The sequence below is a fragment of the Akebia trifoliata genome, chromosome 3 (assembly GCF_017979445.1).
Source record: "Akebia trifoliata isolate Shusen 1 chromosome 3, ASM1797944v1, whole genome shotgun sequence".
Classification (NCBI taxonomy): Eukaryota; Viridiplantae; Streptophyta; class Magnoliopsida; order Ranunculales; family Lardizabalaceae; genus Akebia; species Akebia trifoliata.
In genome coordinates this window covers 48844550-48904451 of record NC_141377.1, presented here as the reverse complement: position 1 = coordinate 48904451, position 59902 = coordinate 48844550, and the positions used below count along the sequence as shown (strand labels likewise).

The 59902-nt window shown below is 33.1% G+C and overlaps 5 protein-coding genes across 6 annotated transcripts; 1 reads left to right on the top strand and 4 right to left on the bottom strand.

Moving 5' to 3' along the window:
• The first annotated feature begins 4404 nt into the window (after positions 1 to 4404).
• On the top strand, positions 4405 to 5980 carry LOC147407593 (putative jasmonic acid carboxyl methyltransferase 2). The gene is made up of 3 exons (XM_086432851.1): positions 4405 to 4534; positions 4653 to 5330; positions 5414 to 5980. The coding sequence occupies exons 1-3, from the start codon at positions 4460 to 4462 to the stop codon at positions 5768 to 5770; spliced, it is 1110 nt and encodes a 369-aa protein (XP_086288977.1). The 5' UTR covers positions 4405 to 4459; the 3' UTR covers positions 5771 to 5980.
• An 18304-nt stretch (positions 5981 to 24284) lies between these two features.
• LOC147407592 (uncharacterized) lies at positions 24285 to 24746 on the bottom strand. The gene has a single exon (XM_086432616.1). It carries the CDS (start codon positions 24744 to 24746, stop codon positions 24285 to 24287), a length of 462 nt encoding a protein of 153 aa, XP_086288742.1.
• A 9679-nt stretch (positions 24747 to 34425) lies between these two features.
• LOC147407591 (uncharacterized) lies at positions 34426 to 34887 on the bottom strand. Its single transcript, XM_086432615.1, has one exon. It carries the CDS (start codon positions 34885 to 34887, stop codon positions 34426 to 34428), a length of 462 nt encoding a protein of 153 aa, XP_086288741.1.
• A 6525-nt stretch (positions 34888 to 41412) lies between these two features.
• LOC147407589 (Pseudouridine synthase family protein) lies at positions 41413 to 54608 on the bottom strand. Of its 2 annotated transcripts, XM_086436232.1 has the most exons (8): positions 52227 to 54605; positions 51083 to 51226; positions 48486 to 48746; positions 45224 to 45426; positions 44395 to 44473; positions 42885 to 43060; positions 42689 to 42791; positions 41413 to 42029 (listed from the first exon to the last, which is right to left on the bottom strand). In XM_086436232.1, exons 1-8 carry the CDS (start codon positions 52593 to 52595, stop codon positions 42012 to 42014), a joined length of 1353 nt encoding a protein of 450 aa, XP_086292358.1. In that variant the 5' UTR covers positions 52596 to 54605; the 3' UTR covers positions 41413 to 42011. The 2 variants fall into 2 exon arrangements, with proteins under 2 accessions (XP_086292358.1, XP_086292359.1); XM_086436233.1 differs by lacking the exon at positions 48486 to 48746 and having other exon boundaries at positions 52227 to 54608.
• On the bottom strand, positions 54056 to 54511 carry LOC147407590 (uncharacterized). Its single transcript, XM_086432614.1, has one exon. It carries the CDS (start codon positions 54509 to 54511, stop codon positions 54056 to 54058), a length of 456 nt encoding a protein of 151 aa, XP_086288740.1.
• Positions 54609 to 59902: the final 5294 nt, after the last annotated feature.

The following is a 59902-nucleotide window of genomic DNA, read 5'->3' as shown; positions in this document are numbered from 1 at the left end:
GTAAACTATGAACTCTTTAGGACCACCGTCCAAGTTCAATTGACCCTTGACTCAACCTGTTGCACGTAGGATTTTGTGGTGAGGGGGCGATGCATGTGACTACCAGATTAGTACTACCCGCAAGGTGGGGATAACCACGATATAAATTTCTTTTTTGTGTGAGATTTGACGGGTGTAAGCAGGTGGCACGTACTCTTTAAAATTAGTGGTGTTGAGCCGTCTGGTACATTTGTGTATAATTTACAATTGAATAATGATGCTAAAGTGACCTCGTGTACTTTAGAATTTCATACAGAGTAGTGGTAAACGTAACTGCTGACACATAGTGAGTTTTCTTCGCAGTACCCTGTAGTGATATTAGAATAATTATTACAGTCATGGGAGCTTAGTTTGTGATTTATTCATCTTGTAGAAGAAGACTTTAATAATAACCTAAATGTAATAAGGTCATAGGCTCACGGAGAGTGAACTTATGCGTTTACACACAATCCCGATTGTGTATGTGAGATCTAATGGTTGGGATAAAAGAAGTATCCTTTGAAAATATTACAATTCTTTAAGATTAATCTCAACTGTTAGATCTCACATATAGCCAATCAGGATTGTGCGTGATTCACTTTCACGAGTTTATGGATCCCACCACAATGAAATATGAGAGTATTTTTTATACGTGGGTCATCTTGAAAAACAGAAGATGTTTCTCTTATTTTAAAAAGGTAAAGATTTCAATATTTAATGATATACTTCTTTATACTTTGTAAAGAGGGGGTGGGGAGATGAAAATACTTGAATATGTCAACTCGCTCCCGATGGGGAACAAGACAATGAGATATTGAATTTGAAAATCATGACTAAGTAAGAGTGTCCGATTTTAATTTGTAAGGAACTTATAACCATAACCATTATATTTAGTTTGATTCCGGGTTTGATTTCAAAATAAATGGAATCGAAATCGGAACCACCAAAAATCATGGGTATCCATCAATTTCAATTCTCAAGAATCAAATGAGAAAAAAAAATATTTCAAATCATAATTAAAAAATCTCTTTAAAAAACTTCAAAAACCCTGATTCTGATTTCCTTTTTATTAGAACCGATTAAAGCCGCATCTAAAACTGAATCGAACCGATAGAAATCGGAAGTGTTAGATTCTATTCAAAGGGTAGTCGCGGGTACCCGGAACCAATTTATTTTGTCATTTCTTTTCATACTAAAGGTGATTTAAGGTTTTTTTTTTATTTTTTAATTTCAAAATAAATGCTTGTTATATAAAATTCTTCAATGTTTCATATAAATTATTGAATGGAGCTCAAAATAAGTTACTTTCTAAACGTTCAATACTTTTAACTCTGATAAATTTCTTAATTTTGAAAAGAATCATTAATTTGTATTTTTAGTATAACAAATTATAACTATATTAATAATTTTGTTGGTAATATGAGAGGAGAGATCGGGTTTGAGAAACCTGATTAGGTGGCAATATATCTAACATTGTATTCTTGCCGTAATTTAAACCTTGTTGAGTTGACAAGAATTTTGATCGAGTCAATATGACTAGGTTTGATTTTGAGGTGACTTGGCTCCCAAACTTCGACTCAAAATGTACTAAGTCAGACACGCGATCCAGTTATTTGGTTATATACAAAAAAAAAAAATATCTGAATTAGTTTTAAAACGAGTTATATATTTCTAAAATTAATATATTTTGTTTGACTAATCCAAATTGACCCATAAGTTTTGAAGTTGACTCAAGTCGTTTAGACATTCATGTAGGATTGACTTTTTAAAATTTTAAAATTATGATTCTCAAACGACATAACATATATTACAATATTTTTGACAAAAATATATTTTTTAATTTTACGGGCACTGTCGAGGGCACATGTTAACACATTAAAATGCATTAATGCACCTCCACCACAGAAAATTTTATTTATATTTATTATTCAAAATACTTTTAAAATCTATTTTACAACCTAAACTAATAAAAGACCTTAAAAAAATGTGGAGATGTATTAAATTAGTGTAACATGTGCCTTAAGGGTTAATGCACATGTTAACGAAGCCCTTATTTGACTTAAAAGAAACCGAGACAGTTAAGTCGTTCTGTTTTCGAGTTTTAAAACATATAGATTCAACTTGGATTCTCATTTTCCACGCATAAGTCATTTTAAAATGATATTTATTTTTTAAATGAAGACTTACAATATAAAGATACACTTCTGCCTCAACGCTAGTTGTTGGACATTGTAATCATGACGTCAAACAATTTCATCATCTGCCTTAGCAAGTTGCCATTCAACATTTTTGTCTTTGCTATTAAGGTTTTAAGAATATAAAGATGCTCTTCTGCCTTAACGCTAGTCGTCGGATATTATAATCAAAACATCAAAAATTTAATCATTTGTCTTAGCAAGTGTTTCCATACAACATTTTTGTCTTTGCTATTAAGGTTTTCAAATATGTCATCAGTGATCGAGATGTCAAAATTTTCATTATTTGCCTTATTAGCAAGTGTTTCCATACAACATTTTTATCTTTGTTATTAAGGTTTTTAGAATATGTTGTCAGATATTGTAATTGAGACGATCATTTGCCTTAGCAAGTGTTTCCATACGATATTTTTGTCTTTGCTATTAAGGTTTTTAGAATATAAAGATGCTCTTCTACCTCAATGCTAGTCGTCGAATATTGTAACCGAGATGTCAAAAATTTAATCATTTGCCTTAGCAAGTATTTCCACACAACATTTTTTGCCTTCGCTATAACACATCAAACAATGATGAGAATGACACAATGAGCCACACGCTGAATAAGCTATGTATCCCACTTTTAAAATATCATTGACCCCATAAATTTTTAATCCATGACCAAGAAACAATGAGCTTGAAAGACTACCAATGACATTCAAAAGGAGAATTGGCTATCTGGCAAACCAAATTTTTACCTACCTACCGAGTGAATATCCATTGTTAGGGGGGATCCCCCATGTTAGATTATGGAGTCGTGATAATGTGACTCGCCAAGTGGTATACTCAAACGACTTCGGGTACCATATATATATGTACACATGATTGCACTTCCCCATAAAAATGTATCCCAAGGGAACTGTGTAACCTGAGGCATACAAATCTACGGTTTCTAAACTTATCCGCGTCATGGAGTTACTTGAGTATGCTACCTGGCGAGTCATATTACCATAATCCTAGATTATAAGATTATAACTTTTTATCTTTTTTTCTATGAGTGCTGACTTTCTAGTTAGAAATTCTATATATAGGGTCGGGTTCTTACGACCCCTATTACTACTCATATTGCGACACATCATTTTGTCTTATATGGGCAAAAATGTTTGGAATAGGCTGATTTTTTGTGAGGATGATCTCTATGGTGAGGAGATCATCCTTGCCAAAAATCAGCTCATTATGAAACTTCTAGACCGTCCAATTTTTGTTGAAAAATTATAGACCGTCCAATTTTTGTAAATCAATTTTGATGGGATTAGAAGTTTTGGAATGGGATGATTTTTTGCCAGGATGATCCCCTCATCACAGAGATCATCCTCACAAAAAATCAGCCTATTCCAAACATTTTTGTCCATATAAGACAAAACGGTGTGTCGCAATGTGAGTCGTAATAGGGGTCGTAATAACGCTGTCCATGTATATATATACTCTGGTCTGTCTGGAGTCCACGATGACTCTTCATTAAAAAAAAAAAAAAAAAAACATCATGGGCCATGCCCATGGGTTAAAATGGGAGCGGATGCTTGCAGTGAGTTTTCTCTACAGTACCGATGATTGAAAGACAGTCACGTCACATAGTCACAAAAATCTGTTTCGTTAAAAAAATTAGAGGTCATGGACCGTCCATCTTCAAAGCCTACATCGGACTCAAAGAAATCTATTATTTTCAAAAAAAAAAAAAAAAAAAAAATTTCAAATCTAATCTACACTATGATCCATACAAGGCTGAGTTGTCTGATTTTATTCTCACGATTTCAATTTCTACTAATTAAAAGACACAACAGGGAAGAGGCACCACAGAGGATCCGCTTCGGGGTTTAATGGGATAGAAGCCTGTTTCACGTTGTACATGTTTGCGTGTGCATAACATAATGGTTTTTACTCGTATCGCTAGGAAACACTCTGTCATTTACTGCGATTCTCACAAGTCCGACGTGGGATGTCCACATAATCATAGATGTGTTTCCTCGTGATACGATAAAAAACAATTGACGGTTTTGTATGCATGTTCATGCCAGAATTGTGAGAATCACAGTAAATCCTGTGTCACCCAAGCACGACTCTAAAAAAATGGAATTTCTTTTTTTATCATTCTGTTTCCTCCTTGTAAGGTGCTTATAAATAGCTGCGTGGTCTCTCTAGATTCTCAACTCTAAAAGGAGAAGAATCTCTAAAGAGAAGTGAGTGATCAAAGCTTAGATAGATAGCTGGCCATGGATGTGGAACAAGTTCTTCACATGAATGGAGGAGAAAGAGAACTCAGCTATGCTAATAACTCCATACTTCAAGTATCTCCTCTCTCTCTCTCTCTCTCACACACACACACACACACAAACATATTTTTTTCTTTGTTGATTTCCTACCTATTGAGTTTCCTTCTAAATGATTTGCATTATATGTTTACAGAGAACAGTGATTGCCAAGGTGAAACCCATAGTAGAAGAGACCATACTAAATCTGTACTGCTCGACCCTCCCTCAGTGCCTAAGGATTGCAGATTTAGGTTGCTCTTCAGGACCCAACACCCTAGTGGTGATCTCTGAGATAATAGATACAATTGAAATGAAATGCCACCATTTGAATCGTCAGCCACCCGGATTCCAAGTCTTCCTAAATGATCTCCCAGGAAATGATTTTAACACCATCTTCAGGTCGTTGCCTACTTTTTATGAAAAACTCAAGAAAGAGAAAGGCGATGAGTTCGGTCCGTGTTTCATAACCGGAATGCCTGGATCTTTCTATGGGAGGCTATTTCCAAGAGAAACTATTCACTTTGTTCACTCTTCTTATAGCCTCCACTTTCTCTCTCGGGTTCCTCAAGGGTTTGAAAGTGAAGGAGAAACTCCATTGAACAAGGGAAATATTTACTTAACAACGACGAGCCCTCCGAACATGCTTAAGTCGTACTTTGAGCAATTTCAGTGGGACTTCTCGTTGTTTCTTAGATTACGATCCGAAGAAATAATTCCCGGAGGAAGAATGGTCCTAACATTTATGGGTAGGAGAACTGATGATCCCTCAAAAGATGAAAATTGCACACCTTGGACATTATTAGGGTCCGCTCTCAGTGACATGGTCACAGAGGTACCTTAATTGTTACCCATTTTAGTATCCTACTGTTAACCCATTGTTTTATATCTTATAAAAATCAGCTTAATTCAATGTAGGGGTTCGTGGACGAGGAAAAACTGGACTCCTTCAACCTTCCATATTATGCGGCTTCTGCTAAAGAAATAAAGAACTTAATTCAGGCTGAAGGATCATTTAAGCTCGATCGACTCGAGACTTTCGAAGTTGATTGGGATGGTAACATTGAAGAAGATGATAAAAGAGACAAAATTAATAGGGGGCAAAACATAGCCATGTGCATAAGAGCTGTGGCTGAATCAATGCTGGAGAGTCACTTCGGAGAGGAAATTATGGATGATTTGTTCTCTAGGTTCATGAAGAAGGCGATTGAGCTCCTAATGAAAGATGAAGCCAAGTATGTCAATGTAGTCATCTCCGCGACAAAGAAAGAATGAAGATCCTCTAAGTTTACTATATGTTACTATAATGAAGCTTGTTTCAAATAACCAAATATGGAACTTTACATTGGGCAAGTTGTGCCACAAGCCAGAGATAAGATATTCTCTTGTTCTGAAAAATTAATGTTTGAAAATATGGGAAAATTATTTATTTCTAAATAATCCCTAAAATTTGTGATAGTTTGATTGGACATTTATTCAACTTTTTAATTTTTTAATGTTCCCTCATAATTAGTGTCGAGCTCACAGTTTTTTTTTATAGTTGAACTCGAAGCTTTTTTTACTTAGTGTCGAGTTCATAATTTTTATCGCAAAACTCACCATTGTTTACTGTCGAGTTCACCACTTTTAATTTAAAAAATAGTGAAATTGACACTAGTAAAACCCACTAATTTTCAATTTTCAATTAAAATATATGAAAAGATCGTTTAAAAACTTGAGATAACAATTTGTTAAGATGATTTTAACTCAAAAGAATCATTCTTGATTAATTTTCATCTAAAAACTAAGAAAAAAAATGAAAAAATCTTAATTTTTTTATATACATCTTCAAAATGTTTGAAAACCCCCTTGAAAATGATGTCTTCTTCCTTCTTAAATCCTTTCCAATGAAATGAAGCCCCCAATACTTAGTTGAGATGTCAAAAATCCAACTTTTTTGGATAAAAACATTGAGTTTGAACGACTATGGAATTCAATCATAAGAAATGTGGGAGATGAGGTCAGAGATTGTTAAGAAAAGAAAAAATTACGAATTGGACTATTAAGAGACCGTCCAAAACTTAATGGCTATTCAGAAAAAAAATCCCTCTACCAAGGTCCTTTAAGTAATTTTCCCTTAACAAAATTTTTTTTCTCTTTTATCCTCATAGTGAAAAAAAATGAAATTTTTTGATAACATCACATTGTGGCATTCAAAAACATGATCCAATACAACACTGTCGTAGAGGACGAAATTCTATGAATTTGAATATATATATATATAGGGGACGATTTAGCAGCCTTAAAGTTTGCCAAGTTTGGTGCCAAACATTTTTTAAAATATGGGTTAGAAGCTTTGGAATGAGCTGATTTTTTGTGAGGATGATCTCTATGATGAGGAGATCATCCTCACCAAAAATCAGCCTATTCCAAAACTTTTAACCCCATCAAAAGTGATTTACAAAAATTGGACGGTCCACGATTCTTTAACTTGTAAACTAGGGTTAGAATTTCAAAATGAGCTGATTTTTTGTGAAGATGATCTCTTCACCGTAGAGATCATCCTTACAAAAAATCAGCCTATTCCAAAACTTCTAACCCCATCAAAAGTGATTTACAAAAAATGTTTGACATAAAATTTGGCAAACTTTAGGACTGCCGAACTACTCCCTATATATATTTATATGGGTTATGATCCGTAAACACATAAAACTACTCATAAAGTTAAAACATGTTTTGTCTTATATGGGCAAAGATGTCTGGAATAGACTGATTTTTTATGAGAATGATCTCTATAGTGAGAGGATCATCCTTGCAAAAAATCAATCAATTCCAAAACTTCTAACCCCATCAAAAGTGGTTTACAAAAAATAAACAATCAAGAATTCTTCAACTTATAAACATGGTGCTAGAAATTTCAAAATGGACTAATTTTTGGTGAGGATGATCTCTTCACCATAGAGATCATCATCACAAAAAATTAGTCCATTTTGAACATTTTTACCCATATAAGACAAAACACGTTGTAGTTTTATGAGTAGCTTTATGTATCTATGAATCCTGACCCCATATATATATATATATATATATGGATAGTGTTCAATGGCTAACTTTTTGGCAAAACATTTTTCAAAACATGAGTTAGATCTCCTCACCAAAAATCAGCCCATTCCAAAACTTCTAACCCATGTTTACAAGTTGAAAAATCGTGGACCGTTCATTTTTTGTAAACTATTTTTGATGGGGTTAGAAGTTTTGGAATGGGCTGATTTTTGGTGATGATGATCTCCTCACCGTAGAGATCATCCTCACCAAAAATTAGCCCATTCCAAAACTTCTAACTTATGTTTTGAAAAATATTTTGTCAAAAAGTTTGCCATTGAACGGGATCATATATATATATGGGTCCCGTTCGCCACCCTTAGTTTTACCACACACTTTAACAAACGCGTGTTGTCTTACATGGGTTAGAAGTTTCGGAATGAGCTGATTTTTGGTGAGGATGATCTCTATGGTGAGGAGATCATCCTCACCAAAAATCAGCTCATTCCAAAACTTCTAACCCCATCAAAATTGATTTACAAAAAATGGACGGTCCACGATTTTTCAACGTGTAAACATGGGGCTAAACATTTCGGAATGGGCTGATTTTTGGGGAGGATGATCTTCTAATCATAGAGATCATCCTCACCAAAAATCAGCTCATTCCAAAACTTCTAACCTATATAGGACAAAAAACGTTTCTTAAAATGTGTGGTAAAACTTAGGGTGCTGAACATTTCCCTATATATATATATAGGGTCTCGTTCAGCAACAAACATTTTGACAAACATTTTGGCAAACTATTTTTCAAAACATGGGTTAGAGGTTTTTGAATGGGCTGATTTTTGGTGAGGATGATCTCTACGGTGAGGAGATCATTTTCACCAAAAATCAGCCCATTCCAAAACTTCTAACCCCAGTTTATAAGTTGAAAAATCGTGGACCGTCCATTTTTTGTAAACCATTTTTGATAGGGTTAGAAGTTTCGAAATGGGCTGATTTTTGGTGATGATGATCTCCTCACCGTAGAGATCATCCTTACCAAAAATCAGCTCATTCCAAAACCTCTAACCTATATTTTGAAAAATGTTTTGCCAAAATGTTTGTTGCTGAACATTTCCCATATATATATATATATATATATATATACGGGTCACGTTCCTAAGACTCATATTGAGACTCACATTGCGACACACCGTTTTGTCTTATATGGGCAAAAATGTTTGGAATGAGCTGATTTTTTTGTGAGGATGATCTCTGTGATGAGGGGATCATCCTGGCAAAAAATCATCCCATTCCAAAACTTCTAACCCCATCAAAATTGATTTACAAAAATTGGACGGTCTATAATTTTTCAACAAAAATTGGACGGTCTAGAAGTTTCATAATGAGCTGATTTTTGGCAAGGATGATCTCCTCACCATAGAGATCATCCTCACAAAAAATCAGCCCATTCCAAATATTTTTGCCCATATAAGACAAAACGGTGTGTCGCAATGTGAGTCCCAATATGAGTCTTAGGAACGCTGTTCTATATATATATATATAGGGTCAGGTTCAAGGGCCATGTGAGAAAACATGTAAGAAAACTTTTGGCGGTAAATAAAATTTTAAAATATGGATTAGAAATTTTAGATTGAGCTGATTTTTTTGTGAGGATGATCTCTATGATGGGAAGATCATCCAAAAAAAAAATCAGCCCAATCTGAAACTTCTAACCCCATTAAAAGTGATTTAGAATGTGGACCGTCGATTTTTTTTCAATTTTTATCACTAATTTGTAAATCACTTTTGATGGATTTAGAGGTTTCTGATTGAGCTGATTTTTTGTGAGGATGATCTTCTCATCATAGTGACCATCATTGCAAAAAATCAGCTCAATCCAAAACCTCTAACCCTTATTTTGAAAAACGAAAGTTTTCTTACATGTTTTCTCACATGGCCCTTGAACCTGACCCACATATATATATTAAAAAAAGTTATTTTTCACTATTATATTTTATTTTAAATTTGAATGTTTAATAATCGTTCATTTTCAACACTATTAATTACGCTAGAAAAATATTATTTTCTTTTTATCATGAGTTTTTTCATAAAATTTAAAAGATTGTGGTGTTGGATTTCTTATATGATAATTCATGTGGATCCCACAATTTTTTTTTTCGATTTAAGATTTTTCGGTGCCGGAGAGAGAGCGACAAATTTCTATCTTTATCACTTACATTGTCATGCCACATGTCAAAACATTGCTGGAGAGCGCTGTCAGCAAACAGTCACTCGTGCTTTCCTAGTTCAAAAGTTTAAAATTAAATTAAAATTAAAAAGGCAGGTTTCTTTTTATTTTTTAATAATATTAGTGGTGGCTCCTCAACTACAAAGTACGTACCACATAAGACCATTCCATTAACTTTAAAAACTACTCTAACTTTAACTCACGGTAGAGGCTCCCCATCAAACAGACCGTTGAGATTAAAGGAATGTTCGGTGAAACTTATAAAATATTAAAAAGGACCGACTAGTTACACACCAACCTTAAATTTTTTTTATTTTTTATTTTTTATTTTTTATTTTTTTTATATTTTTCTAGTCTATAATTTAGCCTACTGCTTGCACTCGGATACCAAATTTTTTAACATTTAAGTTTTATTTTAACTTTTAATTTTGTATTATTTGCTCGTGCTTTATTTTAATAGTGTTTTGTGATTGATTTTGTTTGTATTCTCTTTGATTCCAATTTAATTAAGACATTGATTTTCTAATCATTCTTTAGAAGTTAATTTGAATCTATATATTTTAAGAAAACATAATTTTATAAACATGATTCTAAATCAAGAATAAAAAAAAAAAATTTCTGCAAAAATTATTGAACTAGCAATAATTGTTTTGTGCATAAATGAGAAAAAACAAAATATTAAAAACACAAAAGAAGAGTGCAACTTTTTTTTAATTATTTTTGGAATGTAATAATCCAAATGGAGTGCAAATGGGATTTTTCAAGTGATGGAGTGCAATTGATAATGAGTGGTGTGCAATTAGTTGGTCCATATTAAAATTAGAGTGATTCTATTTCCACACTAACTTTTTCTAATGCCACCCCAAATTGTGTGTTAATTCTTTGGTGATTTACCTATGAATTGGGGTGGCGTTAGCAAAAGTTGATTTGGCAAACTAGCAATAGAATTTCTCTAAAATTACCTTCGCCACATACAATTAAATAGTGTCAGATTTTTGTTTAAACAGGACTTATTCTACCATGAAGGATCTTGTAAAGGATTCTTCTGTCCATTAACATCACAACCAACTTTGTAGGCAAATGATTTTTGAACTCAATTTGATAGTCAAACTCAAAACTCACTGACGTGTCATGAGCAAAGAACTATAGATTCTTTCGCTCGGGATACCCAACTATACCTTCGGGATATACAACTGTAGATATCAGGTTGATTGTATATCCCGAAGGATAGAATCTACGATTCTTTGCCCATGCCACGTTAGTGAGATTTTGAGTTTCCCAGTCAGGTTGAGTTCAAAATCAGCACTCAACTTTGTTTGAAGAAGTCCAACAAAAATTTTTAGGATTTTTCTAGTCTCGACAAACAGTCGAGGCTTCACCAAAATCTGATTGTTGCGATAATTGGAAAATAAGATTTTCTTAGAAATCAGTTAAATTTATTGAGGGATTAAAATAAATTTTTTTGAAATACATCTTACTTGGGAAACCTTAGCATTTAAGATTTATTTTGTTTTCTATGTAAATGTTGTAGGGCTCTATAAAGAAATAAGATTTAATTTATTCTTAGATAATGGTTATGAGTACATCTATAGATAGATCAAAATACATCAATAACAACATTCGGATAAGATCCTACATCTATTCCCAATCTAATTAGATTAATTATATTAATCTTATGCTAATTCAGATTCTCATAGAAAATAATTTAATGCATCTCAATAAATCTTATTACATTGTTTCATGATGCCAAATCCTCTACAAATATCAATAAGGTAGGACCCTAGGGAAGTATTTGTCCGGTAGGTTTAAAGCAACCAACACATATATGACTAAAGAGAGGTACAGTGGGCCATACTATTAAGTCGACCTTTTATTTTTGCCTAGATTAAAGTTAAGGTAAAGTCTAAGTCCCATCAATAGAGTCGTCTTGGAGTGACCTTAGCGGGAAACCTTGACTTGTGGCGCACTCAAGAGTCCCCCTCTTTGGTATGAAGTCTATTTTCCTGGCTTTCCTTCTCAACTTATCCATTAACTTGGGCCAAGGCTTTCGATGAATATCTCGTGTTTGCATTTCAGTACCGTTACCAATAATACTATCACTCATTTGCGTGAGGATAATTGTAAGATTCTTCTTATGTGCCAAACTATGCCCACATAAAAATTATCTTTTTTCTAATACCTTGTAAGTGGTATGTGCAAACCCAAGACTTAAAAAGCTCGATATTTTTAGGATAATACTGAAGTAACATTGAAATTTATATCATGGGGGACATTTCTGACGTGGGTGTGTGCCATAATCATATATTCTTTTCATCGAGTATTCAATGTTACTCCATCACGTCTCATATTTTTATTAGGGTATAATTATCTTTATAATCAATTTGAAAGGTTATTTTAGAAATTTTATATAGATAATCTAATATTATAACATGTCCCATCATTTACTGTTATGTATTAGCGTTTTTATATTTTAATAACATTTTTTTTTTCTGATTGGTGATCTTGATTTTAATGAGTCCAGTAGCTCCTGACAAGATTTAAACCTAGGTCTTTGGTATCAACACTTAAAAACTATCAACTAATTGCGTGTTTGATAGCACTTCAAAATCTATTTTTCACAGTTTTTCCAATTAAAAACTCAATTTTGTATCGCAATTTGCGTTTGATAGCGCTTCAAAAAATGACTTTTTAACTTTTTTTTTTTACCTCAATTTTGAAGAACGGAGGAAAAGAGCTTCTCACAACTGCGTTTAAAAATGTTAAAGTGAAATGACCTAAATACCCTTCATCAAATAACGTATTTCCAACTTCACTCCCACGATGTAAAATAATAAAACCCAATATCTCTCTCTCTTCTTCGTTCAACCTAAACCCCACAATAATTAATCTACGATCGACGCCATTGTCGATGACATGCATCCTCGATCGACGATACAACAATCCATCTCCGATCTCTTACATGCTTCAAACACCAACCGCGATCTCTCTCCAATGTCTCTCACAATCTACTGTGAAATTCAAACACCAAACACTAAGATCTAATGGCAAGTACGATCAAATACAACCTTAAATTCAACTGTTCTCTCGATCGTTTCCTTTGATTTGTAATTCATTGAATTTGAGGTTAAATTTTATCTTTATTTATGTTAATAAGTTGAAATGATGACTTTTTTCTTTTTTGAAAAACAAACTTAATTTTATGTCTTTGGACTCAATTATTTAAAGAGATCATTTATCTCTATAACTTGACAATTTTTTTAACTCGACTTATTGCATTTTTGGTCAGGCCTGGATGAGTTTTTAGAGTTGACATAGTGAATGGTTTAACGAGTTTTAGCAGCACTTAACTTGAAAATCAATCGAGTCATTGGTAGAGTCTAGTCGAGTCCATGAATTTTAAACCATGGACAAAAACCAAGAAATAACCATCTCATGTTCATGTTTCCTCTTTTGGTTTAAAATTGTATATGTTTATAGTTGATTGATTATATGGCCAAGGAGTGGTAATTCAAAGGACTTTGCTCGAAATCAGAATGAAAAAAGTTGGACTCACAAGGTTTTGCCCTCTCTATTGTGTTATAAAGTTAAAAAAAAAGTGCAAAAAAAAAATATTGATTTATGCACAAATACATATGGATGTGTTATGTATATAAGATGTTGGATTGTGTATTATGCAAGTTTTTTTTTTATTAGGAAAATTCCATATATCCATTTTTAAAATGAGATGCTGTCGAAATTTTAATAGAATTATAAAATTTATAAATTTATTTAAATTAAAATAATTATTTTTATAAAATTTTAATATAAATTTATTATATTTATATATATATATAATATATATATATTTAGTGTAATTATATATTTATTAAAGTATTATGATCATTTTTTGTGCATTATTAACATTAAGGGTATTCTGATCATTTTAGTAGAATCCAATAGCTGTATCAAACAATGATTATCAAATTCTAGTAAACAACATTGCACTTTTACAATACTCTATTAAATAAGTTTTTTAGTGTTCCAGATGTTTACAGCTGTTTCTTACAACATAATCTGACAACAAATTTTGGTAGGGTTTTCAAATGGGGCCTAAGTTGGCACTAACTCAAAAACTCACTTAAGAAAAATTTCAAAAGAATTAATTTTTATTATTAATTATAATAGTAAAGAACAAGTTTAATGAAAGGGCTTTTGGAGCAACATTAAAATTGATATTGATTCACACATGATTGACATGGAGGTGAGCACATAAGCATAGATGCTTTTCACTCTTATCTCGGTGAAAATCATTTATGATTCTGTACATGATCCACATCAACAACATGTGAATCGATGTTAATTTCCATGTCACTTCAACATTTTCCTTACCATAATAAAGATATGGTATAGTGTGATGTTCTTTCATTATAATTTATGGTGACCTGTCATAATCTTCTACAATCTTAAAAGTAGATGGATAATTATAAAAGTACACTACGAATTAATAAAGACAATCCACACTATAACCTAATTATTTTGTTTTATATGAATTAAAAATTTCAAAATAAACTGATTTTTGGTGAGAATAATCTCTATAATAATGTGGAGATTATCATCACCAAAACTCAACTCATTCCTACACTCTTACACTTCTAAACCTACCAAAATAAGTTTAAGAATCATAAATTATTTCTGTCTTTTTTTTTTTTTTAAAATCAATTTTGAATGGATTAGAAGTTTTGAAATGAGCTGATTTATTTTTGTGAGATCATCTTTAAAAAAAAAAAAAAAAAAAATCAGCTCCTTAAATTTTTTTTAAATTCATATAAGACAAAATAGTTGGATAAGTGTGAGCTGCTCTTGTTAAGTCGTGTGTTGCTTTGATAATTACTCGAAGTAGATAGAATTTTTTTTTCATTCGTCAGATTTTGACATCCTCGACCGTCTTAAAAGCAAATAGAACTTATTTGTTCGGTTGCTGTCCAAATCATCATCATTATATAAATAACATCTGTTTTTTTTTTTTTTTTTCCGTCGTCATGTTTGTCATAACCTTTTTCCCGTCCAATCATCCATCATTATTGTTAGTCTTGTAAATTGTAATTAAAAACAAAAAAAAAATCTTTTAAGATTATAATTGCGCATGTCTCTCCAAAACCCTTAGGTTTTCAACTTGATGAGAGATGAGATGTCCTTCCACCCTGTGGTGAAAACATGAGAATGTGAGATATCCTAGCATTCTCGATCTGGTAACATACTCACTTGACCTTGGTCTTCTCTTTTTGACCAGTGAAAATTGTCTTGAAAAAAATATTGAGTCATTTGCAAATCAACAAATTTGGTAGGCATTGGACTCAAAAATATTTTTGAATAATTAGTTGAGTCATTTGAGAGGTTTTCATGAAACTTGATTGGCATTTTGTATGGTTGATTGAAAATTTTTAAGTAGGTGTGCAATTTTGTTCGGTTTGACATCAAATCAAAATTGAACCGACTTAGATCGGTTTTACCATAAAATTGAAGAGTCGTGATAATATGATGTCTCTCTCTGACACACATCCCCAGCACAGAATTGTAGATCATTTGCCTTGGGATACACAAGAAAAAGTTTTATGATTATGCTTTTGCCGATGCAAATGATCTACCGTTCTATGATGGGGATAGGTGTGAGAGAGGTGCATAAAAAAATTATTACTCAAAAAAGAACTAGAATTGAACTAAATTGACCAAAAAACTAAAACAAACCAAACAATCTAAAGGCTAAATGAGGCCAGTTTAGTTCCTGGGTTGCCAATATCATATATACTAATAGCTAATATTTTAATAGAAAAAAACAAAATAAATAATCAATAAGAAATATTTAATATAATAAGTCATTAATTTGTTTCCTAACTCTTAAGTAGTAATTACAATCAAATAATCACTCATCCACCACCTTTTTCCATGTTCCAATCCATAATAACATTTCATATAATTTTTTATTGATGACAAAGGTTTAAAGCCAACACTCATGAACATGTTTACCGATTTATTGAGAACACAACAGGAAGCAAAGTCCACTCTATGTCAAGAAATTAAGCTGGCCCAAGGCTTTCCATGAACATCCCATATTTACCTTTCAGGGCCTCTACTATCACTTATATCATTGTACGACTCTTCTTATTTACAAAATTATGTCAACATTAATTTTAAAATATTTTACATTTTTACAAATCTATTCTATTGTTTGTGTCATATATTTGAATCAACATATATATTAAACCCCAAGGGATTGTCCTAGTGGCAAGCCGAACCTTGATAAGCTCATGAGGAAGAGTAGGTCAAGTGTTTGAAACCCCACGAAACTATGAATATCAGGGTCCAGTTGACCCTCGACTCAACCTCTTGCACGTAAGACTTTCTGAGGGGGTGATGCTTATGATTGCCGGATTAGTCTTACCTGCAAGGTGGGGATACCCATGATATATAAAAAAATTTAACCTATAAAAAAGTTAATCTAATACCATTAGTTGCAAATTTACAATGCATAGCATCTTAAGATTTTCAAGTAATTTGAACATTATTGATGGCTTACATTGAGGGTCAGGGGTCGAGTTTGAGTTAGCCCTTCAATAGATCAATTTTTCAATGGTAATTTTGTAAGTTTCGTCATGTGAAATTGGTGATGTTAGGTTGAATAATGCTGAAGTGACCTCAGACTGGAACCTCATACAGCTACAAAATGCAAGCTTAGGTTTATTCCATTGACTGAAAGTCAATATCCCATTTTTGTTGATAAATTAAGAGTGATTCTTTTGCCCAAGAATTTGCACACATATTGGGGTTCTCTGGGTAAAACTTGGTGTGCAATAGAAGCTCTCAAAATTAACGTTGGATTATTGATTTTGTTCGTATTTTGATTTAGTATTTGAAAGGTATTTTGAATAAAATCAAAATTTCCTCTATAAATTGGACTTACAACCTAGTTTGAACCCTATCTGTTTTATATATAGTGGGGTGTCCTACCATTAACAGAACTTGAATATCCAAGACAAGCCTACTTCTACCCTATATATTCCAGCTAATTAACCCAAACATGAACAGCATACTCAAATTTGATGCTATCCATCAAATAAAAAGAATGGATCACATGAGACAGGAATGCAGATCCCAAAATTTTAACAACTTTCACACACACACACAGTTATTTTTTTGAATATTGAAGATAAGACAAATTTAATCTTATTATCTATTAGTTGCAAAATTGCTCCTCGGCCCTCCCATATTATTTTAAAATTTAAAGTTAAAAATATAAATGGGTCTAATCGGGTCATTGGCTGGCAAGCACATCAAGCCCAAAAGACTTGAGTTTTATAATAAACAGACTAATAGTCCAGTTCTTCTCACCCCCTTGCACATGAACAGCACGTTCTAAAAAATAATTATTTGGGCTTTGTGACATTAGACAAGACTGGCTCATTACTGCAAGGGCTTTCACACCAAGTCCAACTCATTTGTTATGGTTTCCAATTTTTCAGGTAAAAAAATTCAATGTTTGTGTGTGAACTCTCGTCCTCGTCATAACTCATAAGCTATGATTTCAATTTCGAAGTGATTAAAGAGGACCGGCCTGCATCTGGTCTTTGCACAGTCCATAGACCATGGTCTTGTCCAAGGACTAGCCCCAGGCACGTGCAACATCCGCACATCATCCACACCACCAGGTAATTGAGAGCACGCCATCACAGGTGGCTCCTGAGGAATTAGTGCTCATACTGGGTATCAAACTCAACAGGCACTAACCGCTTAGCAGTCCAAAATTGCCATTGAGCCAACCCCTCGAGGTTAATGACTGATTTTCTTTTGCTTGTATAATACATTGAATCAAACATGTACCTTAACCAAATTTCCTTTTCCATTTTTTTTTACTGCACGTAGTGCAACACATATAATTGAATGTAACATATTTTAAGAAAATCGACCGATATGAATTTCGGACGAAGATACAGTCCGAAGAATGACAAGCATGATTTAGTGAAGAGAAGTGAGTTTTACACAAAGATAAAGGCTCGTTTGGGCAGCTCTACATTCAATAGAAGTACTTATATGGAATCACTTCTATGAGAATTATGATTGCAGCATTTACTTTTTTTTTTTTTTTTTTTAAGGTACACGATGTCCCGTTTAGCACACTTGTCGCATTTTTTTTGCCCTAAAAAAAATTGCTTCCGCAGTTTGAAATAATGTTACCTAAAAAGTTGGAAACACTTCCAATAAGAACAAAAAGCGAGAAGCTAGAAAGAAACCAATGGGCTAATCTAAGAAATTTTTTTATACTAAAAATATATAAGTGAGATAATGAAGAGAAAGTAAAAAAAGCAAATGTATCACAGGGGCTTATTTGCAATTTAAAATATTAATTAAATGAATTTTGAAGATTAAATAGTAAAAACATGATACTTTTATAATTTTGAAAACTATGCAATGTCATTGTTGCATTTTCATAATATTTTACCAAAATGACCTTGATTATATTAAATTTAAATATTATGATCACTCAAAATTTTATTGCAATTAAACCACTTATACTCCGCTGTAACTAAATATTACAATTCATAGCATCTTAAGATGTTTGAGTAATTTGAACACGACTGATGGATCAGTAGATCACACCATGGATCTTGGGACGGGTGTCAATAGACGACTAGACAGGGCAAAGCTTGAGTCAAACCTTCAATATATCATCAATTTCTTAATGGTAATTTTAGTAGTGTTCCTTTGTGAAATTGGTGATATCAAGATTAGGTTTTTTCTATTGACTGGAAGTCAATGTCCCATTTTGTTGATAAATTAAGAGAGATTTCATTGCCACACAAACTTTTGCTTAGAGCACCCCAATTCATATGAAATCATGAATGAATTAGCAACCCTCTTGTATGGCAATAGAAGCTCTCTAAATTAATGATGTAAATTTGATTTTTATTAGTAAGTTAAGTTTTTGAAAGGTATTTTGAATAAAAACTTCATAGATTGGGTTTACAACTTAGTTTGAACCCCATGGATTTTATAAATAGTTGGGCCGGCTTACCATAAAATAACTTAGAACATCCAGGATAGGCCTCTTAGCTTTGCATTTGGGCCAATTAGCCCCAACATTATCAGTTTTCAATGTGAAAATGGGAAAATTTTAATTTGATATGCTCCATCAAACAAAAAAGAACGGATCACATGACACAAGGATGCATGTCCAAAAATTTCAAGATTTAAAAAAAATATATATATAGTTATTTTTAATTATTGAATTTTAATTTTAAATTTGGGGGTTCGGTGTAACCGTCCATTTTCAAAACCTTGGAATAAGTCCCCAAAAGACTTTTATATTGGGCCCAACGACCAAATTTGTTTGAGTCAGTCAGGCAAATTTTAGACAAAATTTAATCATATTATGATATTATCAATTAGTTGCAAAATTGCCCACTCCCATATTATTTTAAAATTTAAAGTTAAAAATATAAATATAAATATAAATCTGTCGGATTGGGCACTAGTTGACCCGCACATCAAGCGCAAAGACTTATGTTTCTTAAATGTTCAGATGGGCATTTTAGATATAAAAAAAAACAATGAACCAATCTATTTAACATGCTTAAGACTCTTAAATCTGTATTACATCGCCACAAATATTTTAATCTTATTATTTATCTATGTTACACAAAATGCCCATATGAACATTTTGTGGTGATGTAATCCGATATCAAATTGGATACGATACCCGCAATCTGCCTGAACGATGGCAACAGCGCCATCTGAACAATATAGTATAAGAACTGTAAGTTAAATTAAAATTTTTAAATTGGGTTGTAATAAGGATTTGTGTGTTTATAATTAAAAGAGGAAATGTGAATAATTGATTTAAGTTTGGTTCTCTCTAACATCAACCTCTTTGGTTTTTTCTTGCAAATCAAGAGTTTTGCCATCCCAATTGCTAAGATTGGTTCTGATAAATTCATCATTTTTGGTAGAAGTTGTTCTCTGATCATGGTGGGACTGACAGAGGGCAAGTAAGGTCCCTCTCATTGTCTTGTGAGCAGAACCGTGCACCACAACAATGTTGCAATTCCCTAAGATATCCAATATGGATTTGGTCTTTAAATCCATCATTAACTCCCCTATATATCAAAAATACATTATTAGGACTTTGTTCAATGAAAATAAAAAAAACAAACAAAAAAACAGAAACCACAATCAATAAACCCCATGATCCAACCTAAAGAAATAGAGTCGTGCTGGGGTGACACAAACGGAGACACAAAGGTGGCAAAATGAAGTGGTGTCGCGCACATTACCATAGATGCTTTTCCACGAGATACGAGTAAAAAGCATCTACGGTTATGTGTGCGTCATCACATCATTTTTGTCACCTTTGTGTCTCCGTTTGTATCAATCCAGCATTTTCCAAAGAAACATGATGCATTAGAAATACCCATCCGACAAATACCCTTTCTAGTAAAGGTTACACAATCCCAACAAATAAAGAAACATCTCACATGTCTGAGTGAATTGCAAGCGTAAGAATCCACAATATGGGCTCCTCAATCCTAACAAGCCAATGCAAGTAAGTCATGGAATCATCTTTCTGTTCCCTAATAATCAACTGGCCAACTACAGTTAAGTTGCGATCAAAGGAGCATTAAATCAATTTTCTTTTTTTTTTATAGTTAACAAGATCCACCCATTAAAACAGACTATAAAATTTCACATAGAATGGCATGTTTGGATTCGAACGATATAAAAATACATCTGTTATAGGTGGAACATGGTGTACAAAAGGTGTCACGGGTAGCACATAATCTTCCCCATAGTAAAATTATCAAACACATAGTATAATGTCATCTTCCACAATTTATACTCGAAAGAACAACTACACAAGAATAAAACTGAATAGAAAAAGTAAATGAACAATTGTTTTCTAGTGAAAAGAAGAAGAACACAATTTTATTTTAGCTAAGCTACCAATAATTCAGGAAAACCAAATGACCTAAAACCCTAGTTAAATTTTAAATTTGGAACATTCAGATTAGTAAGTACCATATTTCAATCGAACTGTTGTGATTGTCCAACTCATTCCTTGTGAATGTTTGATCACATTCATAACAAATGCTTGGTCTATCCTTGAAGCTTTGAGGCATAAGAAGCCTAAGAAGGTACTGATTCCAATATTTTTATTTTTTTAAACTAAATTATATTTAGTTCAATCAAATGCTTATTTTTTTTCCAGGGGTGATGAATGATTATTAATAAGGGAGTGGAAAACAGATGACGTATATTAACAAGTAAAAGAAAACCAATATGCCATGTTGTTGTTATTTTTTAAATTAAAATGGACTATTTCAGTGACTTGGTGAAAGCAATGTATTAATGAACTGAGTTGGTGGTGGTCATCAGCCATTTTATTGAACTATAGGGTACCGCAGGAAAACAGTAATACAGAGGATCTGTTGAATTTAATCCCACATTAGTCTTGTCTCTCTCCTTATAAGCTAGTGGGCCTCTCCACTCATTGCCAATTGGTTTTGAGTTGGAGCCCTAAATTATCATGGTATCAAAACGGGCCTTTCTCTCCTCCACGTCATTTAGTTCATATCTCCACGTGCTTTGGCCAAGTCCGGCTTACACGTATGGGGGCGTGTTGAGTTTAGTCCCACATCGAACACAAATTGCCTTGTCTCTCTCCTTATAAGCTATTGGGCCTCTCCACTCATTGTCAATTGGTTTTGAGTTGGACCCCCAAATTATCAGGATCCACTCCGATTATGTTGGCATGACATCATCTGTATAGCACATTACCATCAAAAGAAATCTTGCGGGATCTTTTAATTTAGAAAATAGCAGTTTTGAACCCTTATTTTGTTATAATAGCGATTACAGTCATCCGTCGCCAAAGCCTATTTGGGTTATACCCAAGTTAATGTAATTTGTTTATATTATATGTGATATTGATATATGTTTTTTATGTGAATGGTGAATCATTTTTTTTTTAACATTCTGGTGATGTGATGAGGGATCTTCATTTTTACCTTCTCTTCTTACCATGGTTTCTAGTGATCCTTATGTGATAAACACCTTCAAGGATCGAACTGTATCTTCTGTTTATAACTCAAAAGCTACAAGTTTAAATAGAGAGAATGATTCTGAAGACTGGGGTCTTATTATGATAGTGGTTTGGATGGGGAGTGAGAGGCTCTGCATGCTCATGGAACCACTTCTAGCCCCAAAGAGGTTGGTCTGTTGGAAGCAAAGTCACAAGTTACAGCTTCCAAGACTTTGTGGGACATCCAGCTAAGAAGCTTCTAATTATCTTTTGCAATATGATATTCGTCTGAGGCACCAATCAAACGAATAGGGTACACAGAAGCACCAGATGCTAAGGTGTCAAGCATTTAGATTTTGATTATTCTTGAGGTATCTAGGATTGCAACCATCATATTTTTTCAATTTTGATTCTTGTTGAATTTTGTTCTAAAATTAGAGGAGTTGGAATTGGAAATGGGTTGGACCCTTGCGAGATTTGAGTACATCCATATTTAGATCTGAATTTTTTTTAAGGGTCCAAATCCAACTCGGATCTTTAGGGGCAAAATGGGCTGTGTTCGGGCCGGATCTGAGTACATTCATATGCATACCCAAAATTTATTCGGATATAGATCCAACTTAGATCCTATTACCTAAAACAATATCAGAACCATTTTGCAATCAGTAAATCCATATCCAACCCAACCGAACTACTTGATTCAGGCTGGTCATGTTGAATAATTCTAAACCATTCAACTTTTTCTTGCAATGTATTCAATTTTACAATTATACTTCTTTATCTTATAAGAATTCATGTTACAAAATATATGTATTATCCCACAAATCACACATATTAGGTAAGTAGGGATAAATCCTTGTGGTGGCCAGTAAGAGACTTGAACTTAAGACATCTCCCCTTTTGATATAAATCCTACTGGATAAAATCATATCTGAATCATTTTGCTTTCACTTAATTCAGATCAAGATCCAACTTGACTGAATTGCTTGATTTGGGTCTAGCTGATTGTTAAATATTTTTTTCTTTTCTATAATACATTGTTGCTAATTGCCATACTAATCTATTTTACCAATCATTTAATTTTATAATCATTTGTGTTATATTAAAGTAATGGTAAATGATATTTTGAAAAACCTAAAAACAATAATTTCCAAAGTAAAATATCATTTGAAACTAGGCAGATATGGGGATGGATTCATATTCGAGTCGGATCCAACTCGGATCAAGGGATATCAAACCATATTCAACTCATTTTTTTTTATTTGGATCAACTCTAAGGGTCCAAATCTGCTAAATTTGATGGATTACTCGGATTTCAAATAAAATCTAACCCATTTTGTGCCCCACCGCCAAGAATTGAAGGTACCTATCAATTCCAATTCTCAAGAATTGCAATGACAAAAGCTATCTCAAGTATAATAGAATGCCATCTTCATTGCATGCATTTTCAATCACAAAATACATCAAAAAAAAAAAAAGAAGTTTTCTATGAATCATTGCAATGTTTTTCTCCTCCAAGAACACAACATATTATATACAAGTGTCACCGGTATAATTACAATTTTTTTCTAATCAAGATATGAGTTAATGTTTTTTTTTTTTCAAAAACTAAAAATATTCATATTTTTCACAAATAATGAACTTCACACAAAGATATGATTCACTTTAAGCTTGAATGTTTAGTTTATTTGGAAACTTAAAGTAATGAATGACATTTCTATTAATTAACTTTGAAAGGTTTCAACTATCTAAAATATAAAAACAAAAGACAATTAATAAATCAGATATCCACAAATAAATCAGCACTTTAGTGTTTATGGTTTAGATTCGGAAAAAAAAAATATTCAATAAAGATTTTTTTTACTTATTCCAAGACTTTTGTATATCCTAAAGTTCTCACTCTCTGCACGCCAAACATTACATAGTAACATAATTCCCCATTAATATTTTTGAAAAAACATAAATAAGAATCATGCTAATCTGGCAAACTCAATCGACTACCCTGATGTGACAAGTTCGAGAACTGTAAATCTATACTCCTCAGGATACATGGCTGCACTTCCCCATAAAAAGTGTATCTCGAGAGAATTGTATATCCCGAGGAGTGCATATCAAATTATCACGACTCCATAAATAAGCCTCATATTTTAATCTTTACAATTAAAATGACAAGGTGGAAGAGAATTGTTGGCACCAATTAAATTTTTTTCCAAAAATGTTCTATAATATCATATTTAAACTAACGAGTATCAGCGTATTTTTCATCAAAATGAATAGAATTAGAAATGCATTTCCATAAAAATAATAATAAAAATTATAAAATTTCATTTTTAGCATATTTTCTCTTCAAAAATTGCCCAACTTAATAAAACTTGCAATGTATTAAATGATAAAAAATATCATATAAAACTACATCATCTATTTGTGATTTCTAAAATAATATTTACATGCATACAATCGTTCTGGCTAGATGGAACCATATCTGATCAACTGAGATGAAACCCAGATAATATCACCTTAGCAAGTTCTATCAAATGAAACATGATCACGACCGTCGATGTAGTCACACTCAATGCAACAAGAACAACCATCCCTAATGCCAAGCTTGGCCTACTGTTCATCAGCTGTGTTTGAAGCAACCCCATGGCTTCACATATGTCAGAGTAGTAATTCTTCGTGTAGTACTGCTTCTCCCAATCCATCCAATCCAGAGGAGGTTCATGATTTCTTTCTATCATCTTCATCTCATGAATTCGCATTCGCAGAATGATCAGGCTTTCGTCAACGAGCTTTCCATCGTAGTCCCGATGATCATATGGGTCTCTTCTTGAAGCACAAACCCTAGAAGAAGCATATCTCTTCTTCCGATGTGTGGCCTCGATCTTTCGATGTGTTGAAAATGGTTGTGGGGGAAGAAGCATAGAGGAACAAAGAGAAGTTGGTTCCATCGCTAAAGATAAAAGTGAGATGATAATGTATATAGTATAAGGTTGAAGATGAAGTGTTTTAGGGAGATTTATTTATAGGGAGAGGAGCAACTTGTGGTTCCACTATTTATAAGTTTTTGTCATATAAGAAGACAAGCTATCTTTATCCTTCAAGGGGGGTGGAATGTGGACAAACCGTGTTTGAAGAGATATTCCGCGTTTTGGGTTAGCTTGTCACCTTTGTGCCTCCGTTTGTGTCGTTCCAGCATTTTTCACTCTTAATAATAGGTGAATATTTTATTAAATGGGACTTAAATTGTTCATATTTTTTTTTCTAAGAGATTAAGTTGTATATATTCTCAATAAAGAGTCCCTCACAATCATTATTGCTAAATTTTCCTCTTTTTTTTTCAAATTTCTTTCCATTCTTGATTATTTTTGTCCATTTTCCATTATAATTTTGATTTCTAAATTTCTAATTTGATTTCTTTATATTTTGAAGAGATAAGTATCAATCCCTTGATTTCCTCCATTGTTCTAGAGTTTTTGTTTCATTGGCAAGTTTTACCACTGATGCTCAAGTGTCCGTAGCTATCATATGAAATCGGTTTTTTGGCTTTCCTTCTCAACTTATCTATTAACTCGGGCCAAGGCCTTCCATGAATATCCCATGTTTACATTTCAAGGCCGCTACTATCATTTATTTCCATGAGGATAATTGTAAGACTCTTCTTATGTACAAAACTATGCCCACACAACAATTGTCCTTATTTCATACCATGTAAGTGGCATGTGCAAATCCAAGACTTAAAAATCTCAATATTTTTAGGATAATGCTGAAGTAAGATTGAAATGTTCATCGTGGGAGGCATTTCTGGCATTGATGTGTGTCAGAACCATAAATGCTTTTCATTGAGTATTCAATGTTACTCCAGCGCAACTCATATTTTTATTAGGGTATAATTATCTTTAGGGAAATGTTCAGCACCCTAAGTTTTACCACACACTTTAAAAAACGTTTTTTGTCCTACATGGGTTAGAAGTTTTGGAATGAGCTGATTTTTGGTGAGGATGATCTCTATGATTAGAAGATCATCCTCCCCAAAAATCAGCCCATTCCGAAATGTTTAGCCCCATGTTTACACGTTGAAGAATCGTGGACCGTCCATTTTTTGTAAATCAATTTTGATTGGGTTAGAAGTTTTGGAATGAGCTGATTTTTGGTGAGGATGATCTCCTCACCATAGAGATCATCCTCACCAAAAATCAGCTCATTCCGAAACTTCTAACCCATGTAAGACAAAACGTGTTTGTTAAAGTGTGTGGTAAAACTTAGGGTGCCGAACGGGACCCTTATCTTTATAACCAATTTGAAAAGTTGTTTTAGAAATTTTATATAGATTACCTAATATTATAACATGTGCTGTCATTTACTATTATGCATTAGTATTTTTATATTTTAAAAACTTTTTTCTGATTGGTAATCCTATTTTTAATGAGTCCAGTAATTCCTGACAAGATTTAAACCTAAGTCTTTGGTATCAACATTTAAAGACTACCAACTAAGCTGGCACCAACTTAAAACTCACTTAAGATAAATTTCAAAAAAATTAATTTTTATTATTAATTATAATAGTGAAGAATAAGTTTAATGAAGGGGCTTTTTGCAATATAAATTTGAAGTCAATAATACTTTCCTCCGCCTGATTTTGTTATGTATAAATAATTATAATAAGAGTATTGTTGGAGTAACATTAAAATTGACATTGATTCACATATGGTTGATGTGGAGGTGAGCCGAGAACCATAGATACTTTTCACTCCTATCTCAGTGAATATCATCTATGACTGTACATGCACCCACATCAACAATGTGTGAATTGATGTTAATTTTCATGTCACTTCAACATTTTCCTTACAATAATAAAGATTTCGTATGGTGAGAGGCATTTTTGAAATTTAAATTTGATGTCAACAATACTTAGTGTTCTTTCATTATAATTTAAGGTGACTGATCAAAATCTTCTACCATCTTAAAAGTAGATGAGTAATTATAAAAACACCCTACGAATTAATAAGGGCAACCCACACTATAACCTAATTATTTTGTCTTATATGAGTTAAAAGTTTCGGAATGAGCTGATTTTTAATGATAATGATTTTTATGATGCGTAGATCATCATAAAAAAAATTCAACCCATTCTAACACTTCTAACCCCATCAAATTAAAAATCACAAATCTTCTATTTATTTTTATTTTTATTTTGTAAATCATTTTTTATTGGATTAGAAGTTTTGGACTCATTATTAATTGGTGTGGTGCTTTTATAATTATTCAAAGTTGATAGAACTTTTTTTTCATTAGTCCAAGTTTTGACATCCTCGACCCTCTTAAAAGCAAATACAACTTATATGTTCGGTGGCTGTCCAATCATCCATCATTATATATAAATATATCTGTTTTTTTCTACAGTCGTCCACTTTGTCTTTTTTCCGTCGTCCAATCATCCATCACTTTTGTTAGTCTTTTAAATTGAAATTAAAAAAAAAAAAAAAATTGGATGAGATGCCCTTCCACCCAATGGTGAATACATGAGAATGTGAGATATCCTAGCATTCTCGATCTAGTAACATACCTACTTGGCCTTGGTCTTCTCTTTTTGACCAGTGAAAATTGGATTCAATGTTTGCGTATTCAATCTGAATATACATATGAAAAAAATATTGACCAAAAAAGGAAAAATAAATTTGCACATCAACGAATTTATTAGGCATTGGACTCAAAAAATATTTTTGAATAATTGGTTGAGTCATTTGAGAGGTTTTCATAAAACTCAATTGACATTTTGTATTGTTGATTGAAAATTTTAAGTAGGTGTGCAACTTTGTTTGGCTTGAGACCCAATCAAACTTGAACTGACTTAGATCGATTTTGCTATAAAAAAGAAGTGTATTGATAATATGATGCCTCCATCTGACACGAGCCCCCCATCACAAAATCATAGATCATTTGCCTTGGGATACATAAGAAAAGGTTTTATGATTATGCATATCCCGATGCAAATGATCTACCATTCTATGAGGGGGGTGGGTGTAGGAGGGGTTCATCAAAAAATTATTACTCAAAAAAAAAACTAGAACAAAATCAAATTGACCTAATAACTAAAACAACCCAAACAATATAAGGCTAATTGAGGTCAGTTTAGTTCTTGGGTTGCAAATATCATAAATACTTGCTTCCAAATAACCAATATTTTAATTGGAAAAAACTAAATAAATAATCAATAAGAAATTTTTCATACAGTAAGCCATTAAATTGTTTCCTAACTCCTAAGTAGTAATTACAATCAAATAATCACTCATCCCCCATCTTCTTCCATGTTCTAATCCATAATAATATTTCATATAATTATTTATTTTATAAGAGAGTCTGTTCTCGATTTAGTTCGGTTCTATACTAGTCCTGAATCGATAAGAGAATCGAATTGGTTAGTTTTGCATTTTCTCAACCCAGAACAGAATTGAAACTTGTTCCAAACCAATTTAAACCTATCAGTTTGGCTTGTTTATTGATTTTAACTAGACTAAGTTGCACCCCTAATTTTAAGTACTCAAATTTTGAGCTACAACCACTTTAGCAATTTGAACAATTCAAAAGATGGTAAGACACTAGTAGGGACTTGTCTATGATCATGTGTTCGAACCTCCAAAGTCTCTTGACTTACCTGGCAAAGGATTGTGTGGGTTGGATCAATGCCTAATTGACTAGTATGTCGGATAAGGCCCAATGGTCTATGGACTACGCACAAGCCCAGATAGGATACTAGCACCCGTTGTCTACGGGAATACCCTTAAGTGCATTTCAAGAAAGGTAGTGGTAGGGTAAAGCACCATGGTTGGTGTCACTTCACGACTGCATTATAAAAATAAGATATTTTACATTCGTAAGAAATCCAAGTAAAGAAAACTATATAAAAAAAATATTAAAATCATTTCAACCCAAAATACATTTTGAATAGAGGCTCACATATATTGTAGATTACATTAAAAAACAATTCAATGACAAGCAAAGTTGTAGATGGCTCACATAAATCTAAGACAACATCAAGCACGATTAAATACGTAACAAATTCAACAATCCAATATCTCATAAAATAACAAGTTACACAAAAATTTAAAAATAAATGAAAGGAAATCAATATAAATCAAATCAAGTGGTTCTTCCCAAGTATTTTAATAGTAGTAAATTATAAATATTTTCAATGACATCTTTACCTTTAGATAAATATTTTACATACCCTTACATTTTTCAATAAGTGACATGTCTCATGATTTATCTTATCTAATAAATTAATGAAAAATGATTTAAAAAACTTTTGTTTTTCTTCACAAAATCAATTATCTTCGATCTGTTGAATAAAATGGTGATGTTGACGAGGGTATTGAAGTCATATTTCATTAGTTTACAAGAGAAGACCACGAGTCATGTCATCAATCTGAAAACATAAGTTGGTCTATGAAATGTCAGAGAATAGGACACATGTCTTAGAAAAAGAAGAGTTGTACGATAGAAACGTAAAAGTTAAGAGAATATATCTTTTAAAATAGTAAAGAATCTGCAGTGAAGTTGAAAAGAATGGTTTGAATAGAATCCACGTAAAAGGTTGAAAATGTATATATAATACATTGAATCCGAAGAAGCCACTAAGACTTTTTCCACAAACGTTCAATATGGGACACATCAGCGAAAGTTGATTCTTCTGATATATATTGGTCAAAAATGAGATTTTGTTACCATTAATCCAACTGAGACCAGAAAATCAACTACTTTTTAAAGAGAGCTATTAACACTCAATTTTTATTTATTACATCTCAATTAAAAATAAAGAAAATAAGCCAATGATTAAAAATAAGTAAATAGTAAATGTTGGGTTGCCAATGGAAACTCTCTCATTTTTATTCTAGATTTTTATTTTTTTGATTTAAGATTTTATGAGCATAATCATAATTGTAAACAATTATTGAAGTGGCTTGAATGAGTGATACTATTTTATAATGTTGAGATTATAATCTGAACCAAACCTTTCTAATCTTTGAAGATTGTTTTAATCTTTTACTAGGGGAAAAATAATTTAAGAAATTGGAGTGTAATAAGTAAAGTTGAGGGACCATTAGTAGTTTTCTTATTATATTTTAAAAAAATCTTTATTAAATTTTAAATTAAAAAATTGAAGTCATACATTTCATATTTTATTACTTGTCAAAGATAATTAAAAAATAAATAATTAAAGATCATTTTAATTATTTATAAATATAAAAAATTTGTAAGTATTTTACAGTTCAGAACACAAAAGCTTACTAATGAAGTTCGCAGTGGAAATGTTTCATTCCAGGATCATATTTGGAGGGAAGGTGATGGGGCGAAGAATTCATGGGTTTAATGGGAAAAAAAGGGCATCACAAACAATTCAGCAGGGGTATTGCATCAAAACTTTAAATTCCCAAGAGACAGCCAAAATTTGCCTTTGGATTTGCGTCTGCTACTAGTAAAAACTGTCTGTAACCACAGTTTAAAAGAAAAAGTGAAAACTTTTGTGATAAGGTGCGCACTACTTTAACTAATTTATTTACTGACTCTCTTTAGTGTGGATGGTCCAAATAGTATGGTACAGAGACCGAATCATATTTTAATAATACAGTACAACTACAGTATTCCTTCCATTCATCATATTGAACTTTGAAGGTGGCTATAAACCACCCAATCAGTAATATTCTTGGAGTGGCCATAAATTACAGTTGACTTTGGATCATAGGCCTTCTCTTTCTTGCCATTTTGTTAACATAAAAGAGTAAGAAAGAGAACTGAACTGTAAGCATTTTGTTTGCTTAAGAGGAATTGTGTCTTAGAAATAAAACACAAATCCATGTGACAAATTAAGTAGAAGAAAGTAAGCAGCTATTGCTATTATATTATTAATGAGTAAAGAAAGCAAGAAAGAACCATCCGATTATTTAAATCACGGCCAATTAGGACCTCAATGCGTCCAGCCATAGGGGAGTGAACTCCAGTAGTAAGACTGATGTACACTATACGGATGGTGTGTTGCTTGAATTGCTCGGATAAATGGGCATGAGAGTGGTCATCCTGTTATTTAGAAGGTGATTGAAATAGCCTACCATTGCTTAAACATATAAAATCAAGGTACTAAAATACAAATTTATTGAGAACTTAAATGTCCAAATTAATTCAAGTTTTGCAAACAAATTGATATTTGAATAAATGATAAAATGAGCATGAAAACTTTCTCATAATATCAGTACAAACAACCTGTTAGAGTAAAGAAAATGTAAGTTCACTTCAATACTTATTGATGCATGTATCTGAAATATTGAAACTTTGAGAATTTACGTAGAAAAGAACGGACACCTGTTTCACTTCAAGCACACGACCCCCTCACAAACCCGATACGCTGACATGTCTGTTTATGGCTTGTTGCATATCCTAGAAGTTAGATGAGGTATTTTCTAAAATACTTCAATATTGGCTTCGTGCTCCTAGTCTCGAGATATAAGTGATAAATCACGGCCAATGGGTATGAGAGTGGTCATCCTTCAGATGTCTATAGTTCATTTTCATCAAATGGCTTCAAGCTCCTGCTTTTAACCAAGTGATAACGAACTTACCTTTGAATTTTGAAATGCCAAGAACAACGATCAAGATTTGCATTGACAAATGCAAATGAATATTGAATTAAAAAAAAGGGCTAACATATTTAAAAGAGATGAAAAAAATACCTCAATAAAACAATGTTTGATGTTACAAGCCTAAGGTGCATGGGTTTATATAGAAGTTACACCATCAAATTTGAAGGCAAGAAATATTATAAATTAATTTCAATAGATTTCACACTTTGTCAAATCTTTTTATTTATTAATAATCTATTTTATTTTGTTTGTATCATACATTCAACCAATCATGTAACATTAAAAAAGTTTCCATTTTATATTTTCTAGAGATCATTCAACACAAATAATTAATGTGGCACATTAATTTTAAATTATTTTACAACTCGTTGAGTTTATTTCTATCGGTAATCAATTTTCTTTTGTTTGTATCATACATAGAATCAAACATGAAACCTTTAATAAATTTCCTTTTTTGTTCTCTACAACATGTCATACAATTATGCATAATATATATGGTAATTAATTCTAAATGATTTTACAACTTGTCAAATCATTTCCCATTATCTATTTATTTTCTATGGTTAATTTGTATCATACGTTGAACCCGTGCAAATAACCTTCATAAGTTTCCTTTTTTTATTTTTTATTCTTACACATCATGCAACACGCGTATTTAATATGACACATTAATTTCAAAATACTTTACATTTTTAATAAATGTTTTCTATTAGTCAAGGGTGGATTTACGGTCAGGGCGCTTGCCCCCACAAGAATTTTTAAAGTCTATGGATCAATGAGCTATTGCGACGAATTTTAGCAACAGATCAAATTTTTTGCCACTATTGCCCCCACAATTATTTTTTCCACTTTTAATTGCCCCCACAACTATTTTATTTTTTTTCACCCTAATTGTCTCCACAATTTTTTTTTCTACTATTGGTTGCCCCCACTTGGGCAAAGTCATGGCTCCGTCCCTGCTATTAGTAATCTGTTTTCCGTCATTTCTAGCATATATTGAACCAATGTGTAATCTATGATATATAAGTTTCTTTATTGTCTCTTAGAACATATGGTGCAACGACATAATCTTTGTGATACACTAATATCAAAAGATTTTACAATTTGTCAATTTTATTTAGTTATCAACCGAGTTTCTTTAGCTTGTATGATACATTGAACCAAACATGTAGGTTAATCGAGTTTCCTTTTCCAATTTTTACTGCACATGACGCAACACATATAATTGAATTTAACATATTTTAAGAAGATCAATTGATATGAATTTCGGACGAAGTTACAGACTGAAGAATGACAAGCATGATTTAGTGAAGAGAACTAAGCATTACACAAACATAAAGGCTCGTTTGGGGTGGCCCTACATTCAATAGAAGTGCTTATATGGAATCACTTCTTTTAGAATTATGATTGCAGCATTTACCTTTTAAGTTCGAAGGTGCCCCGTTTAGCACACTTCTCGCATTTTTTGCTCAAAAAGAAGCAGTTTGAAATGATGTTACCTAAAAAAGTTGGAAACACTTCCAATAAAAATCGAAAAAGCGAGAAGAAGCAAGAAGCTAGAAAGAAACCAATGGGCTCATCTAAGAAATTTTTTTATACTAAAAAGATATAAGGGAGATAATAAAGAGAAAGTGAGAAAAACATTTTTGACATTTCAGATGAGTGAACAGGCAATTGACGAAAATTAAGAGGGCAATATCCTAATGACCTAATCTTGCAACTTGGTGGAGTAATTCTAAATATAAGTGATTTTGAAAGGAATAAACTTGAAATTCCCTAATTTTTCTAAGTTAATCTAATACCATTAATTACAGAGCAGAAGTTGGCATGTGCAAAAACAAATGTATCACAGGGACTTATTTATATTTTAAAATATTAATTAAATGAATTTTGAAGATTAAATAGTAAAAGCAGGATACTTTTATAATTTTGAAAACTATGCAACATCATCGTTGCATTTTCATGATGTTTTTACTAAAATGACCCTGATTATATTAAATTTAAATATTATGGCCACTCAAAATTTGGTTGCAATTAAACCACTTATACTCCGCCTTTTTCTCATTATGTTATATTAAACTAATAGTAAATGATATTTTGAAAAACCTAAAATATAATAATTTTTGATATAAAATATCATTCGAATCTAGGTGGATATGAGGAATGAATCCGTATTCGATCAACTCAGATCAAGGTTCATCAAATAATATTCGATCCATTTTTTTATTTGCATATACTCCAAGTGTCCAAATCCACTAAATTTGGTGGATCACTCAGATTTCAAATAAAATCTGACCCATTTTATGCCCTACCACCAAGAACTAAAGGTACCTTTCGTTTCCAAGTCTCAAGAATTGCAATATGACAAAATTATCTCAAGTGATAATAGAATTCCATCTTCTTTGCATGCATTTTCAATGACAAAATACCTAATACCCAAAAAAAAAAAAACTTCCTATGAATCATTGCAATGTTTTTCTCCTCCAAAAACACGACATATTTTATACAAAAGTATCACTGGTATAATTACAATTTTTTATAATCAAAGACATGAGTTAATATTTTTTTTTTAAAAAAAACTAAAAATATTCATATTTTTCACAAATAATCAAATAATAAACTTCACAAAGATATGATCCACTTTAACCTTGAATGCATAGTTTATTTGGAAATTTAAAGTAATGAATGCCATTTCTATTTATTAACTTTGAAGGGTTTCAACTATCTAAAATATAAAAACAAATGACAATTAATAAATCAGATATCCACAAATAAAGCAGCCCTCTAGTGTTTACGTTTTAGATTAGATTAGATTCGGATAAAAAAATTTAATTCAATAAGGATTTGTTTTTTACTTATTCCAAGACTTTTGTATATCCTAAAGTTCCCATACTGTCTACACACCAAACATATTACATGGGAACATAATTCCCCAGTAATTTTTTGAAAAAACATAAGTCTCATCTTTTAATCTTTTAGATGGAACCATATCTGATCAACTGAGATGAAACCCAGATAAGATCACCTTAGCAAATTCCATCAAATGGAACATAATCACGACCGTCGATGTAGGCACACTCAATGCAACAAGAACCACCATCCCTAATGCCAAGCTTGGCCTAGTGTTCATCAGCTGTGTTTGAAGCAACCTCATCGCTTCACATATGTCAGAGTCGTAATTCATCGTGTAGTACTGCTTCTCCCAATCCATCCAATCCAAAGGAGGTTCGTGATTTCTTTCTATCATCTTCATCTCATGAATTCGCATTCGTAGAATGATCAGGCTTTCGTCAACGAGCTTTCCATCATAGTCCCGATGATCATATGGGTCTCTTCTTGAAGCACAAACCCTAGAAGAAGAATATCTCTTCTTCCGATGTGTGGCCTCGATCTTTCGATGTGTTGAAAATGGTTGTGGGGGAAGAAGCATAGAGGAACAAAGAGAAGTTGGTTCCATTGCTAAAGACAAAAGTGATGACAATGTATATAGTTTAAGGTTGAAAAAGAAGTGTTTTGAGGTGATTTATTTATAGGGAGAGGAGCAACTTGTGGTTCCACTATTTATAAGTTTTTGTCAAATAAGAAGACACGGCCAAGCTATCTTTATCCTTCAAGGGGGGAGGAATGTGGACAAACCGTGTGAGTTGAGATACTTAACTTTTCCGCGTTTTGAGTAATTAATCAATCACTAAAGCTGGAGGAGTGACAAAGGACACAAGTGTGACACAAATAATGTGGTGGCGCGCGCACATATTCATAGATTCTTATTACTCGTATCTCACATAGAAACATCTACGGTTATGTGCGTGCCACCACGTCATTCATTCACACCTGTGTACACTTTTGTGTCACACCAACATAACTCTCAAGAAATTCCAGGAACGTCACACGTCAAACAGAAAATGCGTTTGTGTCGTACGTGTACATAAAGTTTTGCGGCCGGCCTCAATCGAACTCAGGTACCATTCATAAAGTATTTAACGTGAGTGCTGATAATACGACGCGATTTTGGCGCTCATGTGTTTACTCACAATCAAACAAATATTTGACATGTGGCTCGAAAGACATCAGCAATAGAAAGATTTTCTCTCTTGCACAATGCTCATATTTTTATTTTTTTAGATTTTAAATCTTAAAAAAATTGTTGGAATCACATTAATTATCATATTTACATTATATCAACACAGCATTTTAGATTTCATGAAAATTTTCATATTAAAATGCACACATATATACATATATGTTGAGAGGGTTCAGAGGCCTTAAAAAAAGTCAAACATTTTTCAAAATGAAGCTTTAGAATGGGATGATTTTTTTGTGAGGAGAGATCATCCTCATTAAAAATCAAATCATTTCAAAGCTTCTAACCCTAATTTACAAGTTAAAGAATTGTGGACCGTTCAATTTTTGTAAATCACTTTTGATAGGGTTAGAAATTTTGGAATGGGCTGATTTTTGTGAGGATGGTCTCCTCATCATAGAGATCATCCTCCGAAAAAATCAATCTATTCCAAAACTTCTAAGCTATGTTTTGAAAAATGTTTGACTCACTTTAGAGCTTCCGAATGCTCCCCTATGTATATATATATATATATATATATATATATATATATATATATATATATATATATGGGTCAGGTTCAAGGGCCATATGAGAAAACATATGTAAAAACTTTCGTTTTTAATAAAATTTTAAAATATGGGTTAGAAATTTTGGATTGAGCTGATTTTTGTGAGGATGATCTCTATGATGGGAAGATCATCCAAAAAAAAAAATCAGCCCAATCTGAAACTTCTAACCCCATTAAAAGTGATTTAGAATGTGAACCGTCGATTTTTTACCAATTTTTATCACTAATTTGTAAATCACTTTTGATGGATTTAGAAGTTTCTGATTGAGTTGATTTTTTGTGAGGATGATCTTTTCATCATAGTGACCATCCTTGCAAAAAATCAGCTCAATTCAAAACCTCTAACTCTTATTTTGAAAAACGAAAGTTTTTTCATATGTTTTCTCATATGGCCCTTGAACCGCCCCCTATATATATATATATAATATTATTTTTCGAGCTTGATCCAAGATATTAAAAATGGACAACCAACGAGCACCCAAATTTAAAAATAAAATTCAACGATCAAATATAATTTTTTTTTTAAATTCATATAATTTTGTCCTCTACAATTCCATTGCATCGGATCATATTTTTGAATGTCACAAGGTGATTAGATTAGAAGGTTTTCTTTTTTAACTATGTGCAGGAGAGAGAAAATGGCGTCTAGTTCGTTAATAAAAAATTGTGCCATATTATCAAAATTCATTTATTTTTAAAGAGTTGTGACGAATGCGGGAGGTTGGGTATGCGACTAACGTGGCAAGGCCACATAACCATAAATCATTTTCAGAGGGATACACAAGAAAAAAGATGTGTGGTTATGTGCCTTTACCACGCCAGTTATGTACCTAATCACATACCATGACCGCATGCATTCATCATTATTTATTTTTAAATGATAAGATTCTGGTGTATTTTTCCATTCCACCACCTCATGATTCACAACACCACTAGTCCAACACATGTAATAGAACCTCTACCTAAGCGTCCAGTGTGGTACATGTCAAAGAGATTCCAACATATAAGTAAGATTCACATTAAAATTTTAATCGGAATCAATTAATTTTAAATAAACAAATTTATGCCCATAGAATTTTCCTTTTTTCAAATTTCTTTCCATTTAAGATTCTTTGTCCATTTTCCATTATTGTTTTGGATTCTAAACTTTTAATTTGATTTCCTTATATTTTTAAAAACTTTTTTTGGATCAGTTATCCTATTTTTAATGAGGCCAGTAGCTCCGGACAAGATTTAAACCTAAATCTCTAGTATCATCACTTAAAACTATTAACTAAGTTGGCACATGCTTAAAAACTCATTTAACACAAATGCCAAAAACTTTCATTTTTATTATTAATTATAATAGTAAAGAATAAATTTAATGAAGGGAATTTTTGAAATATAAATTTGATGTCAATTATACTTTACTTTACCTTGTTTTATTATTTACAAATAATTATAATAAGAGTTGTGTTGGAATAACATTAAAATTGACATTGATTCACACATCGTTGATGCGGAGGTGAGCCGAGAATCATAGATGCTTTTCACTCATATCTCGATGAAAATCATCTATAGTTGTGTACATGCATCCACCTCAGCAACGTGTGAATTTATGTCAATTTCCATGTCAATGCAACATTTTCCTTCCAATAATAAAGATTTAGTATAATAAGGGGCATTTTTGAAATATAAATTTGATGTCGACCATACTAGGCGTTTTGTCATTATAATTTAAGGTGGCCCATCATAATCTTCTACTATCTTAAAAGTAGATGGATGATTATAAAAGCACCCCCACAAATTAATAAGGGCCCCCACAGTATAACCTAATTATTTTGTCTTATCTGCTTTAAAAGTTTTAGAATGAACTGATTTTTTATGAGAATGATCTTTATGATGAAGAGATCATCGTAAAAAAAAATCAGTCTATTCCAACACTTCTAATTCCATCAAAAGAAATTTAAAAATCATAAATCATCCATTTTTTCAGTTTTGTAAATCAGTTTTGATAGGATTAGAAATTTTGGAATGAACTGATTTTCTATGAGAATGATCTACTTATCATAGAATTTATTCTCACAAAAAATTAATTCATTCAAAAACTTTTAATTTATATAAGACAAAAAAAAGTTTGGCTATGTGTGGGTGTTCTTATTAATTCGTTGGGTGCTTTTATAATTATTTGGAATATTTTTTTTCTTTTTTTTCATTTGTCAAGTTTTGTCGTCGGCCAATAACTTATTTTTTTGGTCGATGTCCAACCATCCATCATTACCAATAAATAGAATCTGTTTTGTTTTGTTTTTTTTTTTTTTTTTCCGGCGTCCAGTTTGTCATAGCCTTCTTCTCATCGTCCATCCATCATTATTGTGAGTCTTGTAAATTGTAAGTTCAAAAAATAAAATGAAAAATAAAGATTATAATTGTGCGTGTCTTTCCAAAGCCCTTAGGTTTTTAACTTAATGAGATGCACATCCACGCTATGGTGAATACATGAGAATAAGAGATATCCTAGTATGCTCGATCTACTAACATTTTCACTTGACCTTGGTCTTCTCTTGTAGACCAGTGAAAAATGGCTTCAATGTTCGCGTATTCAATCTGAATATACATATGAAAAAATTATGGACCAAAAAAATAAATTTGCAAATCAATGAATTTTTTAGGTGTTCGACTCAAAAATATTTTTGAATAATTGGTTGAGTCATTTGAGAGGTTTTCATGAAACTCGATTGGCATTTTGTATGGTTGATTGAAAATTTTAAGTAGGGGTGCAACTTTGTTCGATTTGAGATCAAATCAAAACTGAACCGACTTACGTTGGTTTTATTATTAAAAAGAAGAGTTGTGATAATATGAACCAACCACCCCCCCCCCCCCCCTCCCCCTTTACGCCCCCCTATACCCCCATCATAGAATCATAGTTCATTTGCCTCAGGATACACAAGAAAAAGTTTTATAATTATGTGTATCCCGATGCAAATGATCTACCGTTCTGATTGGGGGGGGGGGGGGGTGTGAGAGGGGGCATCAAAAAATGATTGCTCAAAAAAGAACTAGAACCGGAACAAACCAAGCAATCTAAGGCTAATTTACGTCAGTTTAGTTCTTGGGTTGCCAATATCACATGTATTTGATATTAATTTGTTTCCTAACTCCTAAGTAGTAATTACAATCAAATAATCACTCATACACCATCTTCTTCCATGTTCCAATCCATAATTATATTTCATAAAATTACTTATTTTATAAGAGAATCAATTCTTGGTTTAGTTCTGTTCTATACTAGTTCTGGATTGATAAGAGAACCGAATTGGTCAGTTCTGCATTTTCCCAACCCTGGAACAGAATTGAAACTTGCTCCAAACCTATCAGTTTGGTTTGTTTCTCGATTTTAATTAGACCAAGTTGCACTCCTAATTTTAAGTACTCAATTTTGAGCTACGACCACTTTAGCAATTTGAACAATTCAAAAGATGGTAAGACACTAGACTACTGGGCACAAGCCCTTATGGGGTACTAGGACCGTTATCTATGGAAATACCACTATATCAACAAAACAAAAACGAAAAAAAAAGTCATGATAAAATGACTTGCCAGATGGCATACTCAATTGACTCATTGATGTGATAAGTTCGAAAATCATAGATCTGTACTCCTAGATATAAACGATTACACTTTCCCATAAAAAAGTGTATCCTAAGACGTAAAGATCTACGATTTCCAAACTTGTCCACACCAGTGAGTCAATTGAGTGTGCCACCAAGTGAGTCATTTTATCAGGATTCAAAAAAATAAAAATAAATTCAAAAGATGATACGAGCCTTGGTATTTTATTTTTTTATACAAGGTTTAGGTTTTAATAGGGAGTGTCATGGTCTTTTCATCTTGCAATTGATGAAGAGTATCAAGAAAGTTGGTGGTCTCACTTCATGACTGCGTACATTAAAGAGATATTTACTAGGCAGATCTATTTGTTGCAATTTTTATAATAAAAACTCTCTTACTTATTTAATAAATTAAACGTAGATATACCCCTTACGATTTCAAATAGATGACTTGCCTCCATGATTTATCTCCTCTAATAAATTAATGAAAAATGACTCAAAAAAAACCTTCATTAGAAAATCAATTATCTTCTACCTCTTGAATAAGATGAGGGCATTGAAGTCATATTTCATTAGTTTATAAGAGAAATAATGCGTCATTTCATCAAATCTGAAAGCATAAATTGGTCTCTAAAACAGCAGAAAATGGGACACGTGTTTAAAAAAAATGTAGTCGTAGAACAGAAACGTCACCCTAAGCATTGCCTGAAATAAAAATAGGAAAACTTTTTTAATTAGTAAAGAATCTGCAATGAAGTTGAAAAGAATGGTTTGAATAGAATCCACGTAAATGGTAGAAAATGTAAATAATACATTGAATCCGAAGCAGCCACTAAAAGTCTTTTTCCACCCTCGTACAGAAACGTTCATTATGGGACACATCTGCGAAAGTAGAATCTTCTGAGATACATATTGGTCAAAAATGAGATTTTGTTACCATTAATCCAACTGATAACAGAAAATCAACTACTTCTTAAAGAGAGCTATTGGCACCCAATTATTACACCCCAATTACAAAAAAAAAGTGAATGATTAAAAAAAAGTAAATGTTGGGGTGCCAATAAAAACTCTCATTTTTATTCTAAATTTCTATTTTTTCAGTTTAGGATTTTATAAACCTAATCCTAATGGTAAACAGCTACTGAAGTGATTTGAATGAGTGATAATGTTTTGTAATGTTGATATTATAATCTGAGTCAACCCTTTCTAAAGTTTGAAGAGTGTATTTTTAATCTTTTATTGGGGATAAATAATTTAAGAAATTGGGATGTAATAAGAGCAGTTCCCTTACTAAGTTTTAAAAAAAATTATCTCTATTATTTTTAAAATTTAAAAACTGGAAGCCATACACTACATGTTTTATTACTTGTCAAGAGAATTAAAAAATAAATAATTAAACACCACTTCATTGCAGCTACTGATTGATGTTATGATTTTGAGCCATATAAACAATTTGTAAGTATTTGGCCAGCTTAGAACACAAAAGCTTACTAATGAAGCTTGCAGTGGAAATGTTTCATTCCGGAATCATATTTGGAGGGAAGGTCACCAAAGGATGGGGCGAAGAATTTTCATGGGTTTAATGGGGAGGGGGAGGGCATTACAAACAATTCAGCAGGGGTAGAGCATCAAAACTTTGAATTCCCAAGAGAAAGCCAAGATTTACCTTTGGATTTGCGTCTGCTACAAGTAAAAACTATCTGTAACCATAAAAAAATAGAAAACTTTTGTGATAAGGTGCACTATTGATGACAAAGGTTTAAAGCCAACACTCATGAACATGTTTACCGGTTTATTGATAACACAATATATGGAAGCAAATACATGGAAATAATAACACAACAGGAAACAAAGTTCACACTACGCCAAAAAATTAAAATTTGGCCATAAAATTGAAGCAATATTTTGATTCAAACTAATTCTAAAGAAAAAAAAAGAATTGATCTTCTACCAAATTGAAAAATAAACTGCACCAAGAACAAGTACTCCTGTGTAGGCAAGCGCTAACACATTGAAAGTGACCTGTGATTGGGCACCAGTCAACTTCATCTCAAACACCAAATATGATAAAATGTTTCTTTACAATGACCCCATTTGCTTCGGGGGATGGTACATCACATTTCTTTCTTATCCGATCCCGCATTCCACTTCTGTATTCAAGCTGTAGTTTCCATGGAAAAGAGAAATAACAGCATTCTTCCCAGGACTCAATTCTAAAAGTAGCCAAATTCTAAGGCACATTGCAGATATTTTGATTGTCATTAACAGTGTCAACATGCTGGAATCTTACAAGCATAATGTGCGCAGGTTGTTCTTTGCACTATCACTCACACATGTACTGACTAGAAGGGATCTGATCAATTCTTGAATGAAGGCTGCACTTCATATATCAAATGGTCAGATAAGTTATGCTTGCAAGAAATAAAAAATTATGAACAGGCAGCATTGATGAAATGCTGCAATGGCACAACTGGTGTGCAGATCCATTAAGTCAGACCATGAAGTTGTATGGCCTAACCAGATGATGAAAACTATATTATCAACTGTTTTGTGGACAATGAGTACAGGAATAATTCTACTATCATATTGTCATCATCTACTTTAACTAATTTTCTACTGATTCTATTTAGCATGGATGGTCCAAATAGTATGGTACAGAGACCTAATCATATTTTAATAATATAGTACAACTACAGTATTCCTTTCATTCATCATATTGAACTTGCAAGGTGGGTGTCAACCACCCAATTAGTAATATTCTTGGAGTGGCCATAGCCCATATATTAGCCTGGTTAACTGATCCAAAGCACCCAATAAATGGAACTTTAACTGGCCTGTCTATGATCATTTATTGGAGTAAATCCCATCAAGGTGATTTTTTGGCTAGGATATCTCATTGTTGAAGGCAATCAATTGGATGATCCCAAGGCATGGATGCATGCCATGTGGACAGCAGAGGTATATCTTGGGTTCCAAAAGGTGCAAGGCCAATGTGATAATCTTGGACTAGTGATTTGCATCTCAGAGGAATTACCTCTTCAGTGTTTATATTACGAAGTAGACTCAAAATCTCTGCAAAGTCTGCAGGGGGTGGGCATGAAAATTGTGTATTTTCTCCAGTGTGTGGATGCTTAAACCTACAACCATGGCACAAGTAAAACAGCTGTTCATCTTGTAAGTAAAAAATGGAAATCGAAATGATTTTAAAAGATACAGCTATATCTTCTCACCCGAGAGCCAAAGCATGAAGACAAGGCCTATCTAACTTTGAAACCAATTGTGAAAGGTTGCCACGACAGCTGGCGGGGGTCCTACACTGAAGCAATGACAGGGCCATGCTCTTGGTTCCACCATATACTTCATCCCCTAACAGAGGAATTCCTAGGTGCTTAGCATGTGCCCGAATCTACACCAAAATAGCAGCATGGGAATTGTGAGAAGAACATAAATGTTTCAGGAGGTTAAGATATGGATTAAAAATCTTTCAGTAAAAAGGGAATCTTGCTTATGATCAATGATAAAGATGAATGATTTTAGATGAAAGATCCATTATGCGATGTGTAAAGAAAGCCAGAGATCAGAGCCCAGGATACAGTAAAACACTAATCTTATTTATTCTTCTTGTGATTGCAGTGGCTCATTAGTCTCATGGTATCTTGTTCATTTTCCTTTGCAACCAGGGCCTGCTATCGACCGTTGCTACAATAGTCCAATTTTTTGTACTTTTTTTTTTCGGATTACAATATTTTTAATGAAATCCTTCGTAATTTCATTAAAGAAATACTGAAATCACTGCTCTTTCTAAACTTCTAATTATTCTAGATTTAACAAATTAGACTAAATTTTGGTCACTTAGAGCCCTAATGTTATGGACATGTACATAGAGTCTTATGTCTAGTATGTGCCACGCCGTGCCAATGTAAATATGTGTATCATGAGTCCTTGTACATATGTTTTTGTATGAGTCCTTCTATATGAATCAAGTTGTTGGCCTTTGGAATAGTAATGGACCTTCATAAAACACAGTATGACTAGCCTGAAGATTTGATATTTCCTTCTGGTGAAAGGTTAAAGACTTATCATACACTTTGAAAGAGTGGTGTTCATTTGGTGAACAAGCCCGGCCTTCACCAAGCACATGACAAGCGTATTACCAAGCCAACATGCCAACAATGTCTCCTGAACATACAAGTCACATTGTACCATGTCCCTATACTCCGTGTTGCCTTTTAACTTGTCATCATATTAATAAAACTGCCTAAGAGCTTTGCCATATGCCCAATGCCTTCTTGAGTTGTTTTGAATGCATGTGTGTATATGGGTTTCTCTAGGCTTCTTCGTAGAACAAAGCCTTCAAGTGCCTCACGGTAAGCGTTCTCAATGAGCACGACTGTGAAACCTCCCAAGATGTCTAGGGAACTACTGTCACTCATCAAGCAACTGGAACCTTCAACTAAATAATTGTAAATGAAATCCCTACTCCTTTTTGGGCGGTTATTTTTCAGCATCATCATCATATCAAAGCCCTATTAAAAAAATGTGGGGTTGGCTGAAGAAATCTTGTTCCTCCATTCGACTCCAACAAAAGCCATGTCTTATGTTAAGTTTAGCGCATCCATATCCGCTTTCATTACTTCAATCCACATTGTTTTTGGTCTTCCTCCAGCTTTTTTAGAACCTAAACTTATAATATCTAAAATTGTAAATTGACAATTCAATGTCATAGATGAATTACACTACCTGATGTGTGCGCCCAGTTTCTAGCCTCCACTCAACCAGTGCAGAACCACCACCGACAAGAACTTCAATTACTTTGTACCTGATGCAGTTTTTAACTTTTGTTAAGAAAAAGAAAGGAAATGTTTGTAAATTTTGAAGCTGAAGGGACCTATAACCAAACTTCAGTACCTCAGCCGGTATACACATGGTTCAACCATGAGAATGCATCATATTTGTAAGATAAACAAAATCAGTGATACCAAGGATCACTTTTACCATAATTACGGTTTCCAATATCATGTACTTCTTTTCCTCTATTCTCTCTGTGATTTGATGTAAGTTGGATCACTATTTCTTGATGAAATCGCAATTGTCGGGGTAGATTCCAAAGCATGGATACGCTTGGTTTTTTATCCAATCAATAGAGGAGGAACAAAATATGATAAAAGCCTATAGTGAAAGTATCCAGCACCATTGAAATTGCAATTTACATAGAATCCATGAAAGATGAACGAGTCGGTTGTGGTTCAAGATTGAGAAACACTGAATTAGTATGGCCTGATACCCTGATGCTGACTTGTTTCAGATGGTTTGCTATAAACATTTTCTACCAGCAGTTATGCAACAACAAACCGGCCAAATACAGTTGACTCTGGATCACAGGCCTTCTGTTTCTTACCATTTTGTTAACATAACAGAGTAAGAAAGAGAACTGAACCGTAAGCATTTTGTTTGCTTGCGAATTGTCTTAGAAATAAAACGCAAATCCATGTGACAAACTAAGTAGAAGAAAGTAAGCAGTTATTATATTATTAATGAGTAAACAAAGCAAGAAAGAACTATAAATCACCTACTAGCAGCATGGCGAACCTGTCTACAGTTACTAGGGCCAGGTACAGCAACCATGCGAATCCGATTATTTAAATCACGGCCAATTGGGACCTCAATGCGTCCAGCCATAGGGGAGGGAACTCCAGCAGTAAGACTGATGTACACTCTATGGATGGTGTGTTGCTTGAATTGCTCAGATAAATGGGCATGAGAGTGGTCATCCTGCCATTTAGAAGGTGATTGAAATAGCCTACCATTAGCTTGAACAAATAAAATCAAAGTACTAAACTTCAAATTCATTGAGAACTTAAATGTCCAAATTAATTCAAGTTCTGCAAACACATTGATATTTGAAGAAATGATAAAATGAGCATGAAAACTTTCTCATCATATCAGTACAAACAACCATTTGGAGTAAGGAAAATGTACATTCACTTCAATACGTATTGATGCATGTATCTGAAATATTGAAACTTTGAGAACCTACTTAGAAAAGAATGGACACCTGTCTTAGGGGTTAGACGCTGAACGAAATGTCAACCACACGACCCCCCACAAACCTGATATGCTGATCGTATGTATGGCTTATTGCATATCCTAGAAGTTAGAAGAGGTAAATATTGGCAATTATGCAAATCAAAAAAAAAAAAAAATGCTCAGATTAGCTATTAAGCATCAAAGCATATATAAAATACATAAATAATAGTTGAGAACTAATATAAGCCAATAAATTGATTGTTATTGGTGAAGGTGTGTCAAAAAAGCAAATTCGTAAAAGATGGTGTGCTCTTGTGAAATAGGTGAGAGCCAAAACTACACTCAATATCATGTTGGTTGAAGTACAGAAAATCCAAAAATAGCTCCCTAATAACCTGAAGAAATCATACTTAAATGAATATATGAGCCCCTTCATTATCTCCACCTTAGAAGGGCTTGATAATATTATAGTGTATTTAATGAGAGGAGGAACAAGATTTGTCCAGATGAGCCAAATGTTTTTAGAAAAAGGATATAGTGATGATGATGAATGTTACAGTAGTACCGAGCTCATGAGTATGACAGAATGATACCTATTTGTACTTACATACATATTGTTTATAACTGAGAGGATACAGTTTGTAACCATTGTTAGCAATCTCCCGTTTAATTCTTGAATTTTTTTGTTCAATAAAAGTATTATTCTCCAGATTATTGAACTATTCTGAATAATTCACAGATTTGAAGTTTGAAAAAAATAAAATGCATTTTTTACGAATTTTACTAATTTTTATAAAACTTGGTGGAAAAAAAATGCTACTATAATTTGTTGTAAGTTGCAAAGTGTAAACTTGTAAGTTGTGACGTGCAACACAAGTCGAGTTTGAAGCAGTCATGCTTCAAAATTTTGGAGGAATCCACCTTTTTACGTGACAAATGTCTCTTTTATCTTTAAAAAAATAAAGACATGTCCCTCTACATTTATTTAAGATTACAACTTTATTTTCCAATTGATGATTTATCCATTGACTTTGGTCTTCTTTTAAAAATCGAAGGAACAGTAACCTCCATGTCCTCATTATCACCACCATCATTATTACAATCACCATTAACATCAATAATGTATTGAATGCAATTGATTTTGCATTTCCAGCTCCAAATGGTTATTCATCATGATATAATAACTTATGAGTATCTTTTTTGAGTATGTTTTTTCATTTGTTCAAATATCAGCGTGTCTCAATATTTTTGCAGGAATTCCCCAAACTTCCCAAATTACCAATTTTTATTTTTATTTTTTATAAGTGTAAGATTGTATTAATAAAAGGAGGTTACAAAAGAGAAAACCAAAGGAGGAGGCAAAGATAGCTCCAAAACGAAAAGACAAAGGATGAAAAAAAAACAAAGAAAAACAATAGAAGACCAGCAACAGCACTACATATTACATATAGAATCCCATCTAAACACAAAATTTTCAAAGGAAACACCCAAGAAGTCCTTGTTCAACTTCGACCAAAGATAGATCAAGCCCATAATTTCCATAAAAACGCCTTAAGGACTCCTTTCCTTACCCTAAAACACCCAGTTATTTCTTTCTTTCCAGAGTCCCCAAGTAATAGCGGAGGGAAGAATAGCCCATAGGTGCCTTTTCCAGAAGGTAAAACCTAAGTAATTTGAAATTGAGCAAAAAACAATGATCAGATTTCCCTGGAAAAGGAGTAGCGAATTAAGGTGTGATCAACAGATTCCCCATCACTCTTGCATAAGGGGTGGAAATTTGGAGTAATCCAACCATGGGAGATCAAGTTATCCACGGTTAGAATCCTCCCTAATGAAGCCAACCTCACAAAGAAGGATACATTTGAAGGAACTACAGCAGACCAAACGATTGACTCGGAGAAAGATCGATCAAACTAAGGAAGAGGGGATTTGTAGAAAGAGTGGACAGAGAATCTCTTATCCTTAGCTTTAATCCATTCCTTTTTATCCCGTTCATTCTCCCTGAATTAGAAAGAGTTAAGGATATGAAGGAAAGATGTTACCTCAATTATCTTTCCAATCATTAAAGTTCCTGCAGAACCCAATTACCAATTTTTCTGCAAAACATCCCTGAATTTTCAATTTTTTCACATAGATATTAAAAAAGGTGCTCAATGTCAAAGTTGGTGAATTTTACTGAATTGCGTGATTTAATTCTATAGGAGCTATTGCGTATTTTTGCATCTCAGAAAATTCAGTAAGAAATGGACTTGACTTTCCTTATTTTGGAAAACTCAAATCAAAGTTTGAACCATTAATAAAAATGAAAAGGAAATTAGTAATAGTGCAATCATACAAGAGAAACCTTGAATTAAAAAGGAAAAAAATAAATATATATATATATAGGGAAGCGTTCAGAGGCCTTACAAAGAGCCAACATTGTGCCAAACATTTTTCAAAATAGGGGTTACAAGTTTCGGAATGGGCTGATTTTTTGTGAGGATGGTCTCTATGGTGAAGAGATCATCAGCACCAAAAATCAGCTCATTCTGAAACTTCTACCCCTAGTTTACAAGTTAAAGAACCGTGGACTGTCTGTTTTTTGTAAACCACTTTTGATAGGGTAAGAAGTTTCAGAATGGCCAGATTTTTGGTGAGGATGGTCTCCTCATCATAGAGATCATCCTCACAAAAAATCAGCCTGTTCCGAAACTTCTAACCAATACATTGAAAAAATGTTTGGCTGTCTTTAGGGCCTCCGAATGCTACCCATATATATTACCAATTTCAACAGTTGGAGCAATTCTTAGAAAAAAGAATATCACCTTGGCAATAACGAGCAATCCACTCGTCCCTTTGTCCAATCTGTGCACGATGCCAGGGCGAATGGAATCCCCACATATTCTAGAACTTAACCCTTCACGGGAACTTTGATCTAAAGAAAAGTTACTGATCTCATTATCAGAATCATCCTCCAATTCTGAAAGTATCTCACCGTTTGATAATGCAACTGTGGGAAGAGAGCAGTGGTGGAGAATGGCATTTACAAGTGTACCATTAGCATTGCCAGGTGCCGGATGAACAACCTATAATTGATACAACAAAAGAGCAGATGAGGGAAAATAAAATGAAATTATGAAATCTGAACTATCCCTTGCTCTAAAGAATGAATCAATGAAGCTAATGAAAATGAGAAGGCTCTACAGAAAATTTGAAGCTTTGGTTTGAGATAGAACATCAGAATATAGTCTAATGCTTCCAATTTGAAGATAAAAAATAGGAAACAAGACAGGCCAAAATAAATGAAAACTTCTATCACAAAGCAAAGACAGCTTTGACTTTCTTTTTGAAAGGAAAGGTTAAATAAGACGTCTCCATTGCAAGAAGGCTGACAGTTCAAATGGAGCTCAAAAAGAACAGAGAACAGCATTTGTATTCATCATTTTGAGTTCTTGACCCAAATAAACAATTGATAATACAACTCAAAAGGCAAGCAGATTAGATTCTTCAAAAGTCTCTTTCCTTCCAAGCAAGCAAGGCTGACAGCAGTGCAGTACAGTAACAAGAAGGCAAGCAACAGAACAGGCACACAGGTGTGATTCAAACGAACACTTGAAAGAGTGAGCTAGAGATCCCCAACCATCTTGTTGATTTACCAAAGAAACTGTCTAGCCAGGCAAATAGTCTCGTAATCGTCTGTTATAAGAGCGTGGGGGGATGAAAAGGGGGAATGGGGGTGGGGATGGGGGCGGGGGCTGAACGGGGGTGAGTTTGGTGGATTTGATTAAAAAGGGAAGCTGGTCAGTGAGGCAATAAGCAAGCTCGTAGGATTGTCAGTCAAAACACTATCCAAAAATTGCACAACTTCCATTAGAGATGAAGTAAGTGTTCCGTGTGTTGTATAGGTGCTTCAAAGAAAAGGACTCTTAACATTTTCAGGAATTTCACCAGGCTGCTCTTTGATCGAATATCAAACCCTATTCTCTTCTTTCTGTAAAAAAAGGACTAGAAAATGCTCGAAAACAGAAATTACTACAAGTTAATAAATCTATTTTCCAAGTTTAAATTGCAACTTTTCTTTTGACGAGCAAGTTCAGAATAGCAACTTGCAGTCTCTTAGGAAATTTTTAAGAGAAAAGAAAGGGAAACTTAAGGAGTAATATTGTACTCTTGGTTACTTCATTTGCTTCTTGGAAAAAGGCAATGACCAATTTCCATTTGAAGAAGAATTGGGAGTGCTAAGAAAGATAAAGACAAGAAAAAGATGTAAGAAGATTCAAGTAGGGGCGGAGCTAGTAAGGAGCTGGTGGGGGCAATTGCCCCCACAGAATTTTGAGACACCCCTATATTTTCAACTAATTACATGCCCCATTTGTCCCCACTCCCTCACCTCTTTCCCTATTTGCCCCCACACCCTCACCTCCCTCCAATTTTTACCTCCTCCCCCCTTCAATTTTTTGTTGATGACATTGCCTCTTGACAGGGCCTTCTCATGTATTAATTGGAAATGACTTAAATATCCTTTCTTCGACTTCTAACCAAAAACCTCTAAATTTCTCCCTAAAACCATTATTCATCTTCTAGTTCTTCAACTATACAACTAACCATAGTTTGCCCCCACTACAAGAAAATCCTGGCTCCGCCCCTGGATTCAAGGACTCTGAAAGAATATTGATACAAGGACATTTTTCCTTTTCTATATCACAAAGGAGATATATGGTGCAAACATATGAACAATGTAACTCATCACAAAAAATGGTATTTACAGTGTAAGAAAGGAATTCAAAATTTATAGAGTTCACATGGTTTCCAAAGTTTGTCAAGTATACCTTTTTTTTAAATTTCAAATGCATCAGTAGTAAAAGAAGAAGAATATGCATGGTTTCAAATGGGAAAAAACTAACCGGAGGCCAGCCACACTATCTCTAAAAGAAAAACAAAAATCAAAAGTAACCAACGACAATGTAAACTTACAAGAACTACCACAAACTGACCCCTTATGCATATTTATCACAGTCCCATCATTGGTTGGGAATTAGTCCAAATGTCAAATTACACCAAGGAATAAATGATTCAGGAGAGATTTCATTTTTAGCTTGTTTAATTGCTCCATTCAGTACATCAGTAAAAAAAAAAAAAAACTAGAAGCAAGTGGAAACTGAATCTTGTGTAGAAATAATTCATGGTTTTGCAATGAACTCAAAAAATATGACCAACATTGCAAAGGCAAATATTTATTTTATTCCTCACTTGTATTTCTACCAAGGAATCATTTTCCTTTCCTCGTAGATCAAACAACCTTCACCAAACTGCATTCCATCAATACACGAATTTTCATCTTTTATTAAGCACAGTAGATCAAATTATGTCCAACACGAGGAAAGAAAAGCTCAAAGGTATATCTTCTGGTTCAGATAAATACCATATGTGCAGGTTTGTTTACAACAAGAACATGTGTATCTTCATAAACTATATTCAAAGGTATATCTTCTGGTTCAGCCCTTAATGGTTGCAACTCTGAAATTGTGCAATTAACCTTATCCCCCACTTTGATAACATGTGCAACCTGCTCAAGCATACAAATGTCAAATAAGCAAAGTCTTTACTTCCAAGCTTGGCTTAAATAATTGCACAAGGAATACGACAAAGTCATAACAGTGCAAAAGAACTAATCAGACGAACATGAACAATTAATATGTAGATATATTTTCTGTATCATTTTCCATCGATCGAAGAAATTCAGTAGATCATATAGCCGAAGTCAATTTTGGCACATCCTTTAGTCCAAACCAGAGGTTAGAATATTGCTGAATTTTTTTTTGAAAAAAACGCACACACACACACATAGGTGACTGAAAAAATCACAAATTAGGACAAGTTAGTACTCAATCTCGGATACAGGGGTGACAATGGATACCCAATTAGAACTGGAGTTATTTATCCCAGTTCCAGGAAAACCTATATCGGTGACAGAACAGGAAATCTGCAATAATAAGAATCGTTGTATATAGTTTCCGGATCCAGGTGGGATACAACCCAAGTTGAAACCAAAATTGAAAGGACCTGGAGCTGGCACATCTAATAGTGCCAAAGATGTCAAGTTTATCCTAATAAAATATATTGTTTTCATCTTTAAATGCAACAATGGGTACCCAAAACGTGGAACTGTGGAAGGGAATTGGAACATTATACTCAGTATGGGCGACATGACGGGTAAGAACTGCATTTGATTCCAGTTTTGGGTCAATTAATACCCAAAACAAAGACTTGGCTCTATTTTCATGAATAATGCAATCCAAATTTCGTAATAGGAAATTCTTCGGTGAACTAAGACTTTTAAGCAAATAAAAATAATCCATCTCCTAGATTTCTCACTAAAATCAGCTCAAACACTAACAGCTTAGCTACATTTCCTCACAAAGAAGAAAACCTTAAATACTACATAGTTCTTCTTGAAAAATAAAGCTTTATTAATATAAAAATAACTCTTTATAGAGTACAGAAGCAAAGGCCATTAACATTTAAAAAGTTCCTAAAAGAAATGAAAAGGCTTAGTAGAGAGTTACCTTATCGATAACTCGGCCATTAACGCTGACGAGACCTGATCGAATACTCGATTGAACGCGAGCTCTACTAACACAACTAATACGAGAAGAAATCCAAGAATCGATTCTGGATTTCTCCGAACCCTTCTGGACTGTCTCTTGCAATCGAACTCCGGCGTAATTGCCTCTCTGAATGGAAAGAGGTTCTTGAGATTGATCGGAAACCGAGTCTTCGGTCGAAATAGAGGAAGAAGAGTTGATGATTATTCTGAAAACCCTAGAAGATATTCTAGGGTTTTTAATTTTGGGGAAGAAGAAGGAGGAGGAGGAGTTACAGAGAGATTTCGCTGAGGGAGCTGATGAATAAGTGGTGGAGGAGAGTGAGAACATCCTTTCCTTTCGTTTAGCATTGTTTGTTGCAGTCTGTCTTGCATTTGGATTTTGGAAAGACGGAGAGGGTAATTTCGTTATTTCAACTCCTAAGGAAGGCTATTTTGGTCATGATAAGAGTCAACATCCTCCGTCAGATGAAATAACTGTTACGTCGTCTGATCGTTTGATGGTCCAGAGCCACAAATCTCGAGGAAAATTTAGTGGTACAGAAGACATGGCAAGTTATAACGAGCAAAATTCATCAAGTCAATATAATCAGCCAAGTTTTTAAAACAAAGGTTTAACCAAATCAACTGTGAATCAACCTTGAAATGGAACAGGTCTGGGTTTGGCTCTGAAAATTTCATGTTTTTAAATAATACAGTAATATAATAAAGAATAATGATTTTCTGACGCCCTCTTCTTATATACGCTCCCATATGCTCTTGACGTGGCATGGGTTAGAATCATATATTTTTCCTCGGGATACACAACTACTTATACGACTCTATAATAAATGATGGATGATCCTATGTCATTTTGCAGTCGGACAAGGTAGAAAAAGTGTCAAACCTGTTAGAGTTAATTAAGGACAACAAAAGGGTTGAGAATATGGTTTTAAATCTTGTTCAAGACGAGATGACTTGTTCTATACAATTTGTCTCAGTATCTTCCACCAATTAGACGGGTTGACAAGTCATCTCAAATCTGATGTGTTCGTCAAAACTCAGTTTATTGTGTCTATTGTGTCATTATTGAACAAGATGTCTGGTCTCGCTCGAATAAATCAAACGACTCGTCCGAGATGAGACATCAAAACAAGTTTGAATATCCTGGTTGAGAAGCAGTCATCAGACAACAATCAATCAAATGTGAACATCTAATGATTGGAAGAGATTGACGCTCGTGTGCTGTTTTCAACAAAACAATAACAAACAGTGAGCAATATCAATCCACCACAGTATATATACATTTTGGATTGTGTTTATAATAGTTGGATTCAAGGTTAATAAATGAATTAAGGTCTGTATACTTGTGCTTGGAAAATGTGCAGGAAAATTATTTTTTTGGAAAAGATAATTCTTAGGCACATAATTTACCAATTTCATAAGAGTTATTGAGTTGAGCCATATTTGAAACCAATCTTACAGCTTATTTGGACTGAGTCCTTAAGGGATTCAATCCTAATTAGATCTCCATATTTGAATCAAATTACCATCCAAGAATAATAGGATCTGATTCACATATATTGGATGAAATCTGAGTCAAACAACAACAACAACAACATTATACCTGGAATCATGAAAATTGATCACCGTTTCGGCAGGCCACTTCTTGGAGGAGGTAGCCCAAAAAAATAAAATTAATAAAAGATTTAGCTGGATAGAGCAAAAGATTAACAAAAATATAAAGCAACTACACCTATGTTTCATCCATATTTACATGCATACAATGGTTCTTGCTGATAGAACCATATCTCAACTAAGATGAATCCCAGATAAGATCCCCTTGGCAATCTCCATCAAATGAAACATAATCACGACCGCTGAGGTCGGCACGCTCAATGCAACAAGAACCACCATCCCTAATGCCAAGCTTGGCCTAGTGTTCATCAGCTGTGTTTGAAGCAATCCCATTGCTTCACATACGTCCGAATCATAACTCGTGTACTGCTTCTCCCAATCCATCCAATTTGAAGGAGGTTCATAATTTCTTTCTACCATCTTCATCTCATGAACTCGCTTACGTAGAACAATCATGCTCTCATCAACAAGCTTTCCATCATAGTCTTGATGATCATACGGTTCTCTTCTTGTAGCACAAATCCTAGAAGAAGAATCTCTCTTCTTCGGACATGGGGACTTGAATTTTCGACTAGTCGAAAATTGTTGTAGAGGAAGAAGAACAGAGGAACAAAGAGAAGTTGAATCCATTGCTTAAGAAGGACGTAAGAGATAATTTAGGAAGGTTGAAGAAAATGTATTTTAGGGAGTTGGATAAGACGAGGAACAATGATATGTGGTATATTTATAGAGGCTTTTTCGGTTAGAAGAAAGGGAGAGGTAATGTCTTGTAAGGTACCCAATCTTTAACGTGAAGAGAGAAGTTGTGTGGGCAAAACCGTGTCGAAGCCGACACATGGCATCACGCGTTTTTAGGATTAAGAGATTTCAGGGAAAGTGACACTTGGAAGGTTGTGAGAGACAAATGTGAATTGGTTTCTTCTGTAGGAGGAACGTTCCTCCGAAGAAATTTTCCACAAAAAGTGCAATTTGGGACACACGTCTGGAATAATTTTTAATGATTGATTTAAGAGAGGATTTGGTTGTTGTCAGCATTTATTAATATTTGTAACTGATAATATAAAATGATTATTTTTAAAACTTGATTATAACTTTGTCAATAAAATAGATATGTATTAGAATAAATTTAGAACGAATCGACTAGGCCGCTTGACGGGAGTTGATTGATTTCGAAGCTCACCTCAAACGCATCTGACCCCTAGGAAATTTGATTTAAAAAAATCAATCTAGAAGGATGGGGCCTAATGTTTATAGGTTTTGTGCGGAAAATAATATGAAACGAAAAAGAGGAGAGATGATTATAAGTATAATGGATAATTAAAAAGTGTAATGATGATATGACACCCCCACGTGGCACACTCAAAATACTCTCTTGACATGAGATGTGCTAGAATTATAGATTTTTCTTTCATCGAGATATACAACAACACAATTTTATGAGGATTTACAATTGTGTATCTCAAGGCATAAAGTTTATGATTCTAACACATGTCACGTCAGGAGAGTATTTTAAATATGCCACATGATGAAGACCAATTATCACAACTCAATTAAAAATTATTTTGAGGCACATAGATTACTATATTGATCTATAAATTATAGATCCCTCCCCCCCCCTAAATGAGAGTGCCAGTGAATTCGTCTTTAAAATATAACTTCATTTTGTCAAGTTTATATGTTATGTCAGAGTTTGTACCATATCTTTATAAAAATCTTGTTATACAAATACTTTGATGGATAGATGCGTATGAATAATTCTCATATTTATTATTATGATGAGAGAAGATGGAGTAAAAGTGAATCGTCGTAGAGTTTGAATGAATACCTTATTTTTATATTTAAATTTAATATAACTAAAGGCATTTTGATAAAATCGAAGAAAATTGCAATCCACGACATTCATGATATAACAATATAGTTTAGTTTTTAAAATCATAAAAGTACCATTTTTTTAGAGTCGTGCTGAGGTGACACAGGATTTATTGTGATTCTCACAAGTCTGACGTGGAGATGCGTACATAACTATAAATGATTTTTACTCATATCACGAGAAAACACATCTATGATTATATACACATTCCACATCAGAATTGTGAGAATCGTAGTAATACCCCACGTCGTCACCGCGACATTTTCCTTTTTTTTACTATGTAATTTTAAAAAGACTTCTATCAATGTATACTTTATATTATAAATAAATCATTCTTGATAAATGTGCCTTTTGCACATGCAACCTTCTAGAAAATTTAATCGAAAGATTATTAATTAAATAGTCTCATAGTATTTATAAAATAGAAAGGATTATTAATAAAATAGACTAATTAGCAAATAAATTGGAGAATCAATTGGGATGCCAAATCCATTGAAAGTGTCAGATTAAAAATTTATTGTGATGTGACCTTACGTATTGAAACCCACTCAATAGTATTTAATCTCACCGGGCATATTTTGTGGAGTTCAATACGAGTAGACATCCTATATAGACCGATTCAACGTCCTTTGGACGGACCAAGAACCCATCCAATTTGTACAATACACCTCCAACACGTACACACCATCAAGATGTTTCCACAATACTTGTGGGAGGATATGGTAATAGTTAGGGGTGCAACTTGGTCTTGTTCAAATAGAGAATCGAACTGTCTAGTTCAATTTAGAACAAGGTGCAATTCAATTTTGAATTACAAAAATGGAGAGTCGATCAATTTGATTCAGTTCTTGGATCAAGATTATATAAAATTTAGTAAAATTGCGAACCAAACCCTTATACAATAAATAAATATATATGTGTATAATAATTGTTTTAGGAGTTGGGACATAAGTTAATGGTCTTTTATTGATAAACTAATGATTTTTTATAGATAGATTAGTAATTTATTCTATGAAAATTTATGTTTATTATATATTTATTAATTTTATTAAAATGTTACTTACAATTTATAAAATATTGGCAACCCATAGAACCAAATTGACTTTAGTTCGATTAGGGTTGGTTCGATTTTGGTTCTTATTAAATGGAACCAACCTATGTCGATTCAGTTTCAATTTAACCTCAAATCAAACCAAGTTGCATCCTTAGTAATAGCAATGTTGCCATAACATCGGATGGTCCAAATTACATAATCAATGATAATCATGGAAAGAATAATTACAAAGCTTAGAACTCACCTTCTTTATTGGACACCTATCCCCAACTCATTTGTAGCCAAGGCAATTGACACAATTCAATTTTTTTGATTTACACAAACTTTCTCAGAAAGATAAAATACAGTCCTCATTTAAAATGGTTGTGATGTTTTTTTTTACCAAACCTAAATGAAACCTCGATATTTGCGTTGACAATAGATATATTTGATTATCCCATGAGCATATGTTTATCTGCAAGAATGACCGAATGAGAGAAGACTTTTCCTGGGACGTTCTATTTGCATATATCCAAATGGTCAATCACACCCACTTTTGTGATTTTTGTAAAAAAAAAAAAGTAAATTATCATTTTACTTTTTCAGTATTACTTATTGCATACACTACCACCTACCAAATGAAAAACCCAAAATCCGATTCTTCTTCATATTCGTCTCTTCCTGAGTTTTGTGAGAGGTTGAATTAATGAAGATTAAGTTTTAGATTTTTTTTTTCAAATTACCTTATTTATTTGATTTTTTCATTTAATCATCAAGAAAGATGAAAAAATTACCATTAAAACTTCAAAACGGTGATTTTAAATTGAAGAATTCAAAAAACATTTGACAAATTTTATTTGATAAATTTAGACCGAACTTGCTTTAATAAATTTAGTATGTACCTACTAAATATTACCAAACAAATTCAGTAAGTACCTATTGAACAAAATTTTCTCATGTAAATGACTTCAGCTTGATTGAAAGTTCAGAGTAGGGGGAAAAAAAAAAAAGTAAGCTGAAAGCTTAAAATCATCATTGAAATCTTTTTAGATGTAAAGAAAAAAAAATCATTTAATACTTTTAGGTAGGTGAAATAAATAATTTAAATTAAAGTACATATATTAGGTATGTAAAAATTAATGTGGATTTAATGGTAGGTGCGGAGCCAAGATTTTCTTTTAGTGGGAACAAACTTATAGTTAATTGGAAGGGGGAGGGGGCAAAAATTGGAGGAAAATGAGGGAGTGAGGGCAACAAGCTCAAACAAGACAAGTCAATAGTTCATAGCATAGGGGCATCTCAAATTTAAGCATAAATTCAAAGGTATCTAAAATACCCAAAAAAGTTGAGTGGGGGCAATTGCTCCCAATGTCTCCTTACCAGCTTCACCCCTGTCCAACTGGCTAATGGTGAGTTATTTTTTGCTAACAAGGGTACTTTTGTAAATTAAGGATGTCATTCAGTACATGTGAATACATGTGATTGGTGGATCCTAGATTTCTCTGAGCAAATTTTATTTTCTCGCTATTTTGGTAGGTGCGAATAGATTGACCCTTTCCATGCATGGCTTCCAAACCTAGTTTACTCATCTGAGTCATCTCATTAAAATCGATTAAATAATTTTTTAAAATATATCTTATTTTTCTATAAACTAAAAAAAATCACCAGATTTTATAATATAGATTATATAAATGTTACTTAATAAAGTAGCCTGAGCTGAGTTTTTATAAACTTAAGATACTTTTGTCAACAAAATTGCACACTTTACATTTTGCAACTTGGGAGCTTAGGTAGCATTTGATGGAACGTTTAGCGGCCAAATCTTTGCTATTCGACCCCCCAAAAAGTACTAGAAGCCAAAAATAGCCCAGAATCATAAGCGAGTTGGATCCATTTCTGGCATTCTTGGGATGGCTCGACAAACGAACATATAAAATACGATTTCTTGAACAATTATTAATTCCAAACAGTACCAACCTAGCCTATTAGTGGAAGGGTTCGGCAGCCCCACTTTCTTCGAAGTGGATCCTTTGTACATATGGTTCTATAGCAACCCTGTAGCACACTTTAAACAGTTGGAAAGACGCCACATCAACAATAAAATTAGATCTTACACTTAAAATCCGGGGAGTTTAATAACTGTTCATTTTTAAAGACATGGATCTACATTAAAAAAATCTTGTTTTTTGATTATTTTTTTAATCAGATCTAAGTCATAATCACAAGAGGCTGAGTTAATTTTTTTTAAAATACCTCTCTCTCAATCATTTAAAGTGTGCCGTGTGCTAGAGAGGATCCACTTCCCATTTTCTCCCCTACATCTCTCAAGTCACATCATCAGCTTTTCCATTAATAAATATGTCTTTATTGGTAATTTTAATTTGTCTAGACTTTATAATACTTTATATGATTTACGTTTTCAATTGACATACCAATGAAATACTTACAAGTAAAAAGTATTTGCTTTGGGATGATAAGGTCCCAATAATTTCACTTTGGGACCGTAATTTCACCAAGATTATCAAAGTTTAAATATTAGTTCCTTAAAAATAATAATAAATTATATTCAAATCCCAAATTAATGTGGCTAACAATAGTTTGTTACTAATTTCAAGTGAAAAATGGTATATTTGGAAACCAACAAAAGGTGTAATAGTTACTATTACAACATGCGAGCAAAGAGGAAGCAATCAGTCAAAGCTTGATCGATTTGAGTGCCACATCACCGCGCCGCGGCTAGGCAAGATCGCGTCGCGATCATTTCGAAGAATGTGTCATCGAAATTCGCACAAAAGCTTCCAATTGTTTCGGTGGTTGTAACTGATTGGGTCATTCGAATCAAATCATCCGTCAAATCGACCCGATTACTCGAATACGAATGTTGTAAATTGAAAGGTTGATTTCAGAGAAATGGGCTTTCTTCTTCTGTAATTTTTTATTTTTCTTTCTTTAATTCTCTGTAATTTCCTTTTGAGAAAGCTCTTGAATGTAGTGAGAACATCAAGAGTGATCCATTCATTGTTTTTGTAATTCTTTGGAGAGGTAAAAAAGAAAGATTACAAATCGATAATCATCTTTTTCACCCATGTTCTTTGTTCTTTGTTCTTTTGTTATTTTC

What these genes read in the sequence shown, in the direction of transcription:
- LOC147407593 (XM_086432851.1), top strand. Translation starts at nt 4,460, where the DNA reads ATGGATGTGGAACAAGTTCTTCACATGAATGGAGGAGAAAGAGAACTC. An exon ending in CTAATAACTCCATACTTCAA is followed by an intron (nt 4,535 to 4,652) that starts GTATCTCCTCTC and finishes ATATGTTTACAG; the next exon opens with AGAACAGTGATTGCCAAGGT. An exon ending in TCAGTGACATGGTCACAGAG is followed by an intron (nt 5,331 to 5,413) that starts GTACCTTAATTG and finishes AATTCAATGTAG; the next exon opens with GGGTTCGTGGACGAGGAAAA.
- LOC147407590 (XM_086432614.1), bottom strand. Translation starts at nt 54,511, where the DNA reads ATGGATTCAACTTCTCTTTGTTCCTCTGTTCTTCTTCCTCTACAACAA.
- LOC147407591 (XM_086432615.1), bottom strand. Translation starts at nt 34,887, where the DNA reads ATGGAACCAACTTCTCTTTGTTCCTCTATGCTTCTTCCCCCACAACCA.
- LOC147407589 (XM_086436232.1), bottom strand. Translation starts at nt 52,595, where the DNA reads ATGTTCTCACTCTCCTCCACCACTTATTCATCAGCTCCCTCAGCGAAA. An exon ending in GATTGCTCGTTATTGCCAAG is followed by an intron (nt 45,427 to 48,485) that starts GTGATATTCTTT and finishes TCTAAATGGCAG; the next exon opens with GATGACCACTCTCATGCCCA. An exon ending in CTTCATGCTTTGGCTCTCGG is followed by an intron (nt 42,792 to 42,884) that starts GTGAGAAGATAT and finishes CCATGGTTGTAG; the next exon opens with GTTTAAGCATCCACACACTG.
- LOC147407592 (XM_086432616.1), bottom strand. Translation starts at nt 24,746, where the DNA reads ATGGAACCAACTTCTCTTTGTTCCTCTATGCTTCTTCCCCCACAACCA.